The sequence below is a fragment of the Hyaena hyaena genome, unplaced genomic scaffold (assembly GCF_003009895.1).
Source record: "Hyaena hyaena isolate Hyena2069 unplaced genomic scaffold, ASM300989v1 scaffold_171, whole genome shotgun sequence".
Classification (NCBI taxonomy): Eukaryota; Metazoa; Chordata; class Mammalia; order Carnivora; family Hyaenidae; genus Hyaena; species Hyaena hyaena.
This window is the reverse complement of record NW_024080803.1, coordinates 1742688-1814776: the sequence shown is the minus strand read 5'-3', so window position 1 is coordinate 1814776 and position 72089 is coordinate 1742688. Positions and strand designations below refer to the sequence as shown.

Below are 72089 nucleotides of genomic sequence, written 5' to 3'. Positions count from 1 at the left end.
AAAACAGATGGTCCCCTCCCTTGTGGGGCTGACGTTCTGGTGGCAGAAGTGGGCAATAGCAGGAAACCTCATAAATAAGGGTACCGACAGGTATGTTAGGTGGGAAGTACTGAGAAAAATCAAAGGCAGGCTGGGTAGGGAGATTAGAGTGGCAGAGAGGCAGGGTGCCGGGTTGCATCATTAAATGAGATTCCAGAGAGGCCTCACTGGAAAGGTGAGATTTAGCCAAGATTTGAAGGAGGTGAGGATCTAGGGACACCAAGAGGGAGGGGCAGGGTGGGAGGCAGGCCGGGTGCTCAGGGAGCGGCTAGTGCAGTGGGGTTTAGAGACAACGGGAAGTCAGAGAGGTTTGGGGTTGGGGGAAGGAAGGCGGATCGTGTGGGGCCTTGGGAGACCACCATAAGGACTTCAGCTTTTGTTCTGGGCAAAGAGTGAGCCACTGGTGAGTTCTGAGAAGAGCTAAGATCAGCCAGGAGAACCCCTTCTAGCCCTGGTTCTGCCCCACACGTACCATGACCCTTGGACAAATCTTTGCTTTAGGGGTGAGATGAGATGGTTGGATTGGGGTGTTTCAAATGCTTATTCTTTTTTTTTTTTTTAAACGTTTTATTTATGTCAGAGAGAGAGAGAGAGACAGCATGAGCAGGGGGAGGGTCAGAGAGAGAAGACGACAGAGTCTGAAGCAGGCTCCAGGCTCTGAGCCAGCTGTTCGCACAGAGCCCGACGCGGGGCTCGAACCTACGAACCGCGAGATCATGACCTGAGACGAAGTTGGACGCTTCACCGACTGAGCCACCCAGGCGCCCCTCAAAGGCTTATTCTTAATCCTACTGTTAAATGCGGACCACCCCAAGCAAACTGTTCACCGGTTTCTCTGTCCACCACAGAAAGTGCCATGGCTCCCCGGCTAGCATTTCATTTTCCCCACTGTCCTTTCCCAGTTTGCCCCGAGGCAAACCCAGGTCCCCAGGTGCATCTGGAAATGAGAGCCAGGGGCGCTGGGAGAGATGGCTGAATTCCTTGCCTCGCCCAGGGGAGCTGAGTGCAGCTCTTTCCGAGGCAATGACGTTCCCTGGCTGGGACGAACAGTAGAGCAGTCTCCCACGGTGAGGCACGCCCATGGTCTGCCCCCAACAACCCCTACTGGGCTGGCAGGATTGCGACAGGGATAGGAAACAAGCGACAGGCCTGGGCGAGTCCTTCTGGGAAGGCAGCAGGAGGAGGCAGGCAGTGCTCTTTCCCGGGCAGGCTGGCGGGATTTGGGTGCAGCGACAGGGACAGGCCATCAGGAGGCTGGGGCAGCCTGCCTGTAACCAGAAGGGCATCTCTTTTACTCCAAGGATATCAGAGACCAACACCTCAGCCAGGAGAGACCCTCCCTTTACGTCTAATTTCCAGGAGTAGGTGCCAAAGACTCTTCTGATGCAGGATTGTCAGAGGGAGGAATCTCCCTTTTCTTGGCAGAGCTTCCCTCCGAGTGTTCGGGGCCCCTTTCTCCCCCGCTGTCTCCCTGCCCAGCTCTGGCCTTGCGGTGGGGGCAGGCCGTTTCTGCCCCTGCTTCTTTGTCCCCACCACTTCCACAAACCATCGCTTCTGCTTCTCCTCGGTTGCCAGCTGCCAGGTCCCCACGAGCCAGGTTTCTAGAGCTGGAAGTAAAGCAATGTCATCCAACCGATGGTTTTGAAACGCATGGCTATCAGTGGGCGTGGCTGCTAAGAAAGAGTCCAACTGCTGGAAGAGATTGACCTACTGAGTTTGGACTAGTGGATCCACAGCTTTCCAAAAGCACAGGCCAACTTTTCTGCATTTTTTTAAAACTCAGGTGTATGGAGGTACCATTTACGTATAGTAAAACTGATCTCTTTAGCTGTACACAGTTCACCGAGTTTTGACAAGTGTAAATCATCATGCACCACCATCTCAGATAAAGTATAGAATATTTCCATCCCCCTCATGCCCCTTTGTATTCAATCAGGTGGAATCATATGCTTCCTTTTCTCTAAGTGTCTTAGTGTCTGTCTTCTTTCAGTTAACATTATGTATTTGAGAATCATCCAAGTTGTTGTATCAATAATTCTTCCTTTTATTGTTGTGGAGGACCGTCACTCCTTTTTTTTTTTTACTTTTTATTGAAGTAAAATATATATAACATAAAATTTTCCCTTTTAACTGTTTTAAGGGTACAATTCAGTGGCATTAATCATACTCACATATTGTGCGATGTTCACCACTATTTCAAAATACTTCTAAAACTTCATCACCCCAAACAGATACTGTATACACAGTAAGCAATAGCCCCTCCTGAACCCCCTCACCTCAAATCCACTTTCTGTTTCCATGAATTTCCCTATTCTACACATTTTCAAATAAAATAATTTTATTTTATTTATTTAAAAAAATTTTTTAAATGTTTATTCTATTTTTTTTTTTTTTGAGAGAGAGAGAGAGACAGACAGACAGACAGACTACGAGTGAGGGAGGGGCAGAGAGAGAGGGAGACACAGAATCCGAAGCAGGCTCCAGGCTCTGAGCTTCAGCACAGAGCCCGATGCGGGGCTTGAACCCACACACCAGGAGATCATGACCTGAGCTGAAGTCGGCTGCTTAACTGACTGAGCCGCCCATTTAGATCAATTCTATCTTTTAGCTATTGTGAATAATGCTGCTGTGAACCCTGGCATACAAGGATCTGTTTGAGTCCTTCTTTTCAATTGTTTTTTAACGTACATACATAGGAGTAGAACTTCCAGGTCATATGGTAATTCTTTGTGTAACTTTTTGAGGAACTGGCAGATTTTGTCCACAGTGGCTGTATCATTTAACATTCCCACCAGCAAAGCATGAGGGTTCCAATTTCTCCCCATTCTTACCAGCTCTTATCTTCCATAAAAAAATTATGTCCATTCTAGAAGGTACAAAACAGTGTTTCATTGTGGTTTTGATTACATCCTAGTGACTAATGATCTTGACCATCTTTTCATGTGCTTATTGGCCATCTGTGTATCTTCTTTGGAGAAACATTTGTTCAAGTCTTTTGCCCATTTTTAATTGAGTTGTAGAAGTTTTTAAATATATTCTGGATATTAAACCCTTACCAGATCAGTTATTTGCAAACATTACCTCCCTTTCTTTATTTTATTTTATTTTATTTTATTTTTTTAACAAATAGTTTATTGTCAAATTAGTTTCCACATAACACTCCGTGCTCATCCCCACAAGTGCCCTCCTCCATGCCCCTCCCCCCACCCCCCCCACATCCATCAGTCCTCAGTTTTTGTCAGCATTCAAGAGTCTCTCATGGTTTGCCTCTCTCCCTTTCCCCCACCATTTCCGCCCTTCTTCTCCCCCTTGTTCCTCCGTCAAGTTCCTCCTAATCCTCCTATACGTGCAAACATATGATATTTGTCCTTCTCTGCCTGACTTATTTCGCTCAGCATAACACCCTCAAGGTCCATCCATGTTGCTACACATGGCCAGATTTCATTGTTTCTCATTGCCATGTAGTATTCCATGGTATAGATAAACCACATCTTCTTGATCCATTCATCTGTTGATGGACACTTAGGCTCTTTCCATGTTTTAGCTATTGTGGAGAGTGCTGCTATGAACATTGGGGTACATGTGCTCCTATGCCTCAGCATTTCTGTATCCCTTGGGTAAATTCCTAGCAGTGCTATTGCTGGGTCATAAGGGAGTTCTATTGTTAGTTTCCTGAGGAACCTCCACACTGTTTTCCAGAGGGGCTGTACCAGTTTACATTCCCACCAACAGTGTAGGAGGGTGCCCGTTTCTCCACATCCTCGCCAGCATCTAGAGTTCTCTGATTTGCTCATTTTAGCCACTCTGACTGGCGTGAGGTGGTATCTCAGTGTGGTTTTGATTTGTATTTCCCTGATGAGGAGGGATGCTGAGCATCGTTTCATGTGTCTGTTGGCCATCTGGATGTCCTCTTTGGAGAAGTGTCTGTTCATGTCTTCTGCCCATTTCTTCACTGGGTTGTTTGTTTTTCGGGCGTGTAGTTTGGTGAGTTCCTTATAGATTCTGGATATTAACCCTTTATCTGATATGTCATTTGCAACTATCTTTTCCCATTCCGTTGGTTGCCTATTAATTTTCTGGGTTGTTTCCTTGGCTGTGCAGAAGCTTTTAATCTTGATGAGGTCCCAACAGTTTATTTTTGCTCTTGATTCCCTTGCTTTTGGGGATGTGTCAAGTAAGAAGTTGCTGCGGTGGAGGTCAAGGAGGTTGTTTCCTGCTTTCTCCTCTAGGGTGTTGATAGTTTCCTGTCTCACGTTCAGGTCCTTTATCCATTTTGAGTTGATTTTTGTGCATGGTGTGAGAAAATGATCTAGTTTCATTCTTCTGCATGTTGCTGTCCAGTTCTCCCAACACCATCTGTTAAAAAGGCTGTCTTTTTTCCATTGGATATTCTTTCCTGCTTTGTCAAAGATCAGTTGGCTGTATACTTTTGGGTCCACTTCTGAGTTCTCAATTCTGTTCCATTGGTCTATGTGTCTGTTTTTGTGCCAATACCATACTGTCTTGAGGATGACAGCTTTGTAGTAGAGGCTGAAGTCTGGGATGGTGATACCTCCCGTTTTGGTTTTATTTTTCAGTATTACTTTGGCTATTCGGGGTCTTTTGTGGTTCCATACAAATTTTTGGATAGTTTGTTCTAGTTTTGAGAAGTATGCTGGTGCAATTTTGATTGGAATTGCATTGAATGTGTAGAGTGCTTTAGGTAGTAATGACATCTTAACTATATTTATTCTTCCTATCCATGAGCATGGAATGTTTTTCCATTTCTTTGTGTCTTCTTCAATTTCCTTCATAAGTTTTCTATAGTTTTCATCATACAGATCTCTTGTATCCTTGGTTAGGTTTATTCCGAGGTATTTTATGGTTTTTTGTACTGTATGTATTTATTTTTGAGTGAGAGTGTGAGCAGGGGTGGGGGAGAGAAAGAAGGAGACACAGAACTTAAAGCAGGCTCCAGGCTCTGCGCTATCAGCACTGAGCCTGACGTGGGGCTCCAACTCACAGACTGTGAGATCATGACCTGAGCCGAAGTCAGACACTTAACTGAGCCACCCAGGTGTCCCTAGATTTTCTATTTCTTCATGATTCAGTTCTGATAGTGCTTCTAGAAATATACCTATTTAATCTTAGGTTATCCAACTTGTTTTATTTCTGTAAAATTGGTAGTAATGTTCCCACTTTGTCAGTTTTGCTAATCTTTTCAAAAGCCAGCTTTTGGTTTCATTGGTTTTTCTTTTTGTTTTTTTTCTATTCTCTATCTTATCCTGCTCTAATCTTTATTATTTCTTTCCTTTTAAAGCTTCTTAAGCTTTAGTCCCAGAAGTAGTTTTTCTTTTTCTGGTTTCTAGAACTTACCTTAAATTGTAGGGTTAGGTTTTTGAGATCTTTTCTCCTTTTTAACATAAACACTTACAGCTATGAGCTTCCCTCTTAGCCTGGCTTTAGCCACCCTCTCTATCACTGTGTACAGTAAGTTTTGGTATTTGTGTACTTGTCTTCATTTCCCTTGAGATTTCTTCTTTGATCCATTGGTTAAGAGTGTGTTGTTTAAGGAATGCCTGGGTGGCTCAGTCAGTCAAGTGTCTGTCTCTTGGTTTCGGCTTGTCATGCTCTCAACAGTTGTGAGACTGAGCCTGCATCAGTCTGCAGTGCAGTCCTGCACTGAGTGTGGAGCCTGCCTAAAATTCTCTCTCCCTCTGCCCTTCCTCTCTCTTTCTCAAAAAAAAGTGTGTTGTTTAATTTCCACGTATTTGTGGATTTTCCAGTTTACTTCTGTTATTGGTTTCTAATTTCATTCCATTGTGATTGGAAAGGATACTCTGCATAATTTCAGTCATTTAAAATTTATTAAGACTTGTGGCCTAACATATGGTCCATTCTGGAGATCGTTCCATGTGCGCTTGAGGTAAATGAATTTCCTGCTGTTCTTGAGTGGAGTGTTCTGTGTATGTTAGTGCAACTGGGTTATTGTGTCATTCAAACCCTCTATTTTCTCATCAATCTTTTATCTATTTATTCTATCCATTATTGAAAGAGGTATGGAAATCTCTAATTATTATTGTAGAGCTATCTATTTATCTCTTCAATTCTGCCCATGTTTACTTCATATATTTATGAGCTCTGATGTTTAGTGCATATATGTTTATAATTGTTATTATCTTCTGGGGGAATTAATTTGTTTATGAATACAATGTCCTTCTTACATTCAATGCAATCCCTATAAAAATAACACCAGCATTTTTCACAGAGCTAGAAAAAACAATTCTAAAATTTTTATGGAACCAGAATAGAACCCAAATAGCCAAAGCATTCCTGAAAAAGAAAAACAAAGTGGGAGACATCACAATCCCAGACTTCAAGATGTATCACAAAGCTGTAATCATCAAGAAAATATGGTCCTGGCACAAATACGGACACATAGATCAATGGAACAGAATAGAGAACCCAGAAACAGACCCACAAGTATATGGTCAGCTCATCTTAGACAAAGCAGGAAGGAATATCCAATGGAAAAAAGATAATCTTTTCAACAAATGATGTTGAGAAAACTAGACAGCAACATACAGAAGAACAGTGAAAGTGGACCACTTTCTTACACCATATACAAAAATAAATTCAAAATGGATGAAAGACCTAAATGTTGAGGCAGGAACCAATCAAAATCCTAGAAGAGAACATAGACAACAACCTCTTTTGCCTCGGCTGCAGCAACTTCTTATTACACATATCATTGTCAGCAAGGGAAACAAAAGCAAAAATGAACTATTCAGACTTCATCAAGAGAAAAAGTTTCTACATGGTGAAGGAAACAATCAACAAAACTAAAAGGCAACCTATGGAATGGGAGAAGATATTTGCAAATGATGTATTAGATAAAGGATTAGTATCCAAAATCTATAAAGAATTTATCAGACTCAACACCCTACTAAACATAAATAATCCAGTTAAAAAATGAGCCGAGGGCATGACCAGTCATTTATCTGAAGAAGACTTACAAATGGCTGACAGACAAACAAAAATACATTCAACATCACTCATCATCAAGGAAATACAAATCGAAACCACAATGAGATACCACCTCACACCTGTCAGAATTGCTAAAATTAACAACTCAGGAAAACAACAGATGCTGGCGAGGATGTGGAGAAAGAGGAGTCCCCTTTGCACTGTTGCAATGCAAACTGATGCAGCCACTCTGGAAAACAGTGTGCAATTTCCTCAAAAAGTTAACAAGAGAACTACCCTATGTCCCAGGATTGCACTAGTAGGTATTTACCCAAAGAATACAAAAATACTGATTTGAAAGTGCACATGCACCCCAATGTTTATAGCAGCACTATCAACAATAGCCACATTATGGAAAGAACCCAAATGTCCATCAGATAAAGAGTAGATGGTGTACACACACACACACACACACACATGCCACCCCCCCCCCCGCCCAGTATGGAATATTACTCAGCCATCTAAAAGAATTAAATCTTGCCATTTGCAATGATGTGGATGGAAAATGTATTATACTAAGTGAAATAAGTCAGTCAGAGAAAGACAAATACCATATGATTTCACTCATATGTATAATTTAGGAAACAGAACAGATGAACATAGAGGAAGGGAAGGAATAAGATAAAAACAGAAGGGAAGGCAAAAACCATAAGAGACTCTTAACTGTAGAAAACAAACTGAGGATTCCTGGAGGAGAGGTGGGTAGTGGGTGGGCTAAGTGGGTGATGGACATTAAGGAGGGCACTTGTGATGAACCCTGAGTGTTCTTTGTAAGTGATGAATCACTAAATGCCTTCTTTGTCTCTTGTAACTTTGACTTAAAGTCTGTCTATCTTGTTGTTTGATGGGTGCCTGGGTGACTGTTGGTTGAGCATTGCACTCTTGACTTTGGTTCAGGTCATGATCTCACGGCTGTGGGATTGATCCTCATGTTGAGCTCTGCACTGAGTGTAGAGCCTGCTTAAGATTCTTTCTTGTTTTCTCTCTCCCCTTTCCCTCTGTCTCTCAAATTAAAAAAAAAAAAAAAAAACAGTCTATTTTGTCTGATATTAGTATAGCCACACCTGCTCCTTTTTGGTTACTATTTGTATGAGATGTTTTTTCTATCCTTTCACTTTCTATCTAATTGTGTCCTTAGATAAAGTTAGTTTCTTATAGACAGCATATGGTTGGATCATGATTTTTATCAATCTGCCTGTCTTAGTCAATCTGGGTTACCATAACAGAATACCTTTGACTTGGTGGCTTAAAAACCATAGAAATTTATTTCTCACAGTTCTAGAGGCTGGGAAGTCAAAGATCAGGGTGCTGACAGATTTGGTCCTAGTGAGGGTCTATTTACTAGATCACAGTTGGCATGTTCTCACTGTGTCCTCACACGGTGGAAGGGTTGAGGGAGCTTTCTGGGATCTGTCTTTTTTTTTTTTTTAATTTTTTTAAAAATTTATTTCTAGGAGAGAGAGAGACAGCGTGAGCAGGGGAGGGTCAGAGAGAGAGGGAGATACAGACTCTGAAATAGGCTCCAGGCTCTGAGCTGGCAGTCAGCACAGAGCCCGACGCAGGGCTCGAACCCACGAAACGCGAGATCATGACCCAAGAGAAAGTCGGACGCTTAACCGACTAAGCCACCCAGGCGCCCCTGGGGTCTGTCTTATAATGTCTCCAAACTCTTTCATGAAGACTACACCTTCATGACCTAATCATCTCCTGAGGGCCACACTGGAGAATACCATCAAATTACAAGTAAGATTTCAATATTTGAATTTTGGAGGCACACAAACATTATGTCTATAGCATAGCCTATCTATGCTGTGGATGGGGAGTTTAATTCATTTACATTTAAAGTAATCACTGATAACAAAAGGACTTGATCTCTGCCAGTTAGTTGTTTTCTGCATATTTTATATGCTTTTTGTTCTTCAGTTGCTCCATTATTGCCTTTTTTGGTATTTGGTTGATTTCTAATTTTTTCTAGTACACCATTTTGATTCTCTTTCCTCCCCTTTCTGTATACTGTTTAGTTATATTCTTTGTGATTGCCTTGGGGATTACAATTAGCCTCTTAAACTTTAACAACCTAGTTTCAATAATACCAACCTAGTTTCAATAGTATACAAATACTCTGTTCTAATACATATTTGTCCCTCCCTTTTAAATTGTTGCTGTCACATTAATCTATATACATTTTTGCTCATTAATATCAGTTTATAATTTTTATGTATTTAACTTTTAAATCATATAGAAGAAGTTACAAGCAAAAAGGAATACAATACTGACTTTTGTATTTACCTATGTAGTTACTTTACCAGTGTTCATTTCTTCATATAGTTTTAAATTACTGCCAGTGTCCTTTCATTTCAGCCTAAAGGATTTGTTTAATGTTTATTTATTTATTTTGAGAGATAAAGAGAGTTAGAGAGAGGGATGGAGGGGCAGAGAGAGAGAGAGAGAGAGAGAATCCCAAGCAGGCTCTGAACTGTCAGCACAGAGCCTGACTTGGGGCTGGATCTCATGAACAGTGAGATCATGTGAACTGAAATCAAGGGTCAGAGGTTTAACAGAATGAGCCACCCAGGCACCTTCAGCCTAAAGGTTTTGTTTTTGTTTTAATGTTCATTTATTTTGAGAGAGAGAGAGAGAGAGAGAGAGAGAGAATTGGGAAGGAGTAGAGAAGACAGGGAGACAGAATTGCAAGCAGAATCCAGCTCAGCACTTGAACCCATGAACCACGAGATCATGACCTGAGCAGAAATCAAGAGTTGGATGCTTAACCAACTGAGCCACTCAGGTGCCCCCAGCCTAAAGGTTTTTTTTTTTTTTTTTTTTTTAAATGTTTTTATTTATTTCTCAGAGAGAGAGAGAGAGAGAGACAGTGTGAGCAGGGGAGGGTCAGAGAGAGAGGGAGACACAATCTGAAACAGGCTCCAGGCTCTGAGCTAGCTGTCAATACAGAGCCTGACACGGGGCTCTAACCCATGAGCCGTGAGATCATGACCTGAGCTGAAGTCGGACGCTTAACCAACTGAGCCACCCAGGCGCCTCAGCCTAAAGGGATTTTAACAGATCTTTTAGTAATCAACTTCCTTAACTTTTGTTTATCTGTGGATGTTTTAAGTTTTCCTTCATTCTTTTTTTTTTAAAGGAAATGGAATTTTTTTCAAAGTTTATTTTTAATTATTTTGAAAGACAGTGAGCACCTGCATGTGCATGGGAGGGGAACAGAGAGGAGAGAGAGAGAATCCCAAGCAGGCCAGCATTGTCAGCACAAAATTCATGTGGGGCTTGATCTCATGAACCCAACTGTGAGGCTATGACCTGAGCCAAAATCAAGAGTCAGACACTTGACTGACCAAGCTACCCCGGTGTTGCTTTCTCCTTCGTTCTTGAAGGGTGGTTTTGCCTGGTATGAAATTTCTGGTTGATGGTATTTTTTCTTTCAGTCCTCATAAACAAACAATCAACAAAACAAACAAACTATATTTGTTTATATGTCAAAGATATGTATTTCCTTACATGTCAAAGTTAGTAGCCTCTTCCTTCATCCATCCTCTGGTTGCATGGACATTGCTGTGATTTTCTCCATAGGTTACATGCTTTTTTTTTTAAGTTTTATTTGTTTTTAGCAATCTCTATGCCCAATGCAGGCTAGAACTCATGAAACTGAGATTAAGAACGGTCTGCTCTTCTGACTAAGCCAGGCAGGCATTCCCACCATAGGTTACATTCTTATGACATGAATTAATAAATCAAGGATGTAGTCACAAGTCAAAGGTATTTAATATTTCCAAATATCTCCCCAAAATGTTTTTTTGCCAATTTAGATTCCCACCAGTAGATTATGAATACCTATTTTCCCATCTGCTCACCAATATCCAGTATTATTTTAATTCTTTAATCTTTGCCAATTTGAGAAATGAGAATGATGTTTCTTTGTTGTTTTGATTTTAAGCTATTTATTAGTGAGTTTGAACATATTCTTTGGTCATTTGTATTCATTGTTGTTAATTGCTATTTCATGTTTTGGGCCAGCTTGGGAGTATCTTTCTCTTTTTATTCTTTATTCATTCATGAGTAGAAACTGTTTTCTAAAAGGTCATAATTCTTTTGGGAAAAAACTTAAAACATTAGAATAGGTTATTTGGTTAATAGTGTTGGGAACAATTGCTCTTTATATGACAAAGTTAACTGGAATTCTTACTTTGCATATATAAGAAAGTAAGGATTCTAAATGGAATAAACATCTAAATATAAAAGGCCTAACTACAAAGCTAATGAGAGAAAATTTAGAAGAATAAACTTTTGACACTGGGGTGGAGAAAGGATTCCCAAAACACAATACATAAAGAGGAAAATAGAGTTATTTGAACACATTAAGATGAAAGATTTCTCTTCAACAAAGGATGCCGAGAGACATCAACAGAAGGCTGATAAACTAGAACATATTTTCTCTGACTAAACATAACAAAGGATTAAGATCTGGCGCATTAGCCAGAAAAATATGGACACCGGAAAGAAAGCGAGGAAAAGCATAATGCATAGGCAATACACAGAAAAGGAAACATGATTCACCAGATCTTCCTCAACTTACCATGGGGTCACATTTCAATAAATCCATTGTAACTTGAAAATATCTTAAGTCAAAAATGCACTTATTACACCTAACCTACCGAATACCATAGCTTAGCCCAGCCTACTGTAAACATGGTCAGAATGCTTACATTAGCCTTCTGTTGGGCAAAATCATCTCACACAAAGCCTATTTTATAATAAAGTGTTGAATATATCATGTAACTTACAAAATATTGTACTGAAAGTGAAAAACGGAATGGCTATAATGAATTGGTTGTTGACCCTTGCGATCACGTGGCTGGCTGGGAGCAGCCTGGCCTCTTGAAAGACTGTGGTACCATAGTCTACCAGCTAGCCTGGGTAAAGATCAAAATTCAGTATTCAAAGTATGGTTTCTATTGAATGAGTGTCACTTTCATACCATTGTGAAGTTGAAAAATCATAAAGTTGAAAAATCATCAGAAGTCAGGGACTGTCTATATATAAAAAGATTTCTAATCTTACTAATAATCAGAGAAAGGCAAGTTTACAAAAAGAATAGGATGATACTTTAAACTCGTTTGGCTGGTAAAATTATGATGCCACAAAATAACAGTGTGTTGAACTCTGCTGTTATCGCAGAGCCCACTTCAGATCATCTGTCTCTCTCTTGCTCTGTCCCTGCCCCAGTTGGTAGCTCTCTCTCTCTCTCAAAAATAAATAAACATTGAAAATAATAGTAATGGGGCGCCTGGGTGGCTTAGTCGGTTAAGCGTCCGACTTTCGCTTAGGTCATGATCTCGCGGTTCGTGAGTTCGAGTCCCAGTCGGGCTCTGTGCTGACTGCCAGCTCAGAGCCTAGAGTCTATTTTGGAGTCTGTATCTCCTTCTCTCTCTGACCCTCCCCTGCTCACGTTGTCTCTCTCTCTCTCTCTCTCTCTCCTAGAAATAAATTAAAAAAAAAAAAAAGAAAATAATAGTAATAATAATAAGTGCTGGTGAGGATGAAGAAATGGAAACCCTCATGCATTGCTGGTACAAGTGTAAATTGGTGCAACCATTTTAGAGAGCTAGCTTTCTTGAACCTAAGGGTGCATATACCTATGACCAAGCAACTCTACAGTAGAGCTCATACATGAGGGTAAAAGGAGACTTCAAGAGCGAGTTTATCACAGCACTGCCTGTGGTAGCAAAGAGTTGGAAATGTCTTAGGGGTCCATCTATGGGAAACTAGTAGCAATAAAATGTATTATATGTATATGATGGAATACTATCTAGTATTTGGAAAAAATAAACTTGAGATACATATAATAATGTGGACATAATGTTGAGTGGAAAAAAAAGGAACAGAAAACGGCGCCTGGGTGGCTCAGTCAGTTAAGAGTCTGACTTTGCCTCTGGTCATGATCTCACAGCTTTTGAGTCCAACCTCATGCCGGGCTCTTGTGCTGACAGCTCAAAGCCTGGAGCCTGCTTCAGAATCTGTGTCTTCCTCTTTCTCTACCCCTCCCCTGATCGTTTTCTGTCTCTCTCTGTCTCTCAAAAGTAAATAAATGTTAAAAAAAAATTTTTTTTAAAGGAACAGAGTAAGACAAAATGGGGTCTTGCACAGACCAATAATGATAGCATTTTATGAAAGGCAGAGTATGATCTACTTAAATGTGCACTTGAGATAAAAATATATATGCTTACATACAGACAGGAGAGTGTAAAAAGTTGTGTGTGTGTGTGTGTGTGTGTGTGTGTGTGTGTGTTTGTAGTAGTTGGACAGAAAATTTGGGGGAAGAGAAAGGAGGAGTTTAGATTCTAGCAATTGAAGTAATGTCAAACAGAGCGTTTGAGATCCCCATGCTCAAGTACCATTTTGCTGATTAGCCACCAGAGAATTTTATCCAAATAAATTCCCATCTTAAAAGCATCTCACTGATTCTTTTTATCTCCTTGTCCACTGTAGTGTATTCAGTGATGAGCTCCAAGCAAAATATGTATGTTCCAACCCTATGGAACCTGTAAATTGGACCTTGTTTGGTAAAAGGGTCTTTGCAGATGTAATTAAGTTAAGGATCTTGAGACCATCTGGCACTTCAGGTGGACATTAGTCCAATAACAAGTGTCCTTATATGAGACACCTGGGAGAGGGACACATAGGAAGAAGGAGGAGAAGGTCACATGAAAGTAGGCAGAGATTGGAATTACGCACTCACAAGCCCAGGAACCCCTGAAGCCACCAGAAGGTGGGAAAGGAGAGGAAGGAATCTTCTGTAGAGCTTTTGGGAAGAAGCACAGCGTTGCCAACCCTTTGATTTTGGGCTTCTGGCCTCCAGAATTGTAAGAGAACAAATACGTATCGTTGTAAGCAGCCAGATGTGTGGCCATTCATTATGTAATTTGTCCTCAGAAATAAGACACCCATTTGGTTTCTTTTTCCTTTACAGCTTCTCATCTCTCCCTGCAGAGGAGCAAGACCAACTTCGTCTTATTGTCCCATGTAGGATAATTTTCCAGTGTTGTGTTTACCGGGTCTCATCCTCCACCTGTGTTTCCCAAAGGCAGAGATTTAAGGTTATATAAGGACATGGCAGTAAATGAAATGGAATCGTATAATGAAATGTTACACTCTGTTTATTGGTAACATTAATTGGTCAAAAACAAAGCCTCAGTTTGGTGGGAATGAGTATGTAGCCTGTAACACCAATCTCCCTTTGTATCAAAGAGAAAGCAGGATGGAGGCTCAGCTCTTTGACACCTGGCAAGAGAATGTGGTGACGTGGTAGTAACATTGCTTGGGCTTCACTGAATTTATTTTCATGCTTAGCTATCTTCTATTTATTGTAAGTGATGCCAAGTTTTCTTTTAGGCTTATAACAGCAACTATACTTTATAAACAAATGAATCTAAGTTGAGAAGAGAGTGATCTTTTTTTCTTCTTTTTATTTTTATTATTATTATTTTTTTAACAAATAGTTTATTGTCAAGTTGGTTTCCACATAACAGCCAGTGCTCATCCCCACAAGTGCCCTCCTCCATGCCCATCTCCCCCTTCCCCCCCCCAACATCCATCAGTCCTCAGTTTGTTCTCAGCATTCAAGAGTCTCTCATGGTTTGCCTCCCTCCNTCCGCCCTTCTTCTCCCCCTTGTTCCTCCATCAAGTTCCTCCTAATCCTCCTATACGTGCAAACATATGATATTTGTCCTTCTCTGCCTGACTTATTTCGCTCAGCATAACACCCTCAAGGTCCATCCATGTTGCTACACATGGCCAGATTTCATTGTTTCTCATTGCCATGTAGTATCCCATGGTATAGATAAACCACATCTTCTTGATCCATTTGTCCATTGATGGACACTGAGGCGAGAAGAGAGTGATTTTAAAAAAACAATTTAAGCAAATAACAGCAGAGATAAGATACAGATATGGAAGAGTCTGCGAAGGTGAGAAATAGTATATTGCCCCTGGAAGCTTGTCAAAGTATTTTTTCCTAAGGAAAGTTCCCTTTGTAAGAAGAATTCTGATGCCAGTACTTGTCTATTTCTAAACTGTTTTGATTCGTCTCTTGATTGAATGTGTTTCATTTTCATTGCAAGAAGGGCTCATGGATATTATATTCCCTGAGTTTTTATATTTTTGACATTGTCTACCGCTTCTGATTCACAGTGACTTCTCTGGTGGAAAATTCTTGTTCCATGTTATTTTCCTCAGAGCTTTATAGACCTTGTTCTACCCCCTTCTTGGATTAAGTGCTGCCTGATTCTCAGTGTCCTCTCCCACTCAGCCTCCCACCAATATATGTAAATTACCTATATGTAAATTACCTTTTGTTCTTAGGTCCACAAGACCTTTCCCTCTTACCCTGAAGGGTAGCAAATTCATCAAGACATGTTTCAGAGTTGAGCATTTTGTATCACGTTTTCCCAGAACGCAATGTACCTTTCAGTTTCCTGACATAGTACTTTCTTCCTTTTCTAATTATTAGTAAATAATTTTTCTATTTAATATGTCGTCGTATTTCCTCTGGGTACGCGAATAACCCTCTAATTTATTGGATCATTATTTATTCTCTATCATCCCTTTATCTTCCTCCTGGCTACTTCAATTCTGTCTTTTTCCCATGCATTTTCTGCGACTTAGCTCAAGCTTTTCTGGAATGTGAAGTATTTAGATATGTTAATTTTGTTTCTTGCTGTTTCAAAGTTATTTGTTTACTCCGTAATTGTGATTTTGCTCTTCAGTTTTTTTCTTAGATCTGTTATGACCCATTAGTCATCTCCTTTCATTTTCTCATTGGATCACTTATTTTTGCTTCATAGAATTCATGTTTTTATTTCCCCCCCCCTAAACACAAAACATTTGTCTTTCCCTGTTTCTTAGGGTTCCATTACCTTCCAGAATGGATTCTTCATTACCCGTTCACACTATGTTCCTTCCTTTCTATTCTTGCTTTAACATCTTGGCATTGTTGCCATAAATTTTATTCTTAGAAAGATGTAACACAAGCAGCGCTACCAGCACACCCATTTGCCTGGATATAGTGTGAGTCTTGGTTTTTCTTGGTGCCCCTCTCCACATGTCGGAGCCCTTTTGTCATTTTTTCAATATTGCTTGTTTTGATTCTTACAATATTTCTTATCCTTAGTCTCTGTCTCTCAAAATAAAATTGAACTTGCTGTCTCTCGGTTTCAACAATCTATAAAATGGGAATTATAATAGTACAGGTTGAGCATTAAATGAGCTATAAAAAGCAAAGTGCTTATCACGATGACTGGCATACACTAAGGGCTAGCATCCTGAGGGAGGGAGACTTTGATCTCCCTGACTTCTAAGTGTTGGGTGCTCATGCAAGCAAGAGGTCCTTAAACCTCTTCTCTACCGACACTAACTCTCTTGGTGATCTCATCCTCTATTGTAATGTTAATACCATTCATACGCTGATGACTTTCAAATTTCAGATTTCAGCTTGGACTTCTCTCCTACTCTCTAGACTTGTATTTCTTAACCACTTACTTAACATTTCCTCTAAATGTCTATTAGGAACCTTTCTGATCTTTAGTACCTTCCCTTCCCTGAACTCACTACCCCTGTCGTCTTCACCATTATAGTTAATGGTAACACCACCCTTTCATTTGCTGAGAACAAAAACATGGGGATCTTCCTTGACTTATCTCTTTTTTTTACATACCTCACATTCATCTATATCCTTCAAAATAGAATCCATTATCTTATATTTTTCATCACCTCCACCACTACCACTGCCATCAACCACATGCATCATTGTAAATGCCTCTCCTCTCTACTTTTGTCCTGGACCCCCATCCACCACCAAGTCTATTCTCAATACAGCAGTAGGTGCGATCTCATTAACATCTAAATGGAAACAATGTCTGTCCTCTCCTGAAATCCCCCTAAAGGGATTTCATGACACTGAGAGAAAGATAAGGCCAGTCTTTACACGATCCTGTGTGATCTAACCCTAGCCACCTTGCTGAGGATAGATGTAAACTTTTATAAAACTCTTCTGCATATATTGAGATGATCAGATGGTTTTTAAAAATCAATCAATATGGTAAATTATATTGATTCATTTTCAAATGTTAACCTAACTTTGCATTCCCAGCTTAAACTCTACATAGTCATTATCTTTCTTATATATTGGTGGATTCTACCTGCTAAAATGTTGTTCTTTTTCCAGTTTCTTAAAGTAGCAGCTGAGATCATTAGAGACCTTTATGTTTTCTAACGGAGGCATTGGCACTAAACATTTCCCACCAAGTACTGCTTTAGCTGCACCCCGCTCTTTGGACATACTGTTTTCCTTACTTTTCTTCTATTCAAATGCTTTCTAATTTCCCTTTTGATCTATTTTACTCAACAGGTTATTCAGAAGTCCATTAGTTAGTTTCCAAATATTTGGGGAGTTTCCAGAGAGCTTTCTGTTATTGATTTTGAATTTAGTTCCATTGTGGTCAGAAAATATACCTTTTGTGACTTGAGTCCTTTTAAGTGTATTAATGGCCCCGAATATGATCTTCCATGGTAAATGTCGACAAGAATGTGTGTTCTGGAGTTGATGGATGGTGAGTTCTGTGCATGTCATTTAGGTCAAGTTAGTTGAAAGTGTTCAAATCTATATTCTTACTGATATTCTGTCTACTTGTTCCATCAATTCTTAAGAGAGGGGTGTTGGGGGCACCTGGGTGGCTCCGTCAGTTAAGAGTCCAGCTTCGGCTCAGGTCATGATCTCACAGTCCGTGGGTTCGAGCCCTGCATCAGGCTCTGTGCTGACAGCCAGCTCAGAGCCTGGAGCCTGCTTCGGATTCTGTGTCTCCCTCTCTTTCTGTCTCTCCCCCGCTCGCTCTCAGTCTCTGTCTCTCAAAATAAAATAGAGACATAAAAAAAAAAAAGAGAGAGAGGGTTGTTAAAACCTCCAAGTATAATTGTAAACATTTTTATTGTTCTTGAAATTCAATCAGTTTTTTTCTTCGTGTTTAAAGCTTTATTATTAGGGGCTTAAATATTTCGGATTTGATGTAAACCTTATGAATTAATCATTTTACCATTGTGAAATGACCTTCATTGTCCTTGGTAATATTCTTTGCTCTAAAATCTATTTTGTCTGATAATAGTATATTCACTTCAGCTTTACTTTGTTAAGTGTTAATATGGTATATCTTTTGTTATTCATTGACCTTTGACTTCTTTGCATATTTATGTTTAAAGTAAGTTTCTTCTGAGAAAATAGATAAACATTTAAAAAGCCCGTAATTTTCATAAGAGACCCTTAAATACAGAGAACAAACTGAGAGTTGCTGGAGGGGTGTTGGGTGGGGGGATGGGCTAAATTGGTATTGTGCATTAAACAGGGTACTTATGATGAACACTGGGCATATATGTAAATGATGAATCACTAAATTGTACTCCTGAAAACAAAAATAATTACTGATAAGCAGAAAAAAAATAAAGTAGGTTTATTCTGCACCACTTTCTTACACCATACACAAAAATAAATTCAAAATGGATGAAAGACCTAAATGCGAGACAGGAAACCATCAAAATTCTAGAAGAGAACTCAGGCAGCAACCTCTTTGACCTTGGCCAGCCAGAGCAACTTCTTAATAGACACATTGCCAGAGACAAGGGAAACAAAAGCAAAAGTGAACTATTTGTACTTCAAGATAAAAAGCTCCTGCATAACTGAAGGAAACAATCAGCAAAACTAAAAGGGGAGAAGGGGAGAAGATATTTGCAAATGACATATCTGATAAAGGGTTAGCATCCGAAATATATAAAGAACTTACCAAACTCAACCCCCCAAAAACCAAATAATCCAGTTAAGAAATAGGCAGATAAGGGCACTTGGGTGGTTCAGTCAGTTAAGTGTCTGACTCTTGATTTCGGCTTAGGTCATGATCTCACAATTTGTAGGTTTGAGCCCCATGTGCGGCTCTGTGTTGATAGCACCACGCCTGCTTGGGATTCCCTCTCCCTCTCTCTCTCTGCACCTGCCCCACTCTCATTCTCTCTCTCTCTCAAACTAATTAAATAAACTTTAAAAAATGGGCAGACAACATAAATAGATGCTTTTCCCAAAAAAGAACATCCAGATGGTTAACAGACACATGAAAAGGTGCTTAACATTGCTCATCATCAGGAAAATACCCGTGAAAACCATGATGAGATTCCACTTCATACTTGTTAGAATCGCTAAAATTAACAACACAAGATACAACAGGTATTGGTGAAGATGCAGAGAAAGGGGAACCCTCTTGCACAGTTGGTGGGAATGCAAACTGGTGCGGTCACTCTGGAATCCTATGATCCAGCAATTGTACTTTTAGGTTATTTACCCAAAAGATACAAAAATATAGATTTGAAGGGGTAATGGACCCCGATGTTTATAGCAGCATTATCAACAATAGTCAAAACTATGGAGAGAGCCCAAATGTTCATCGACTGATGAATGGACAAAGAAGATGTGATATATATATATATACACACACACACACACACACACACACACACACACACACACACACAATGGAGTATTATTCAGCCATCAAAAAGAATGAAATCTTGCCATTTGCAATGACGTCAATGGAGCTAGAGTGTATTATGTTAAGCGAAATAAGTCACTCAGAGAACGACAAATACTATATGATTTCATTCATATGTGGAATTTAAGAAACAAAACAGATGAACACATGAGAGGGTGAAAAAAGAAAAAAGAGAGAGAGAAACAAACCACAGAGACTCTTAAAGGTAGAGGACAGGGGCATCTGAGTGGCTCAGTCAGTTGAGCATCCAACTCTTGATTTCAGTTCAGGTCATGATCTCATGGCTGGTGAGTTTGAGCCCTGCATTGGGATATCCTCTGACAGAGTGGAGCATGGTTGGGATTCTGTCTCCCTCTCTCTCTATCCATCCAGAACTCACACATATACACATGCACACACACACACTCTCTCTCTCTCTCTCTCTCAAAATAAATAAACATTAAAAAAAAGAGAGAACAAACTGAGGATTGATGAAAGGAGGTGAGTGGGGAGACGGGCTAAATGGGTGATGGGTATTAAGAAGGGCACTTGTTGTGATGAGCACTGTGTATTGTGTGTAAGTGAAGAATCACTGAATTCTACTCCTAAACCCATATTGCACTGTTAACTAACTAGAATTTAAAGAAAAATTTGAAAAGAAAAAAAAATGATAAAATAGGTTTCTTGTGGACAGCATATACGTTGGGTCTTTCTTTCTAATCCAATATGACAATCTCTAATTGTCATAACCGACAAGCTTCTAACTGAATTGTTTGGATGACTTACACCTGATATATTTATTGATTTGCTTGGGTTTAAATTTATCATGTTGCTCTTTTATTTTTATTTATCCTTCTGTTCCTTGTTCCTTTTTTTCTTTATTTTCTGTCTTCCTAAGAACTACTTTCTAGGATTCCAACTCATATTCTTTGTTGACTACCAGCTTAAACTCTTTCTTGTATTATTTAATTTCCAAATAACCAGCCAACTATGTCTTCAAAATTCTACCTTTTCTCTTTTTAGTCTCTCCTTCTCGGGTCCATCCACCAACTGTTGGTCTTCACAGTGTATTACTGGAAAGCATCAATAAGTACATAGTTAAGTTTAGCTGACATTTCTAAATTAAGGCTTTCTCAGTAAGAGAAACAGTATGTTGCTTTAAATTCTGGCGCAAGCGCCTTATGTCACAGGGGACTGGCTTTCATGCAGCACTGTTCTAGATGCTGTAGAAATAAGCACGGAGACAGCGCTGCCTCGGCAAAGCCAGGGAAGTCTTTAAGGCTGGTGTGACACAGGGTGAGCCTTCAAGATGCCTGGCTGTTTGTCAGCTGGATGAATAGGAAAGAACATTTTGGGTGTTATAAGCTTCTTGAGGTCAGGGGCCTTGTCGTCTTCATCTTGGTGGCCTCAGAACAGTGCCTGAGACATAATAAATGCCTAGAAAGTTGAACTGAACATATAGGAGGAAGGAATAATATCAGAAAACGCTAGAGGAAGAGGGAAAGGTGTCTTATGGAAGGCTGCAGGTAGGCAGCAAGAGATGATGCTACAGAAATAGAAAAGAACCTGATGCGGATGGCCCAGTCAGACATGTTATGAGTTTTGTACTTTTCCCTAAAACTTATATTGGGTGTTTCGAAGGGTTTCAAGCATGATATGGCACAGATCCCTCACAGATCCTGCTGAGTGCACTGTGAGGAGTGGTTCAGAGTGGACTGCACCGGAGGCAGAGCAACGGGATCGGAGGCCCTTGCAATGGTCCCCAGGGAATAGGGTGAGAATCCAAGCAAAGACTGGCTTCTCACCAGGAAGTAGTCAGTTTTCCCTGTAAGCACAGATTGGGTGGAAATTCTCCTAGCTCTGCCCCCACAGAGCGCTCAAAGGGATTAGGGAGCAGCCAGTGTCTTGCTCTCTCCTCTCAGACCCAGTGAGCCCATGCCTGCCTTGTTCTAGATGTTTCTGATGAGGGGAGTGAACATCTCATGAGGCAGAGAGGAAGAGGAGGAGATGGTGGCAGCTATCTATGCACTATTGCTATTTCCTGCTATTGGGAATGAGACATCTCCTTGAAGGGTTTATGTTCTCCGTCAAAATGAAAGACAGTCAACGCTCATCATTCTGAGAGCTCCTTCTGGACACAGAAGTCATTCTAGCCCCAAAGACATCTTTAGAAGAGAATTAGAAATTGTTCTTCCTATTGGGGCCCTCCTCCTTGCCTCTCGTTTCTCCCTCACATTCAACTTTCTTAACACTTTAGGATGAGAATCTTATCTCCAAACTCATCAGGCTGTATACATTAAATATGTACAGCTTTTTGTATGCCAATCATAGCTCAATAAAATGTTGTTTAAAATTTTTTTAGCGTTTATTGATTTTTGAGAGACAGAGAGAGAGAGTGTGAGTGGAGGAGGGGCAGAGAGAGAGGGAGACACAGAATCTGAAGCAGGCTCCAGGCTCTGAGCTGTTAGCACAGAGCTCGACACCAGGCCCAAACTCACGGACTGTGAGATCATGACCTGAGCCAAAGCCAGATACTTAACCTGCCTGAGTCACCCAGGCACCCCTAAAATGTTATGTTTTTAAAAAGAAGCTGAAAATGAAAGCATAGAAAAATGTATACCATACAAACATTAATCATAGGAGTGCTAGGCTGGCTATACTAACAACAGACAAAGTAGATTTCAGGACAAGGAATATTACCAGAGATAAAAAGAGGTATTTCATAATAACTGTGCAAACTGATTTTTAAAAAGCATGGTTCTAAATTTCTATGCACTTAATGACAGAATTTCAAGATACATTAGGCAAACCCAACAGAACTGAAGAGAGAAATAGGTAAATCTACAATTATGGTTGGAGATTAAGCTTTTCTCTCAGTGACTGACAGAACAAGTAAACAGAAAACCACTAAGAATATAGGAGCCCTGAGAGTGCTAGTCGCAAACTTGATGTGCTTGACCTTTAAAAAACAATATATCCAACAGTAACAGAATACACATTTTTTAGTACACATGGAATATTTATCATGATTAATCATATGCTGATAAAACCATTCTTTAAAAAATTTTTTTTAATGTTTTATTTATTTCTGAGAGAGAGAGAGAGAAAGAGAGAGGCAGCATGAGCAGGGGAGGGTCAGAGAGAGAGGGAGACACAGAGTCAGAATCAGACTCCAGGCTCTGAGCTGGTTGTCAGCGCAGAGCCTGATGCGGGGCTTGAACCTACAAGCTGTGAGATCATGACCTGAGGCGAAGTCAGACTCTTAGCCAACTGAGCCACCGGGCGCCCCAAAAACAATTCTTAATGTATTTAAGAGAACTGAAATTATGTTGTGTGATCACAAAATTAAAATTACAATTTGATAACAAAGAGATATTTGAAAAATTCCCCAATATCTAAAAATTAAGCAACATACTTTTTTTTTGAGAGAGAGAGAGAATTTTTTTTTTTTTTTTAATGTTTTATTTATTTCTAGGAGAGAGAAAGAGACAGCATGAGCAGGGGAGGGTCAGAGAGAGAGGGAGTCACAGACTGAAACAGGCTCCAAGCTCTGAGCTGGCAGTCAGCAAGAAGCCCGACGTGGGGCTCGAACCCACGAACCGCGAGATCATGACCCAAGCAAAAGTTGGACGCTTAACCGACTAAGCCACCCAGGTGCCCCGAGAGAAAGAGAATCTTAAGCAGGTCCCATGCTCACCAAATGAGCCACACAGGGGCCCCTAAACAACATATTTCTAAGGAACCTATGGGTTGGGGCACCTGGGTGGCTCAGTTGGTTAAGCGTCTGACTCTTGATCTCTGCTCAGATCATGATCTCTGTTTATGAGATCTACCCCCAAGTCAAGCTCTCTGCTGACAGTGCAGAGCCTTCTTGAGATTCTCTCTCTCCCTCTCGGGCTCGTGTGTGCATGCTCTCTCTCTCTCCCTCAAAAATAAAATAAATAAACATTTAAAAATACAGAAACTATGGATCAAAGAAGGATTCACAGAAGAAATTAGAAAGAATTTTTAATTAAATGAAAATGAGAACACTACCTAAAAATCTGTGGGGATGTCACTAAAGCAGTACTTACAAAGAAATTTAGCTTTTAAGTTTATAAGGAGGTGTAAAATGACCCACACTCTCATTTTAAAAGCGAGAAAGTAAGCAAATTGAACTCAAAGTGACTATAAGAAAGGAAATAATAAAAAGTGGAAGTTATTGAAGTAGAAAAGAAAAATCAATGAAATCAAAAGTGATTTTTTTGCAAAGATTAATAAAATTGGCAAACTTCTGGCTAGACTGGTAAAGAAGAGAAGAGACACAAATGACTAATATTGGGAACGAAAGAGGGACCATCATGAAAGAATTACAGATGATAAAAGGGTAATGAGACATGTTATGAATACTTTTATTAGAATAAATTTAATAACCTAAATGAAACCAATTCCTTGAAGAACACTAATTATCAAAATGGACACAATAAGAAATAGAAAATCTGAATGACCCTGTAAGTATTAAATAAGCTGAATTGTAATGAAAAATCTTCCCATAAAGAAGACCCCAGGCCCACAGTTTCATATATGAATTCTAACAGTTAAAGATGAAATACTATGAATTCAACACAAATTTTTCAGAAAATAGAAAAAGAGGGAACACTTTCCAGCTCATTTTATTCTCATAAATTCAGAATCATCCTGATACTCAAACTAGACAAATACATAATAAGAAAAGAACACTAGAGCAATATTTCCCATGAACAGGGTCAGAAATCCCTAACAAAATATTAGCAAATGAAATTCAGAAGTTGATATGAAAAAAAATGATACACCACTTGTCTGTCCAGACCTTAGTTCCTTTACCTGTAAACCAAAAAGCTTGAGCCATAACAGATACTTAACCATTTAGGCCTTAAGTTTTATGGTATGTTCAGCTTGGCCTCTGGTCCAGACTTCTCTTTTCCTCTCCTTTTCAATCTCTCTCTCTCTCTCTTTTTATTGAGGTATAGTTGACATACAACATTATATTAGTTGCAGGTGTACCACATAATGATTTGATATTTGTATATGTTGAAAAACGATCACCACAATAAATTTAGTTAACACCTGTCACCATACACAGTTACAGAACATTTTTCCTGCAGTGGACTCGTCTTTTTTAAAGGGCCTCAGAGTTGCTGAAATCCAGCTCCAGTTAGCCTTGGGGAAAAAGTCAAGTTTAAGTGTCATATAACAAGGCTGTAATATACAAGCACACATGGTTTCCTTGCATTTTGCTTTATTGTGCTTTGCAGATATTGTGGGATTTTTGTTTGTTGGGTTTTTTTCTTTCCAAATTAAAGGTTTGTGGCAACTCTGTACCGAGGAAGTCTATCGGTACCATTTTTTCCAATAGCATTTGCTCATTTCATATCTCTGTGTCACATTTTGATAATTCTCCCAAATTCCAAACTTAAAAATAATTTTTTTACCTTTATTTATTTTTGAGAGACAGAGAGAGACAGAGCACAAATACAAGAAGGGTAGAGAGAGAGGGAGGCACAGAATCTGAAGCAGGCTCCAGGCTCTGAGCTGTCAGCCCAGAGCCCGACGCAGGGCTCGAACCCACAGACCTTGAGATCATGACCTGAGCTGAAGTCAGATGGTTAACCGACTGACTGAGCCACCCAGGCACCCCTATTCCAAACTTTTTCATTATTATTATATTTGCTGTGGTGATCTGTGATCAGAAATCTTTGCTGTTACCACTGTAATGATTTTGGAGCCCCATGAACCATGCCAGTGTAAGATGGTGAGCTTAACCCGAAAATGTGTGTGTTCTGAGGCTCCGCCCACCGGCTGTTGCCCCCTCTGTCTCCCTCTCCTCAGGCCTCCCTATTCCCTGGGACACAACAATACTGAAATTAGGCCAGTTAGTAACACTACAGTGGCCTCTAAGTGTACATGTGAAAGGTAGAGTCGCCTATCTCTAACTTAAAATCAAGAGCTAGAAATGACTCAGTTTAATGAGGAAGGCATTTTGAAAGTCAAAAAAGAAGCCAGGCCTCTTGTACCAATAGTGGTATGCTATAGAGGAAGTGTTCATGTAAGGGAGTTGATCGATGTGTCAAACCTCACTGTTGTCTTATTTTAAGAGATTGCCACAGCACCCCCTGCTCCAACCTCCAGCAACCACCGTCCTGAACAGTCAGCAGCCACCAGCATCCAGGCAAGACCCTCCACCAGCAAAGATTATAGCTCACTGTGAGCTCAGATGATGGTTAGCATTTTTAGGAATAGTGAGTGAGTGAGTGAGTGAGTGAGTGAGTGAGTGATTTATTCATTCATTCATTCATTTATTTATTTTAAGGTGTATTTATTTGAGAGAGAGGGTGTGTGTGTGTGTGTGTGTGTGTGTGTGTGTGTGTGTGTGTGAGAGACGCGCGCTCCTGCACATGCACGCATGCGCAAGTGGAGGAGGGGCAGAGACGGGGAGCATGAGAATCTTAATCAGCGATTCAGGCGCCAAGCTTGACTCAGGGCTCGAACTCAGAAATGTGAGATCATGACCTGAGCTGAAATCAAGAGTCAGATACTTAACCGACTGAGCCATCCCAGCGTCCCTTAAATAAAGTATTTTTAAATTAAGGTAGTTACATTGTCTTTTAGACATCGTGCCATTGCACTCTTAGTAGACTACTGTACGATGTAAACATAAATTTAATTTTTCTTTTTTAGAGAGGGAAAGAGTGTGCGCAAGCAGAAGAAAGGGGCGGAAGCAGGGGGAGAGTCTTTTTTTTAAGCTTATATATTTATTTAGAGAAAGACCGGGAAAGTGAGCAGGGGAGGAGGCAGAGAGAGAAAGAGAAACAGAATCCCAAGCAAGCTCTGCATTATCAGCATAGAGCCCCATGTGGGGCTTGAACTCACGAACTGCGAGATCATGACCTGAGCTGAAATCAAAAGTTGGACGCTTAGACAACTGAGCCAGGCAGGTGCCCTGAGAGAGTCTTAAGCAGGCTCCACGCTCAGCAGGGGGCCCAACATGGGGCTGGATTGCACAACCCTGGGATCATGACCTAAGCGGAAGCCAAAAGTCAGAGCTCAACCGACAGAGCCCCACCAGGTGCTCCTAAACATAACTTTTATATGCATTGGGACACCAAAAAAAGTATTTGACTCACTTCATGGCAATATTCTATTTATTGCAGTCATCTGGAAGGGAACCAGCAATATCTCTGAGGTATGCTTGTGAAACTACAAGGTGGTCCTGTCCCCCACTGGCTCAAGTAGCAGGAATTTCAGGTCAGAATAGGCATATTAAAGGATACTGGACAGAAGAGATGTGTTGGGGATAGGTCCTTCTGTCACACTGCATGAGTAATTCCTTGCCCCGCCTGGAGCTTTCCTGGTGCTGATACAACGCATATTTTAGTTGCAGTGGTCACTGACTGTTCCACAGTGGAACTCAACCTAGGTGGTACTCAACCTGAAAGTCAGTTCTATCCTGACAGAAGTCAAGGAAACCCCCTAAAACCTCTTCCACCATTTCTTAGAAAACCGAGGGAGAAAGAAGCCATTTGTGGGGCAATATAAAGAACACACCAGAAATTCAGTTGCCTTTGTTCTGGCCTTGCAGCTAAGTGTGAAGTTGTAAAACTGGATCACAGACCACAACTATAAAAATACAATTGGTTTTTAAATTTGTTTATAATTTAACTTATTTTTAAAATTTATATCCAAGTTAGTTAGCAAATGGCGCAACACTGATTTCAGGAGTAGATTCCTTAATGCCCCTCACCCATTTAGCCCATCCCCCCTCCCACAACCCCTCCAGTGACCCTCTGTTCTCCATATTTAAGAGTCTCTTATGTTTTGTCCCCCTCCCTGTTTTTATATTATTTTTGCTTCCCTTCCCTATGTTCATCTGCTTTGTATCTTATAGTCTTCATATGAGTGAAGTGTATTTGTGTTTATTTAAATTGAGGACTTAAGAACCTGCAGACAATAAAATGATAATTTTCTGCAATTGGGCAACCGTCTACTATATGGAAATGCGGAGCCCAGTGGAGGCTGATGTTGACTCTCATCATAAGGCACAGAATAGGATTGGCCGGCCGGGCAGGAGGAAGCAAGGGTATCTTGACAGAGTTGAGGAACACCAGGCTGAGTTTCACCAGTTTCTTAATGAGGAGGGATTGGAATTAATCATAAACCCATTTTGTATGTCCCTTCAGGTTTATTGTAGAGACAACCTTAATTTTTAAAAGGATAGTATATAACATAGAATTCTCTAGTTGTTTGGAGTCAATCATTTCCATCTAACCCTTTATGCTGTATTTATAAAGCCTCCCTTCAGATATTCTGAATCTTGGTCACATGGACCCCAAATCATTAACTGCAGTCAAGATTTTATTGATCTGAAGGGCTGGTAAGGTAAGAATATTCACAGATGACATCAAGTGGGCCTTTTACTTACCTGAGGGTGCCCACATGCCCATTGCTTTTGATGAAAGGCAAAAAGCAAAGGAGCACTAATTAATGACTTTTAGAATGAATGGCTTGGGCCTTATTTTAATCCATAATTTCCAGAACTGCTCTTAGCCTCCAGGGAAAGCTTTACCCTGGAGGGTCTGAACAAACCAGGTATCCTGTATGCTGTTCATGCCATTAATTATGCATAAGATGCCTCCTCCTCTTTCTACTTCCCAAAGCCTATTTGTGCTCAACTCCAAAGACTACCCTCTGTTACATTCTCCCTCAGTCTTGGGACAATTATTTCTTTCTTTGGGTTCTCACAGTTGTTAATGTTTCTTTATTGTTCTAGCTGTCTTTGGAGAGAGGGGTGTGTTGTCTTTCCTCTGAAGATTTTCTCTTCATCTTTGATGCCCTTTAAAATCCCTACCAGGGACCCTGGGTGGCTCAGTCCGTTAAGCATTCGACTCTTGGTTTCAGCTCCTATGAATCTTACAGTTCATAGGTTTGAGCCCCGCATTAGGCTCTGCGTTGACAGTGAGGAGCCTGCTTGGGATTCTCTCCCACCCTCTCTCTCTCTCTGCACCTCCTATGTTATGTTTTTTTTTTTTCCCCCAATTCTGGGAAATTCTCAGCTATAATCTCCTTGATCATTTGGCCTCTCCCTTTATTCTATACATCATGTTTTCGTATCTCTATGCTTCTGGAATATCTGATAGATGTGGTTTCACCTGTTCATCCTATTCTCCAAATCCCAACTGACTTTTGTATTCCCCCCACCCTTCTATTTCACTCTTGATCCCTATCTCATTTCTTATCTCTATATGTGTAATTTCAACTATCCTATTCTCTTTGAGTCTTTAGCTGTGTCTAGTTGACTATGGGTTTTAAAATCTCAGGTCACAGAATTAGGTTATGTTAATCCTTGGTTAATTACATACTTACTTCATATGTTAATACATGGCCCTCTTTTGCTTGCTTATATATGTATCTATTCATTAATGATATTAAATAAAAAACAAAAAACAAAGGGACTAGAATGTTAGCAATAACTTAAATCTACCTAAGCGCTTCCACCTAATTTTGACCTGTGCTATCCTCTAACCAAGGAAACCACTACCCTGAGCCTTGTGCTTATTATTCCTCTACTCAAAAATTTTTTAATCATATTTTAAGAATAAATGGATCCCTAGAAAGCGTATTATTCATTTTTTAAAATGGTGTAATTATAAAAACAGCTCTATACTGAAATAGTCTTCTGGGACTTTTTCTTTCACAATTATGTTGTTAATATTTATGCAGAGGGGCGCCTGGGTGGCTCATTTGGTTAAGCGTCTGGCTTCGGCTCAGGTCATGATTTCACAACTCGTGGGTTCGAGCCCCATGTCAGGCTCTGTGCGGCCAGCTAGCTCAGGGCCTGGAGCCTGCTGTGTCTCCTTCTCTCTCTGCCCCTCCCCTGCCCGTTCTCAGTCGCTGTCATACAAAAATAAATAAGTGTAAAAAAAAAAAAATAAAGAAGATTCATGCAGCGTGCTGTCTGTAGCTGTAATTCATTTGTTTTGACTGCATTATAATGTTCCATTATGTCACCATGTGATTATATCAGAGTTTATTTATCCACTCTTTGGTCAACAAGCATTTGGTTTGTTTCCAGAGTTTTGCTATTATGAATAGGACTACTGTAAACGTCATTGTTCATGTCTCTTGGGTTTCTCTTGATTATGTTCCAAGAAATGGAATTACTGAGATATAGAATATGGGAATGCTCAGCTTTAGAGAAAGTGGCACACTCTTATCCTACAAGGTTGTCAAAACAACCTGTCCATTGGGTTTTTAATTTTCAGGGACCATATTTTGCTTTTCTTTAAAAAATTTTTTAGTGTTTATTTATTTTTGAGAGGGGGAGACAGAGTACAAACAGGGGAGGGTCAGAGAGAGAGGGAGACACAGAATCTGAAGCAGACTCCAGGCTCCGAGCTGTCTGCACAGAGCCTATTGTGGAGCTCGAACTTGTGAACAGTGGGATCATGACCTACGCCAAAGTTGGACACTTAATTGACTGAGCCATCCAGGTGCTCCAGGGACAGTATTTTTCACTCATAAGAATATTATGTAGTTCTTTATTTATTGAATTGACTTTTATGTTTCCAAACTGTCTTCTGCGGTGATTATAGCTTCCATTTCTTATCTGTCTGATCAGTTTAAACATCCATATATGACAATCTTTTTCAAATTGTGTAATTATTCCAGTTCTTGAGGTGCTGAGTCTGTTTGTTGCATGTGCTGAACACCAATACACTCTCTCACCCCATAGTTGTTTGTTTCTTCATGTGGTTTATAAATTTTCTTTATGAGCTTATCTTTAGCACAACTTTTTTTCTTCTGGAGGAATCTTATCTACTCTGGCTTTAGTTCTTCTACAACATGACTTTTCAATTGCTTCTACTGGAGCCACAGGGATTTCAATGGTGTAGAATGTATGTTTTATGTTATGCTGAAGTCTTGATTTGGGGTCTCTATCTATATATATAGCATTCATCTAGACCTCACACAATGACACGGCACAGGCCTGGAGTCGCTTGTTTTGTTTGTTTGACTCTGGCAGAGCCCCAAGTGAATGTCAAGTCTCCTTGCCATTTCCAAAGTTGATGGATGTGTTCCTAGCTCCTTTACCAGGGGTTGGTAAGCCCTTTAGGTCACTGGACTTCATGAGGGGGGATTCAATTGTAGTTTCCAAATTTATGGATGCTCAAGATCATTTAACCTATACCAGTGTAAACATGAAAAATATGGGTCCACAGTTTCCGGGGCCTAAATGCAGGCCTGAAGAACCTCTTGAGCCATTATGACATTAGCTCCCACATTCCACCTTCTCTGGGTTTGAGTTTCTTCTCTTGTTTGTTTGTTTAGATAGAGTTTCTATGTGTAGATGAAATAAGGGGGGAAGCCCAAGTCAGTGCAAGCGAGCTTGTTGCCAGAAATTCTACAGATATATTTTTATTAGAGCACTTTCCTCCTCAGACTGTTAGTAATCTGCCAACTTTAGGTCTCTCACACTGAGGGCAAACTACTTGAAAGGCAGGCACATTTTATTCATCTTTGTCTTCTGCACATCCGTGACTTGTGCGCCAACATATTGACACATAGCACACACCCAAATATCATTGTGAAATGCAGACATAATGAGAGAACAAGTCAATGAATGAACATCACCTGGCCTCATCATCTTAATATATACTCCAAATTTGCTTTCTGATAAAACCCCACTTCCCCATTTCATTATTCAAAGAACTCTGAAGGCATAGTCAAGCAGAGGCTTGTTCAAAGTCACAGAAGGTCAGCCAAGGAGTGGGGCAGAGAATTTGGGAATCCTGAGTCCTGGAGAGCTGATGACCTGTCGTCTCTATTCTCCAGGGAGCATGAGAGGATGGGACAGCTGCCACGTGGAGGCAGTGTGCTGCGTATTTTACAGGCCTGGTACACTCACTTTTTTGTTTCAGACTGAGCCAGCGCTTGTGCAATTTCAGGAGTGGGAACACCTCCAAGAAAGTGGCAGAACACAGGTGGCTTTTGTGCAAACTCTCCTTCTCAGTGTTGCCAGAACATCTCTCGCTCCACCTGTGTTATTCCTGCTATTCCAGTCATGAATGGGGATATTTAATGACACAGAGCTTGTGTTCTGAGTGAGTGTGTCTGGTGCCCCTACGTGTGTGCCTGTGCATGATGTGTTACAGCCCGTGTACCAGTGCTCCGCGAATGAAGCTGCCTCGACACTTGCCCATCACAGGGAAGCTGTTCTGACTATGCCTCCCCCACTGACCTGTGAGTTGCTTGAAAATGGATCCTTTGCCTACATCATCTTTGTTCCCTCTGTGCCAGGAGAGGAAATGTTTGCTGAGTCAGATGATCAAAGACAAAACATGGAACAAGATGCCTCCAGAGTCCGCTGCTTTTCTGGGCCAGGGTCTGTGTCTCTCGTGTTCGCCCAAAGCTCTGAAGTTGCAGGGCCCTCCTGCTCCTCTTTCCAGCAAGAAAGGCCAAAGCCAAGCTGCCCGCATCCCTCCTTGCTTGGCTCAATTCTCTATCAGCTTTGGTTTCTACTTAGGAATGTAATAACAAAAATACCTTTCTGCATAACAAAAAACTATTATGACTTTGATTACCAAAGGGATGTTCCTTCATGGTTTCAGCAATGAGAGTAAATGTAAAATTATTGTAATATTTCCATTAAATACTTTTAAGTGTAAAAAAAAAATCATAAGCAGGCCTAGTCCCACCTCTGAGAGCTAGAACCAGTCTGTGGCTTCTTCACAGAATGTGTGGCAATGGTGTCCCCAAATAGCTGGGGGTGCTGAAAGAAATCAGCGTGGAGAGACGCCTCCCTGTTTGTCTTCTCAGCCTTGGGAGTGGGCCCCAAGAAGGTCTTGCCCGAACCCTGGCCTCTCTCTGCCCAGGGCTATGAGGGACTCAGAGTAGTTGCATTCTGAGTGTGTGAAAAGCGCAAAGGGAATATGAGTCAGAGAAATAATTCCTAGGGCCAACCTCACCCTCGAATCGTTTCATTAGAATGGGGAGCTAGAGATGGGGGAGCAAGCCCTTTGCCAAAGTCTCCACACTGTTCCAACTTGCCTTTGACTTGAGGCCTCAGCAAACACTGACACAGAGCTGACAAAGTGAGAAGGGCTTGGTTTACAGAACACTCCTCTGTCCTGAAGACACCAAACGTTGTAAATCGAGGTACTAAAGTGCTTACACACAATATGAGCTGACCCTGCGTCTCTCACTACCTAGCACCCGGGAGTAAATTTCCAACTGGCAACATGCCCTCTTAATTGGCAGGACAGAGAATAAAGCTTCTTCTGAACAGATGCCATTAGGAAAGTCGGATAGAGAGCCAAGTCGGGTGCTATGCTCTTCAAGGCAGGAATCTTGAGGTCACTCTGGGAATTTTATAATAACTCCTGCTCTGTCAACCAGCTTTGGGGGGCTTCTGTCAGTACTAGGGGTTATTATTTAATGACATGAGCAGGGCGAGTCCCTCTGATTTTCAGAGCCTGGTCCTAATGGCACAATCATCTTGAGTGTCTGTGAATGTTTTCCAAACAGTCTTCCAAAGAGCACAGCCCTCGCCCCCTGCCCAGAACACTAGAGTGTGCCACATGTTTTCCTTACAGAGGTGACTCTAGACTTTCTACAGAAGAGGGTCTTAGGGGCACCAATTTTGGAAGTGGAGGCCAAGGAATCTGTCTTAAAGCTGGGCTTTCATGAACCATGTGATCAACTGGATGGACGTGATCACCAGAAAGGAAACATACATAAAAACATAATTAGAGAAAAAACGTATACTTTGTTTACATCAATGAGATCCTCCTTTGGGTTATGTGAACATGCAATCTGGGATTTACTTTTCCTTTCTTTTTTTTTTTTTTAATTTATTTCTAGGAGAGAGAGAGAGAGACAGCGTGAGCAGGGGAGGGTCAGAGAGAGAGGGAGTCACAGACTCTGAAACAGGCTCCAGGCTCTGAGCTGGCAGTCAGCACAGAGCCCGACGCGGGGCTCGAACCCACGAACCGCGAGATCATGACTTGAGCGAAAGTCAGACGCTCAACCGACTGAGCCACCCAGGCGCCCCGACTCCGGCCTCTTTTGCTGGTTCTATCTAGCTCTCCACCATCCATCCTCAGCCGATTGGGTTACGGGGTCTATTTTCATCTCTCCCGTATATTTGCTGTTATCCCAGAATGAGTTCTTTTGTGCCTGCCGGATCTCGTGTTTTCCACTTGCAAAATAGGGGCTCTTATTGGTCTCTCTTCTACCCACAAGCATCTCAAGGAATCTCAGCCTCTCAGACCGGAAAGGTGATTTGGCTCATCCCTTCCTGAAGAATCTCCAAAGCACAACCAAATCTGGGGAGAAAGACCCGTACGAGCACAGCCTGACACTTCCTCTCTTGGAAAGGAAAACAAAGAACAGAAAGAGTAGCTCAAACATGGGACCACCGGGGACAGCCCTGGGCCACAGCACCGGCCACTAGTACTCCAGCCCCTGTCCGTGGGACCTTGGTCACTCTTACATTTGGTCACCAAGTGTTACAGCAGGAAGGTCAACAGCCATAATTTTGAAGGATGGTATGAACTGTGATCAACCTTTATCAAGTTTGAGGACATCTTTTCCATCAACACTTAATCCAAAGAAAACCTGTTATGTGGACAAATTCAGAGCCAAAGCATATGAAATAAACAGACGTGGCACCTTTCTTCTAAGAATTTATAGTCTAAATTAAACAGCACAAATTCATGATGGGGAAACAAATCCTGGACACGCTTCAAGAGCATTGAGTCCAATATTGACACTGCTTACATCCTGGCCTCAGGTCGGGGGCTCTGATACATTTAGGATGGGGTAAGGGCTTTGGGTTTCCATATGGGACTCAGCAGGAAAAATCACTATGTCATGCCAGTCAGTGAGAAAAGTTACCATGCTGGAGAGAATTGTGGAAGTGAACAGGGTTGACATGACATGGCAGCTGGGGAGGAGATGAGGTGGTGCATGGAAGGCGGAGTGGGCACGCTCATCTAATCATCTAATGTGCACCGACATTTTCCAGAGCTTTAAAGTACGTGACCACTTGAACTGGAAACTTTGTTCCTCTGACTTTGTTTCTCTCATTATTCACTTGTCTCTGGAAATCCCACTTCCTGCACGATACCTTCCCAGGATGTGTCCAATCAAACCTAGTATCTTCACTTTCTGCGTATGGGATTAGAACTCAAATGGATGTGTTATACTTGCTCTTTCTATCTATAGTCACACTGGCCTGTGGCACATATTTATACCTTAATGGCTCAGTAAATTATGCCACTGTGTTCTTTGAGCAGGCAGACAATACACATCACATAGTTGAAGCATGTTATAGTGGGAAGAAGGGCTACCTAGTTCAGCCCACTCATTTCTCAGAGGAGAACATGGAAGTTACTGGAGACTGTGAAACTTGCCTAGTCGGTGACTTTGGGGAGCACAAAGGTAATGTTTGTCAGTGCAGTGCTCTTGTTCTGTGGCTTGTCCCCTGTCCTGGCTGCCTTGGTCTGCCTCCACCACCCCTGCCCCTGGCACTTACCCGAACACACACAGACCCCTCCCGTTAGGCTCTAGCGAGCTTGGACCCACCCAGATACGGTGGAGGGGAGGAGAGAGAAAGGGGAAGAAAAGAAAGGCCGCGGCCAAATGAAAATTGTCCTGTGAAGACAAAGCAAAGGAGATTCATCACCCTGACTACACCGATTCTACAGACAACTTACAATTCAAAAATGCTTCGACCAAGGCAGCCACTTTAGAAACCTACCACGAATTGGGATCTCTATGTTCCAGTATGCTTACGGATGAAAGAAGCAGCTCATTAACTTAAACATATTCTAACTATTCCCTCTTTTAGACCCTCCCCCCTTTTTAAAATGGAAAGCACATTTCTCCCCTAGAGGTTTCACTTCAACCAAAGCTGCAAAAGGATGAATTCTGGACTCAGGACCAGCCTAATGATGTATATTAATAAGCCTGGCTATAATTCCAGGGCAGGAATGGAGAGTTCTTGACACTGCGAAACAATAGACTAGGAGAGAATGGTGGAAATTTCACTGCCAAGTTTAGGTTGTGTGCCTTAAAAGGAAATTAAAAAAAATTTTTTTTAATGCTTTATTTATTTCTGAGAGAGAGAGAGAGAGAGACAGAGTGAGCAGGAGAGGGTCAGAGAGAGAGGGGAGACATAGAATCCGAAGCAGGCTCCAGACTCTGAGCTGTCAGCACAGAGCCCGACACGGGGCTCGAACCCACAAACCATGAGATCAAGACCCGAGCTGAAGTTGGACACTTAACCTACTGAGCCACCCAGGTGCCCCAAAAGGAAATTTTTTTAAAGAAAGCATGACTTGCATAAGATCTGGTATAAAGGAGTGGCTTGTGCTTATGGGCAGCCATTCAGAAAACAAAACACAGAGTTCCAGTACAAAGTGGCCAATTATTTGTTGCTTTGTACACTGGCTGGCCGGAAGCAAAGGTGCTCTAACAACTTGGCAGCAGGAATGGACATCCTGGATTTATTTCTGAAAGCTTCTATTTCCTCAAAGTTCTTTTTTTTTTTTTTTTTTTTTTAATGCTTATTCATTTGGGGTGCCTGGTGGCTCAGTCAGTTAAGCATCCAACTTCAGCTCAGGTCATGATCTTGCAGTTTGTCTGTTTAAGCCCTGTGTTGGGCTCTATGCTGACAGCTCAGAGCCTAGAGCCTGCTTCAGATTTTGCGTGTGTCTCTTTCTCTGCCTCTCCCCTCCTCGTGTGCCGTCTCTCTCTCTCTGTCTCTTTTTCTGTCTCTCTCAAAAATAAACATTTAAAAAATGTTTATTCATTTATTTATTTTTGAGAGGGAGAGAGAGAAAGAGAGAGAGAGGGAGAGAGAGAGAGAGAAGGAAAGGGAGAAAGAGAAAGGGAGAGAGAGAGAATCCCAAGCAGGCTCCATGCAGCCAGGGCAGAGTCTGATGCAGGGCTTGAACTTACTGACTGTGAGATTGTGACCTGAGCCTAGATCAAGAGTCAAACACTTAATAGACTGAGCCACTCAGGCACCCCTCCTCAAAGTTCCATTTAAAGATTCCTATGGGAATGTACCCAAAGATTCCCTAGAAAAATGTAATTTTGCTTTCTAGTCATTGTGGCAAATATAATAAAAATCATTAAAAAGATACTAAATGTTTAATTGATTTTTATATTACAGTGATTGGCTTCTATATTGCCTAGTTGGTGTCTACATTTCGTGAAGTTTTGTACTGACTGGTGTACAGATACATAATTTGCATTTAGTTAGATGTTGCACTTGTGATCATTTTCCATAAAAAGCTGGTCATTTGGCTGTTGGCAATGCATGTGGCTTAGTTTCTACTGGAAAATCTGATTCAGCTTACATCATTTTGACTTAGAGCACCTTTGCCAGGAATGAATTCTAGGAGTGCAAGACAGCCCTGTTTTTCCCCAGGTTTGCAGAGGCCTGTTGGTTTTCATGGGTTGTGTGCAAGACACAGGGATGTGACTCACCTATCCACTTACCAGTCATAGGAAAGTACATAAACAGCTCAGCTTCAGTCGCAATTCTCATTGTGTGGACCATACTGAATATGCATTACCATTTAGTGTTTGTGATTTCACAGGAAAAGGGGCATTGGTGCCCAGCGAGCAAAATATCTATTCAGTTCAATGTCATGAATGTCATTAACATAACTGTAATGAACTGCTTTCATAGGACAAGTGTGCCAGACTGTGTTGTCAACTTGAACATCACTGACATCTGTGTCTTCATGCTTTGTAGAAGAGAAGCCAGTAGCTAAATTTCCTAGAATCTTCTCTATAGGGTTTCAAGGGAGATCATCTCGTGAGAGGCAATTAGGGAAGAAAAGGGGGAAGATGGAGACCATTATTCTCCAGAGGCAGATGTGAGCAGATGCACGGAGAAGTGCAAGGGCCGAACAGCTTTCAGACAGCCTTTTTGAGAACTGTATACTGTGTGACAGGCTGAAATAGTTGGTGGGAGCACCTTATAGACTCACAAGTTTTGTGGTTTCCCAGGTGAGCTCTTGAGGACATTAACAATGGCGGGGCGCCTGGGTGGCTTAGTCGGTTAAGCATCTGACTTCGTGTCAGGTCATGATCTCACGGTTCGTGGGTTTGAGCCCCATGTCAGGCTCTGTGCTGATGGCTAGCTCAGAGCCTGGAGCCTGCTTCGGATTCTTTGTCTCCCTCTCTCTCTGACCCTCCCCTGCTCACACTGCCTCTCTCTCTCTCTCTCTCGCAGAAATAAATAAAATATTAAAAAAAACAAAAAACAAAAAACAATGGCTTGTTTGGGGCACCTGGGTGGTTCAGTTGGTTCAGCATCTGACTTCAGCTCAGGTCATGATCTCACAGTTCACGTGCTGACAGTTCAGAGCCTGGAGCCAGAGCCTGGAGCCTGCTTTGGATTATGTCTCTCTTTCTCTCTCTCTCTGCCCCCCCACCCCCACTTCTCTCTCTCTCTCTCTCAAAAGTAAATAAATAAACATTAAAAAAAATGGCTTGCTGGTTTTCTCTTTCCTAATGTCTGTGTAAACCTTACTCTCTTATCTTAAAACTTGTAATACACAGAGAAGCTTCTATTTTCCTGATAAAACCCAAGTGTTACAATAAGTAATTATTAAATAATTTAATAGATAATGAGGAAAACGGAATGGAGAGAAGTATATTGTGTGACAGGAACACCTGTGAAGGGAAATGAATCTTGAATTTGGAAGTGGGCAGGGAAAAGAGACTCTTAAAAGGGGGTTAGGTGGTCAAAGTGCATGGAGTGGAGATGGAGATTGTCTTCCATTTGTACAAAGACCCAAAGGCCAGAGGGAGCGCGAGGAGGGTTTTGGTAGATGCCCCACTGAGGAGGGAAGGTGGGTGGTAAAGCCTAACGGCAATGAAGAGATACTGCAAACTTTCAAATAGTCAAGTGACATGATCAGGTTTTTGATTTGAAACAATCACTCTGGCTATAGGATTAAGAATGGATTTCAAGAGAGCAAGACTGAATGTAGGGACATCAACTAGGAAGCTATTGAGATTTCCTCCAGCCTGATCTTGGCCCCTAGCAGTGGGGCTGGAGAGAAGGTAGCAGATACAAGACATGTTTCATATATGACTAGGGGAAGGATTAGAGAATGGAAATCAAGGATGACTCATTTTACACACAGGGAAACTGAAGCTCAGAGGGGTCACACAGCTCATCTAAGGTCACACAGCTTGGAAGTGGAGGAGTCAAGATCCAAGCCTCAATTTGTCTAATTCTGGAGCCTTGGCTTTTAACTTTAAGCTCTATAGCATACAAATCAGAACACAGTCATAGATGTTCAATTATAAAGAATTAGCACGAGGTACTTACAGCACACATGCTTACCATTCTAGATTCAAATATCGGTGGTTCTGCTGGGCTCTCTCCATCTCTTCTTTGATACAACTGTAAAATTTCCTAGTTGTTGTAACTTATTTTCATCAGTTTTCCGTCTACATTTGTGTAAACATTGTAATTAAAGGAAAAGGAAGGGTCGAATAAGAGTTCTTCCCCTTGCTAACATTTTGGTTTCAGTTTAAAATAAAACCAAAAGGCATTCCTGCTTTACCCTTTGAAGCACATAAATCTATACGTCTGGAAGTTCTAGATGCCATGACCAGCTGTCGCAGTTTGTTTGCCAAAATGATTAAGATGATGTGTAAGGTTGGGAAAGCTGTAAAACAATTATCGCATATTGCTCCCAAGCACCCACCTCATCTCTTATATTTTAGATGCATTAAACGAGTCTCAAACAGCCGGGAACAAATACTGACTTGCCCACAGTTCTAACCCTCTTCTGTTTACTGCGAGGTCTCAAGCTTCCATCTCCAGAACACATCTCTTTGCTGAGTTCCAGACACAGAAGGACCTCCCCAGACAAATGACTCAGGCTCCTTAGACCTTCTGTGCCTCAACAATCTCACTGCCCCACACTCCTTTTCTTCCTGCAGTCCGCATCAACTGAGTCAACAAAACCAGACACGCAGAAGTTAGTCTAGATTCCTTTCTCTCCGATTCCTCACATCTGCTCAGCCACTAGAGCCCGATGATTCTACCTCTTTCCTATCCATGTCTTTTGCTTTCCTCTCCACGTCCACAATGACTGCCTTAGTACCAGCCAATGTTTCCAAATGTCTGACACAATTTTTGTGATGTAGAGACAAGAAGTCAGAATTTCCAAAAGCAAATTATTCTGTAGTTTTCCTAACACCTTACTTAAGTGTTTTTAAATAAAACACGATTGGCCACCATTATAAATAATGTGTAGTTTTTCGGTGATAGGGTTATAATAAACATTTGGAAGGCATTCTGTAAAGAAGAAAACGATATATTAATATATGCTTAGTTATTACCATTATGAACCAAATTATTGTGATCATATTATATAATTAGGTAGCATGAAAAATGACTTCTGCCTAATATAGACCCTTGATAATAATTAGGAGATAAAATAATTAGAATATAAAATTTAAAAAAGGGAACATTAACACAAAATAAACGTCCAGTAATGATTTTCCTTTGTTTTTTTCACTTGTTATTTACATTCCACTTAGTTAACATACAGTGTAATACTAGTTTCAGGTGTCGAATATAGTGATTCATCACTTACATATAACACCCAGTACTCATCACAAGTACCCTCCTTAATCCCCATCATCCATTTCGCCCATACCTTCAGCCACCTCCCTTCTAGTAACTCTCAGTTTGTTCTCTATAGTTAAGAGTCTGTCTTACAGTTTGCCTCTCTTTTTTTTTTTTTTTACCTATGTTCATCTGTTTTGTTTTTAAATTCTGCATATGAGTGAAATCATATGGTATTTGTCTTTCTCTGACTCACGTATTTCACTTGACATAACAGTCGCTAGCTCCATCCTTGTCGTTGCAAATGGCAATATTTCATTCTTTTTTATGTCTGAGTAATGTTCACTGTGTATATATACCACATCATCTTTGTCTAGTCATCAGTCGGACATTTGGGCTCTTTCTGTAATTTGGCTATTGTTGATGCTGCTGCGACAAACATCCAAGTGCATGTATCCTTTTAAATTAGTATCTTTGTATCCCTTGGGTAAACACCCAGTAACGTGATTACTGGATGACAGGATAGTTGTATTTTTAACTTTTTGAGGAAACTCCATACTGTTTTTCAGAGCGTCTGTACAAGTCTGCATTTCCACCAACAGTATAAGAGTGTTCCTATTTCTCTACATCCTTGCCAATACCAGTTGTTTCCTATTTTGTTAATTTTAGCCACAAGCGATGATTTTATATTGTTGATTTTAAAATAATTTTAAAAATTGAAAGATAGTATCACAAATATTTAATATTTTAAAATTATTCTTAAAATTATAAATCACACATGCACGAATTTCCTTGAACAATAGTCTTTATCTTTGTTTTCCGATAAGCATTCCAGGTGTAGAAAACCGTCTTTTATCTTGTGTTGAGGTTAGTTCAATAGGTTGGTTGAGGATATGTTAAAAACACCTTCAGACTGGGTGTTAGTGAACATGTTGCTTCCAATAAGCTCATTTCTCTTGTTTAACAATGAAAATATTTTGTCTGCTTGCTTTGGTGTTTGCTTTGCCATTGAAATAGATATTGATTTCTTACATTCAAATTTTAGATACGTTTCCAGTCTCTTATTAGAGCATTGTATACCAATATTATTTTTCTCCTTGTATTTCTTTGTCAAAATACTTGCAAAGACCTATAGTTTCTGGTGAATATTTAAACACTAGAAATGGCAATGAGTGTTTAGCAATATTCAATAACATAGCATTTAGAACTTCTAATAATCTCAAAAGCACCCCCACAGGATTGCATGCCCAAATTGCCCATTAGGGACTTATTTTGCTTCCAAAACCTGTTATTTCTTGGCACACCATTGAGAATTTGTATAAAGTATACTATGTGCATAAACTTATTAATATTTATTTTATTTGCAAGACTGACATCATTATTGGCAGATAGGGCCACAGAAACGTACCTACACCATGTCAACAGCCATAAGCAAGGCTGACTCATTGGATCATGGCTGCTTCTCTCTCATGTGCTTCTGCTCTAGTACCCAGAATATCAGCTTCAGTATTCGACTCTGTGGCTCAGTGTTTCCTGCTCTTGCTTCTGACTTGATGCTGAGTGGATTTCTTTGAGCCATTAATGTCTCTATGATAATAGTTTAGCTCTAATTCTTATAGGTGAATTATAATACTTTCATTTTTCTGATTTCTCAGTGGATTATTATTATTATTTTTAGGTCTAGGATTTAGAAAAACATACAAATTTTAAAGTGATGTTAGGAAAGAATTCCTCCACGGAAACAGTAGTACAGATTCCCATTACCTTGCAGTCAAATAATCACTTTTCTGGTCTCTGGCCTCTGGCCATGTACCCTTCATCTTCTCCAGTGCTTATTCTGGAAAATGGAATATACTTACCAAATTGCATTATGAGTTTTAAGTATGCTTATATTTCCCCCTTAATGGAAAATTTCTTAAAAGCAACTGATTGAGTCTTGTTTAGTTCTTTATCTCTGATGTCTTACAATGAGTTGACAGATTTTAGATTCTCAATAATTTCTTAATGAACTTAGATGAACTAAGTTAAATTTATTTGAAATTAGAAAGACAGTGAGGACCTCTGATTTTGGAAACCTGGTAGACTGAGACAAGACCCCTCTCCGCTACAGGTTCCTAGAAATTTTAGAGAACATATAACTAAAACTCTAAAGCAGGACTGAGCTCAGGAGAAAAAAAAACAAGGAAGTCTTTAGGTGCCACAGACAAAGCTGATAAACATAAAATCCAACAAAACCCTGAGAGTTAGGGTTGTAAGTTAGAAGTAGACATTGCAATGGCAATGACTCAGGTCATGATCTCACAGTTCATGGGTTCAAGACTCTCATTAGGTTCTGTGCTGACAGCTCAGAGGCTGGAGCCTGCTTCAGAATATGTGTCTCCCTCTTTCTCTGTGCCTCTTCCCTGCTCACGCTCTGTCTCTGTCTCTCAAAAAAATAAATAAACACATAAGAAAAAGAAGCATTAAAAAAAAGAATGCTGAGTGGAAAGAACATTTCTTTTATGAAAAATTAAAGGCCAACCTTCTACCATGCACAAAACTGGGGTCTAAATGTTAACTGAGTCGTGTCGTTCAGGAATCTCAAGCCTGAGAAGTTAACATAAAATTTGGACCTTGGCCAGTAATAGCTCTAACTCATTTGGCAAATGCAGGTCCACTCTGGAGGGAGTGCCTCCATAACTCAGGTCATACAGGAGTTGCATAGGAAAGTGCAATCCCACTAAAGATGAACCCAACACAATAAAAATTACAAAACATATGCCAGGCCATAATTTAAGGTGCACCTTTATTGGCAGAATGTATAGGAGTGGGTTCTTGATATGTAGGAATATAGAACATAAAATTGGGTCAGGCAGAATTTCTTGATATTGGAGTGCTCACCTTGCATTCTAGATTTTCTGTATTGACTCAAAAACCTAGAAGTCACACTTAATTTAAACCTGGTCTCAACAATACTATATGGCATGGTTTCTTTTTTTCTTTTTCTTTTTTTAATATGTATTTATTTTTGATGCAGAGAGAAAGCACAAGCAAGGCAGGGAGTGGGGGTGGGGTGGGGTGGGAGAGCTGAAGCAGGCTCTGCACTGACAGCAGCAAGCTTGATAGGAGGCTCAAACTCACAAACCATGACATCACAACCTGAGTCGAAGTTGGATGCTCAACCGACTGAGCCACCTAGGGGCCCTACAACAAGGTTTCTTAAAGTTTAGTATGCAGAAAATCACCTGCAAATTTTGTTAAAATTCAAATTCTGATTCTGTAGGTCTGGGCTGGGCCTGGGATTATGCATTTAGAACAAGTTCTGATTCATGGCTCATAACAGTTTTTTCATGTAGCAAAAACCTACAACCAATAACGTAGAGAAAAATTCTCTGGAGGTGAGGATGTTAGAATGGACTCATAACCTCAGCCACTGTTTAACTATATCCCCTTCATTAAAATATAATCACTGCATTACTCAGGAGAGCACCAGAATTACTGAAACAAGTGTGGTAACCTGACATGGGCCAGATTACGCAGTGGAACTGGTTCCCTTGTTTTGGTAGAAATGATGAGTCCGGGCATGGTAGAGATCTGGTGGTGGTGCTTAGCCATCAGAGATATGCTGGACCTATTGGGATAAAGGGCAATCTATATTTTTACTCACATGGATCTGGGTGATGGCACATTAATCAGGCTCACGGAAGAATCGAATGGACAGTCAGTCTGCTATGATGCTAACTGGAATATGGAAGTGGTACTCTTCTAGGTCCGGTGGGCAACAACGTGATTCACAATACTCTAGTGGGGTGTCAAAGTCTCCTACCTAATTCTCAGACATAGCTCATTCATAAATACTTGGAGACTCTCGATTGAGGAGAAAGTTGAGGCCTTTCAATGTTGTCACATGTATATTCTATGACTGTTTCTCCAAATCTTTTCCTGAGAAGCTGGAAACCATTTATCAGGGTGACTGTACACTGGTGAAAGATGAATATGCAAAACTTCTAGGTGTTCTTAGGTATTGGCTTCGAGCTGATTCTAATTACTGGAGTTCAAAATGCCTTCAGAGCTCACTGTTAAGACTGGAGACTATGGATGTGAGGTGATAGATGGAGTTCTGACTCAGGGTCGGCTCATGGTGGGTCCAATGAAATAAAAAACCCAATTGATAGTGATTTCTCCAACCCCTGAATGTAGGGTGTAACTCAGACCTGCTTGGTGACTAATAAAATCTTCACATTAGTTATCTGATCTGTGAATTGAAAGCTATTAGGGTGCAATGGGACAAAAATAAATCTTTGGGACTGCTCTTCCATAGGGAATTTGAGATATATTTCTCCCATTAAGGACTTGTAAGTGCAGGAGGTGGTGATACCTATACCATCTGCCTTTCATGCTCATGTTTGGATGGTGAAAAAGTTATGTGGGTCTTTGAGAATGAAGCTTAATCATATGGCAACTCTAAGTTGCTGTCCTGATGCATTTACTGGAGAAAGTAGAGGAATCTCCTGGCATCTGGTATGTAGGTTGGATCTAGCAGATATTTTCTGTTCAATTCCCATCAGTAAAGATCAGAACCAGTTTGTGTTCATGTGGCAGGGTCAGCAGTACACCTTTACCATCTTTTCTGAGTCCTGCTCTCTGTCATAATATAGTATGAAGGGGTCTTGAGCATTAATATTCCACAGAGTATTACTTTGGCTATTACAATGATGATATTAGGCTAATTGAATCTGGTGAACAGGAAATTTCAGGTACCTTAAATGTCTTAATAAAACACATACATGCCAGATGATGGGAGATAAACCCCTTGAAACTTCAGGACACAACAAAGCCAGTTGAAAAAACAAAAGGTCATTGGCCTAGATCATGTTGGAATAACCTCTTATAAAGTAAGACGCATGGCTGTATCTTGCACTGCCTACCATGCAGAAAGAGGCGTATTACTTGATGGACCTCTTTAGGTTTTGGAAGGAAACACATACATACTTCACTGCAGTGTACTACTGGATTTGGGGCACCTGAGAGGCTCAGTCAGTAGGGTATGCAACTCTTGATTGCAGGGTTGTGAGTATGAGCCCCATGCTGGGTATAGAGATTACTTAAAGAATAAAATCTTTTAAAAATGTAGGGCAACTTAGTGTACCACTGGATCTATTCCCAAATAATTTATAAAGCTGTCAGTTATGAATAAGTCCCAGAGGAAGAAACTCTAAAAGAGAACCAGATGATGGTGCAAGTCTCTCAGCTACCTAGATCTTATGACCTAGCAGTTCCAATAGTAATCAGTGTCTTTGATAGAAGTTTACTGAGTTTCGAGTAAGACCCAATGAGAGAATCATGGCATAGAACCCTTAGAATTTAAAGTAAGGCTGTTTATTTTCTGCTAATAATGACAAAAAGCAGTTATTGGTTTGCTAGTATGCTCTGTAGAAACTGAGTGCCTGACCATGAGACAAGACATAACTATGTGATCTGAAGCATTCATTATAAGCTGGGTATTGTCTGATCTACTAGATCATAAAATTGGACATGTTCACTGTGTTAAGTGGAAGTGGTGGTTCTGGAATGCACAAATAAGTTACATGAACAGGTGGCTTCAGCTCCCATGGTATCTACTCCTACTCCTTTGCCACCACGCCCTCAATCCATAGCTACAGCCTCATGGAGTATTTTTTTGGATGACCAATTAACAAAATAATTACAGGCCCAATTTAAAATGAATCTGCACATGGGGCGCCTGGGTGGCTCAGTGGGTTAAGCGTCCGACTTCGGCTCAGGTCATGATCTCGCGGTTCGTGGGTTCGAGCCCTGCATCTGACAGCTCAGAGCTTGGAGCCTGTCTTCAGATTCTGTATCTCCCTCTGTCTCTGACCCTCCACTGCTCACGCTGTCTCTTTCTCCCTCTCTAAAAATAAACAAAATATTAAAAAAATTTTTAAATGAGTCTGCACAGTATACTGGCCATGGCTAAAAATGGATTGCTCCTGCTGGCAATGCAATCATTCAAGAATGCCCTGAAAAACTATGGTGAAGGAAAATCCCCTCAGTGGGCAGAGTATCTGGAAATACATCTAATTGCTCTCTGTGTGGAAGGAAAGATGCCTTGAGGTAGGACTCTACACTGATTTATGGAAAGTTACTAATAGTTTGTTCAGCTTATCAGGTACTTGGAAAGACAAGATTAGAAAACTGGTAACAAAGAGATTTGGAGGACAGGAAAGTGGATTGATCTTTCGCATGAGAGCATGAAGATGGCTTCCCACTAGAGGCCATCTGCTGTGGAGGAGGTACTCAACAACCAACTGGATTAGATGCCCCATCTTGTGAATGCCATTCAGCTTCCTTGTTCGGTTACTTTGGTGCTTGCTCAATAGACCCATGAAAAATAGTTATCTCTGTGACAAGATGAACGTTATTTATGGGTGCAACAACATGCCTTTTCCTCATCAAGGATGCTCTGGCTGCCACCACTGCCGAATGACACGTGCCAACAGGAAAAGGCAACATTCAGTCCCCAATATGGCAGCATTACTTAGGAAAGCATTACCACCTGATGACAGGTTAACTGCATTACATGCCTTACATCACGGAAGGGCAATGGTTTGTTTTCATAAGAATAGACATAGATTTACCTTCTTTACCAGTAAAGCTGATGCCAGTATCATTATTCATGGACAAAGAGAAAACCTTATTTGTTATTGTGGCATTACTGTCAACATACTCTCCAATGAGAGAAAATATTTTATAGTGAAGAGAAAGTGGCAATGAGCTCATGGATCAGATTTCAAAGGCCTTACCTCATCACCTACAAGCTTGGTAGAATGATGAAATGGCCTGCTAATGGGTCATTTATGAAACCAACTGGGGACAAGTTTTTGTAAGGCTAAGATGTCCTAGAGCATGACCAGGTCATGTCTAAGAGCATGACGAAAAAGCATTGTATAGTGCCATAAATAACTTACTTAAGACTTTTTGCTTTCTATTTATGCATCATTAGGCTTAATGGGATTGAGATCACAATGCCCAATGCAGAAATATTCTCACCATGAAAAATGGTTAAATTGGAAGCTGAGACCTCCCAGTGGCCATTTGGGGCCTTTTAAGTCTAGAGGAGATTCACTCTACTAGCTGGAATAAATGGTTTGAATTAGCAAATGGAAATATGTTTTTTTCTTCTTCTATATAATGGGGACAAGGAAGACTTTGTCTGGAACTCAGGGTACTCATTAGGGTGCTCTTCACTATTTCCATGCACAGATGTATTGGTCATGTGAGATGTGGTAATCCAGTAAAAACAGTAGTATTTAGGATAGAACAAAGAGTAAAGATATTATGTTTGGGAAAACATGGTTTGTGCAAGAAGGGAGAATCAAACATGGAATAAGGGAAGATAAAGAAGAACCTGTACTCCTGGATTTTATTTGGAGTTATCACGTGTGTGTGTGTGTGTGTGTGTGTGTGTGTGTGTGTGTGTTAGCTCTGTCTTCTGAAAGTATAGAGAAGCAGTGGCACCAAAGAACAAGGAGTATGCTTAATATCCAACTCTTGGTTTCTAAATGTCATTCCTCACTAGAAGTTACAGTTGCATAAGGAAATGTGCCTGTGATTCCCTATCTGAGGCAAGGAAAGCACAAGGTGAACCTGACACATCTATTGTGCCATTAAGCAAGGAAGTGCTCAAAGATTAATGGTATATGTTAAAAGGACACAGGAACTGACATGAAGGAGTTTCCAGTGACCAAACTTGGGACAATTTGAGCATTAGAAAGATGGGAATGATACAACAAATGGAACAAAATAATTTACAAGTTAAGATACTTTTTTTTTAAAGGAGAGATTGAGAGGGGCGCCTGGGTGGCTTAGTCGGTTAAGCGTCCGACTTTCGCTCAGGTCATGATCTCGCGGTTCGTGGGTTCGAGCCCCACGTCGGGCTCTGTGCTGACTGCCAGCTCAGAGCCTGGAGCCTGTTTCAGAGTCTGTGACTCCCTCTCTCTCTGACCCTCCCCTGCTCATGCTGTCTCTCTCTCTCTACTAGAAATAAATAAAACATTTAAAAAAAAATAAAGGAGAGATTGAGAAGGAAATTTAGGAAAAGGAAGTGCTTTTCTTTATAAAGGAACACTGGCTGGTAAATTCTGAGAGTGTGGTGTTTAAAATACAGGAAACTGGAACTTTCTCCATTTAATAAAGGGCAGCTACAAAAAACACACAGCTAACATCCTACTTAACGATAAATTAAAAACTCAATTTCCCTTAAGATCGGGCAAGACAGACCTCACTTTCATTACTTCTATTCAACCTTGTACTAGAGGTCCTAGCCATTGCAATAAGACAATAAAAATAGATAAAAGGTATCAAATAAGATACCTATTTGATAGGAAGGTAGAGGTGACTTAATGAAATCTAGAAAACAGTTCCTAGAACTAATAAGTGAATTTAGCAAAGTCTCAAGAGATAAGGTTAATATGCAAAAATCACTTGTAGCAAATCAGTGGAAGATAACATTTTTAAATGGTTTCATTTATTGCAACAATAAAGAGCCTGAAATATTTAGGGACAAATATAACAAAAGCTGAGAGAAATTAAAGAAGACTGACATACAAATGGAAAGGCTTCCTGTGTTCATGTCCCAGAAGGCTCGGTATTGTCAGTATTACAATTCTCCCCAAATAGATCTCCAGAGTCAACACAATCCGAATTAAAATCCCAGCAGGCTATTTTGTAGAAATTGGCAAACTAAATTTTATATGAAAAAACAAAGTGCCTAGGATAACCAAAGCAATATTTAAAACAAACAAAATTAGAAGACTTATAGCACCTAATTTTAAGACTTAGCAGAAACCTTCAAAAATCAAGCTAATTTAGTATTGGCAAAATGGCATCTAATTCAATTGATTTTCAACACAAATACAAAGGATATTCACTGGGGAAAAGAAAGTCTTTTAAAGAAATGATGCTGTAATATAACTGGGGTGCCTGGCTGGCTCAGTTGGAAGAGCATGCAACACTTGGTCTCGGGTCCTGAGTTTGAGCCCCATGCTGGGTGTGGAGATTACTTAAATAAATAAAACTTAAAAAGAGAGAAAGAGAGACAGAGAGAGAAAAAAGGGACATCTAGGTAGTTCAGTCATTGTGTGCCTAACTCTTGATTTCGGCTCAGGTCATGAACTCGCGGTTCATGAATTCAAGCCCTATGTCAGGCTCTGCACTGACAGTGCAAAGCCTGCTTGGTATTGTCTGTCTTCTTCTCTCTGGCTCTCTCTCTGTTTTTCTCTTAAAAATAAGTAACCATAATTAAAAAATTAAGAATGAGAAATAAATGATAGTGTAATAACTGAATATCCACATGAGAAAAAATGAACACCATTACTTTTCACCATAAATGAAAAGAAACTTTGATGTACCATATATCTAAATACAAAACTAAAACTAAAATCTTTCTAAGAGAAAACATATGAGAAAATCTTTGTAACCCTAGCCCAGGCAAATGTTTTAGATACTAAAGGGTAGGATACTAAAGACACAAAGCATAAAAGAAAAAAATTGATAAATTAGACTTTACAAAAAAAAAACTTTTTGCTTTTTGAAAGAGCAAACAAAATATTGACTTGAAGAAAATATTGACATTATATATATAAGACAAAGTACCTATATTCAGAATATAAAATGAACTCTTGAAATCTGATAATTAAGAATAGAAGCAATGTGGGGAAAAAAGTGAAAGATTTGAACAGAGACTTACTTCACAAAAGAAGATATATGACTGGGCAATAATCACATCAAAAGCTACTCAACACCATGACTCATCAGGGAAATGCAAATTAAAGTCACCATTAGATATGGGCACACACCCACCTACAATGAAGAGGATCTACCGACCTGTCCCCACCACTTAAGGTGTGCATGTGGAGCTACTGGAACTTTCATACACCACTGCTGGTGATGTAAGATGGCACATCCGTACCGGAAAACAGTTTGCAGATTTAGAAGTGTAAACATATACCTACCATATGGCCCAGTCATTCCATTCCAAGGTATTTTCCCAAGAGATAGACCAACTTATGCTAGGACAAAGGCTTGTACCAGAATATTCTCAACAGCTTTATGTGCAATGACCCCAAACTGGAAACAACCCAAATGCTCAACTACAGATGAACAGACAACTAACTTGTGGTACATTACACAAGAGAATAATACCCAGCAATAAAAAGGAGCAATGATGAATCTCAAAACCATTATGCTAAACAAAAGAAGCCAGGCAAAAGATGAAGTGTTTAGGGCATGATTCCATTTATGGATAACTTTAGAAAAAGCAAACTAATCTGTAGTGACAGAAGCAGATCAGTGATTGCCTAGAGTTTGGAAAATGAGGAAACTTTTGGGGGTGATGAAAATTGTTCATTATCTTATTGTGGTGATGACTTCATCAGGGTATACACAGGCCAAAGTCACCAAAGTATAATGTTAGCTGGCAAAGAATGCCAGCTGACAAATATAGAAGGAATGATAGAATCACAAAATCACTATTTTGTAACTCCTCCATGTAATGTCTGCATAAGGAGTTACACAGGCAAAGAACATCAGTCAATACTCCACTAATTGAGTGAGAGAGATTTACTTGGTCTCAAGGTATCACTACACAGACTACTTTTTACTTAGAAAGGACACCACATGCCTTTACAATGGAGCACACTGAAGGATGCTAACTTAATCAAGGAGTCAAGCTTGGCATTACTCACAGACATAAACTATCTCCTACATGGTCTCCTTACCCAGAGTGCTTAAGATGAATAGCATAATGGGAAAACAGTCAGACAAATATAGAATGTGGAACTCATTGTAGGTCCACAGGTCTGGACTCTATACAGAACTCGATATAATGGAGAATAGAAGGAAATGCTAAGGAATACCTAGGTTGATGGAAATTAAAGAGACATATGGCCAGATTCAATACATAAATTTTGAATGGATCCTAAATCAAAGGTGAAAAACCAGCTTGGAAAATTTGAATATCACAAGGTACTATTGAATCAATGTTAATTTTCCTAGCTGTGGTAATGGTGATGCAGTTGTATAAAAAATGTTTCTTGGAAATGTATGTTGAAATATTTAGGAGTGAAGTGTCGTTAACAAGTGTGACGTAGACACATGTGCACATACACATGCACAGAACATGAATTTAGCAAGACTTTTTAACAGTTGGTGAATGTTAGTCGAGGAATATAGTGGTGCTCAGTGCACGTTAAACATTTTCAAGAGAAAAACAACAAAACAAATTTATTCAGTAATTCCAACCACCACCAGTAGCTGATGTTATCTGAAAAGGACACAACTTAAATGTAATGACACAGAAAGGTTAAAAGTAGAGGGCAAAAGAAGATAAATTAGGCATAAACTAATTTTTTATAGTTGCCATGTAGCTTCTTTAATGTCATCCAAAAGAATTTTTTTTCAATGAAAAAGTAGTTTTAGTCACAAAGTCAATACACAATAATAGAGAAAGCAATTCTCCAGGAAGATGAAACCATTTAAAATTTTTTTTAATTTTAATTTTTGAGAGAAAGAGAGGCAGAGGATGAGCGGGGGAGTGGCGAGAGAGAGAGGGAGACACAGAATGTGAAGCCGGCTCCAGGCTGAGCCATCAGCACAGGACCTGATGCAGGGCTCAACCGCAGGAACTGTGAGATCATGCCTTGAGCTGCAGTTGGCTGCTTAACTGACGGAGCCACCAGGTGCCCTGAGATGAAACCATTTTGATCGTGTAGGCGAATGTATGCTAACGGAAACACGATTTGCTCCTACCTTCCATAAGGAGAGATGCTCCTGCATCACGTTCGGTCTCTGTCGCCTTACTCACTCAGCCCGTGGGAGTAACTTGTCTGACTGTCACAATGGCACTGAAAGATGCCACGTGTAGTTCACTTTGCCCTTGCCTTCTCCCTCTTGGAAGTGAGCTGTCCTCAGGGGCTCTGCTCCTTGTAGCGGGGGTCGCCCTGGTCTAGAGCTGCCTGCAGCTGGAGGGGGGATGCCTGCCCCTTCTGGGGTTTGTGTGCAGGCTCTTTCGGTTCTCAAATCAAGATCTGTCTGAGCCTTATCAGCAATGATGATGACACTTTGTCCTGCTTCTTTACTTCTTGTTTTATTTCTCAATATAATCAGGCTCAGGCAGGAAAGAGGGTGTTATTTATTGGAGACCACTTCAAAAACCCCAATAGCACACAATCACAGAGCCTTAAATATATACAGAAAGAGCAAAAATGTACAGAACTATGAGGAAAAATTGAGAAATCCATAGTCATGTGGGGAAGCTTAGAACGGCATAGGTAACAAGTTTGATCTAAATGAAGAATACAGGGGCGCCTGGGTGGCTCAGTCGGTTAAGCATCTGATTTTGGCTCAGGTCATGATCTCATGGTTCGTGGGTTCAAGCCCCGCATCGGGCTCTGTGCTGACCACCAGCTCAGAGCCTGGAGCCTGTTTCAGATTCTTTGTCTCCCTCTCTCTCTGACCCTCCTCTGCTCTCTCTCTCTCTCTCTCTCTCTCTCTTTTTCTCTTTCTCAGAAATAAATAAAACATTAAAAAAATTTAAAAAAATAAATAAATGAAGAATACAGAACTTGGCTCCCAATAATTAGAGAACATACATTCTTTCAAGAATTCTATAATATTTATAAAATTTTATCATGTACTGGGCCACAAAGCAAGTTGCAACAAATTTTAAAAATCCAGTTTAATTTTTTTTAGTTTTTTTAAAAAATGTTTTATTTTTTAGAGAGAGACAGAGCGTGAGCAGGAGAGGGGCAGAGAGAGAGGGAGACACAGAATCTGAAGCAGGTAACTGAGCTGTCATAAGAGAGTCTAACACAGGGCTCAAACTCTCAAACCATGAGATCATGACCTGAGCTGAAGTTGGATGCTTAACTGGCTGAGCCACCCAGGCACCCCTAAAAAATCCACTTTATTTAATTAGAACAGATTCTCCAAGTTCAATGTAATTAAGTATGAAGTTAATAACTATAAAACCGACAAACATAACTATTCCCTTGCATCTGGACAACTGAAGCACACTTCTAAATAATCCACAGTTTGCACAAATCATAATGGTGTTAGAAAATATTTATAACAACAAAAATGAAAAGAACAGCAACCAAACCCGTGAGGCGCAGGCAATCGCTAAAAGAAAATGTGTTGTAAGACTGAAAATCAAGAGTTAACTGTTCAGTTCAAGAAGCTGAAAAGTAAGATAGAGGAAACTCCTCCTCCTTTCAAATCAGAGGTTTTGATGGAATTCCTAAGATGATCCTATTTATGTGGAAGGATAAAGGGCCAAGGATAGCTTTGACGATTTTAGAGAATAAGGAGGGTAAGCGGACTCTACCAAACAGAAAGATAAAAGATCAAAGCTCCACATGACTGAAACTGTGTCATATTGGTGCAGCTAGAGAGAGATAGACCAGGGATCCTCAGGCTCTGGCCTGTGTACCAAATCCAGCCCACTGCCCATTTTGGAAATCAAGTTTTCTTGGAGCATGGCCCCACTTGCTAGCTCCTTCTGCAGTACAAAAGTGGGGTGGAGTTATGTGGGAGACTCTCAGGCTCACAAACCATAAAATATTAACTGTCTGGCTCTTTACAGAAAAATTTTGCTGACCCGTGAAAGGAAATAAAAGACCAATGGCAAATGGCATTTCAGTACAATTGTGAAAGAGTGAAATATTCAGTTAGTGGATTTGGATCAACTGATTATACATATGGGAAAAAATAAAAGTAGATCTCTTCTTTACACATTACCAAAAAAAATATATTGTAGAAAGGTTAAAGACCTAAATATGAAAAGTAAAGCTCTCAAAGTTGTAGATAAAAATGTATGCAATATCTCCTGAACTTGTGAGGGGGAAGAATCTGTTAAATAATACATGAAAATCTTCAACTGCAAAGGAAAAGATTGATAAATTCGATTATATTCAAAGTGGAAACTCCTGTACAATAGAAAACTTCATATACCAAGTTAAAAGACCAGTTACATGCAGGGAAGAGAGATTCACAATGTGTATGGCAGAAAAAAAGGTTAGTTTCCAGAATATATAAAAAATTATAAATCCAGTGCCCCTGAGTGGCATAGTTGATTGAGCATCAGACTTCAGCTTAGGTCGACCTCACGGTTTGTGAGTTCAAGCCCCACATAGGCTCACTGCTGTCAGTGCAAAGCCTGCTTTGGATCTCTGTCCCCCTCTCTCTCTGCCTCTTCCCTGCTCTTGTCTCCCCTCTCTCTCAAAAATAAATAAAGCATTAAAAAAAAGAATTATAGGGGCGCCTGGGTGGCTTAGTTGGTTAAGCGTCCGACTTTCGCTTAGGTCATGATCTTGCAGTTCGTGGGTTCGAGCCCCGCGTCGGGCTCTGTGCTGACTGCCAGCTCGGAGCCTGGAGCCTGTTTCAGAGTCTGTGTCTCTCTCTCTCTGACCCTCCCCTGCTCATGCTGTCTCTCTCTCTCTCTCCTAGAAATAAATAAAACATTTAAAAAAATTAAAATTTTTTTTATTTATTAAAAATTTTTAATTAATTTTAATTAATTAAAAATTAATTTATAATTAAAAAAAGAATTATAAATCATTAAGAAAAAAGACAAACAATGGAAAAGTAGACAAAGGATATTTCTGAATGGGCAATTCACAGAATTCACAGAATCCTAGGTGGGTTACACAAAGATTTTTATCTCATTAGCAATCAGGAAAATGAAAATAACAGTAAGATATAATTTCATCAGTTAGATTACATTGAGTGTTGTTGACAAGATGTAGGGAAATCATCAGGTTTTATTCATTGCTGGTAGTAGTATGTATCAGTGTGACCGGTTAGGAGAACAACTTAGTAATACTTGGTAAAGGTGAAGACGCACAAACCCTGTGACGTCCCCTTTCCAGGAATCTTCTCTTGAGAGCCGATTGCACAAGGGCCCTAGGAGACATGTATAAGCATGTCTGGGGCAGCTTCATTAAGAACAGAAAAAATTAGGGGCTCCTGGGTGACTCAGTTGGTTGAGAATCTGACTTTGTCTCAGGTCATGATCTCATGGTTCATGAGTTCAAGCCCCACGTTGGGCTCTGTGCTGATAGCTCAGAGCCTAGAGCCTATTTCAGATTCTGTGTCTTCCTTTCCCTTTGAGCCCCCCCATCCCCACTCATTTTCTGTCTTTCTCTGTCTCAAAAATAAATACATATTAAAAAAATTACTGAGAATTCAAAAAAATTACTGAGCATTCAAAGGATTTTATGTTTATGTGAATACATATATTGATATTTACTATATTCAAAATTGAAACTAAGAACGTTTAGTATCTTGTTAACCATTTAAAAATAAGAATAAACCCATTACACATTAACATAAATGACATATTTGTATTATCCAAGAAAGAAATGTTTGGTTTAATAGTAGATAGCTGGGTTTTCACATCTGCATCCAATTTTTTGCAATATGTTGTCTTGGTTGAAGTATATGAAGAAAATCTTGCTTTATCCAGATATGTAGTTGGGAAGGGAGAAGTATTTTAATAGCTTTTTCATATAATTATGGATATACTTTGATGCTACACTAAAATTTGATAAATGGTAGTTTCTTAAAAGTTAGCTGCAGTGTTAATGCTTAGGTTTTAATGTAACCTAAAGCCACGTTAAGGCCTCAGACTGTTGGTCCCTCTTGCTCAGGAACAATTCTGGGTTTTTTTTTCCTTATATGTGATTTCGTAACATCAACCATTTGGAAAACACTGACTCACTGAGTTATGCAAATTTTCCAAATGTTGACACATTTCATTATAGAAGATCCAAGACAAGCCCCACACATTTGCTGATATCACCAACGATCACAGCAGAAGTCATTAGGTATTGGGAAGCTTTCATGCTTATAGCAGCAAATGCATATTTTAAAAAATCCTACTTTTGCTTGAAAGATCAAAGCTTACTGTTGGCTACAAACACTGTTAGATGCTTTCCTTAAAGAAGTAGGCTCACTTAATTTTTAAGAACATGTGCCCAATACCCAAGTCTGAGTAACCAGAGATTATCTATCAGTCATGCTTTCAAGTAAAAATGGTGGTATGTGGGGGGAAAGGGCTAGTTTAGCTTGCAACTCAAATGATCACGTAATGCTTTTTCCTGAGAAAACCATCATGCTTTGGTATGCAGTGGAATTGCTTTATGTGTACTTTGCATGTTAACACACAGAATATTTTTAGGAGCCTTTTTCTAAGCAGCCAGGAAGACAGTAGACATTCAGACTGAGAGTGCCTACCAAAAACAGCCAACCGTCTTTCAAAACAAGAAGAGGGTCCTGCTTGGAGAAGCTGGCAAGGAGAAGCTCCCGCAATACTACAAAAACATTGGTCTGGGCTTCAAGATGCCCAAGGAGGCCATTGAGGGCACCTATATTGACAAGAAATGCCCCTTGACTGGTAACATCTCCATCGGAGGGTGGATTCTGTCTGGTGTGGTGACCAAGATGAAGATGCAGAGGACCACTGTTATCTACCGAGACTACCTCCACTACATCCAAAAGTACAACCACTTTGAGAAACGCCACAAGAACATGTCTGTGCACTTCAGGGATGTCCAGATCAGCAACATCATCCCAGTGGGTGAGTGCTGGCCCTTGAGCAAGATTGTGTACTTCAATGTACTCAAAGTCACAAAGGCCCCTGGCACCAAGAAACAATTCCAGAAGTTCTGAGGCTAGATGTCTGCCCACACCCCCAAAGAAAATAGTTATTTTCCCAGTCAAAAAAAAAAAAAAAAAAAAGGAAAAGAAAAGAAAGAATATTTTTAGGAAATGTTTATTTAAGGACTGAGACTTAATAAAATTAATAATTTGCACTGCTTCATCAGGGGCATTAACTGAAATGCTTTCTTACTTTCTTTGAGTGCACAGAGTGAAGCGCACAACTTCTAGTGCATAGTACTGTGTGATTCCATGGTCTTAATTTGTGCTAAGGCACCTGCTATTTTTCCTACCATTGCTTTTGTTCCATCAATGCAAATGTCAACACAACGAAACATCATGAAAATAGTTTTGATCTTGTGCATCTCCTGAAACCGTCTTGAGGTCTTATATGCTGAGAATTGCTGCTAGAGGAAATGGGGGCACATGGCCAAATTTGCAATTCAGGAAGACTGCTCTGATAGTAGCATGGACGCTGAGCTATTTAGGATCCACCTGGAGGCAGGGATTACGGTAGTGTTCCAGGAAAGACGATGAGGGCTGTGGACTAGGACAGAGGTTACAGGCATAGGGAGCATAGGGACAAGAAAAATCATGAGTCCAGGAGGACTCTAGGCTTCCATGACTGCATGACAGGATTTACTGAGTTGGGATACTCAGGGAAGCAGCGGCTTGGGGGCACACTCATGGAGTTCAGCTTTAGTTATGTTGATATTGAAGTGCTGTCCATGGGGAGATGTCTGGGGGGAGCTGATTATATGCACACTGAGATATACATTTGAGAGCTGAGAGTAGAGATAAGAATCCAACCTTGGAGGATAAGTCCAGAGGCTAGAACACACCAACCTAATGTTAGGCTTTAGTGAGCAGGTAGAGAAAGAGGGATCCACATAGGAGACTGAGGGGGAATCATATAAAAGATAGGAGAACCGTAGGAGATTAGTGTCATGGAAAGCAAAAGAGTGCCTCCAGAAGGCAACGAAGGCAAATGCTACAGCGATGTAAGACCTAAACGGAGTCCACTAACATGTAAGCTCCAAGAAATACTTTATAGCACCACGTCCTAGAGCCTGCAACATTGCCTGGTTCAGAGGAGATGCAGAATGAAATCTCATTGAATGAATAAATGAATGTGTTGGATATGGCCATTGAAGGCCATTGATAACCTCTGTTGTAGTGGTTCTATGGTGTTTGGAGATGAAAGCCTGGCAGCTGTGTATCGAAAAGTAAATGAAAGGAGGGGGTGAACTTGGTTAACAAAGGAAAGGAAGAGATAAAGAGCTTGCAACTGTCCCAGGGTAAGGGAGGGCTTATACTGAGTGGGTCAATTTTTCTTCTTAGGATGAAAGAGACATTTGAGTGTGTTTTTTAAGCTCTGGGGAGAAGGATCATTTGAAAGGGAAATGTTGACAATCATGATGAATTCCAAACCTCGCATTCACAATTCCCTGTCTTCCTGCAATCTCTTTGGTCCCCAGAGTCATAAGTGGCTTGAAGAAATACTTTCTCCTTGATACAAGGAGCAAACTGGTGGTTGTACCGATCACCTACAAGGAAGTCACTGCTGAGAAATCAGTCACTGCCCCTTACTGTGTCCTTCCTTCCTAGCACCAGACTGTAATTTCTCCCATCCTTCATAGCCTGGGCCTCTCAGGCATTACTGGATTTCGAGGCAGCCCACCCAAGATGAAGCGCCAATCTCTATCATGAGGAGTCCAGCCACGGGAACTACTTCCAGTTTCTCAGGAGTGCCTTCTTCCCTCATACCTCCAAGCCTCTTCTTCCTCTCCATCTCAACTGGCTTACCACACTAGAGAGCCCAGTGTGGATACCCTCCCCTGTGCCTCCTCTATCATGGCACTCATCACACTAGATGGTAAATGCTCATTTGCAATCCCTGCTTCCCCCGCCAGCCTAGGAGCTCTGGGAAAGTAGGGGTGCCTTGTTCTCTGTGTATCCCCAGTACCTAACACATAGGAAGTCTCACTCAAAGTGCGGTGCCACGAATGAATGAACAAACTCCTTATCTTTTTTCGTCCTGATTCTCTTCGTGAGGAAAGAAGACCCAGGCAAAGCAGCAGACTTGGAGCCAGGATCCTAAGAGTTGCTTTAGGATATATGCAGTGTCTCTCTAGAATCCCATCATTACCTATAGACTTAAGCTGCAAGCAGCCGGCAGACTTGGAGGCAGTGAAGACTACATCATAATAACTGTCTATTAAACTTCAAAGGGAGAAAAATTAAAAACACGAATACAGCTAATTGCTGGCTGCCACAAATTGGTTCCTGGGCATTATAAATGGTTTAATAGTTGGTCTAGATACCATTGCGATAGGTCCGTGCCATATATAAAGACAAACACAGAGAGATTCAGAGATAACTAACAGAGCCTGTGACCTCACCCAGTCGCAGCTCCATAGCCTAAAGGGAAGACTTTTACCAGTTCTGTGTGTTTGGCATAATTATCTGTCGCCAAGTAGCCAAAAATGACTCTCTTGTTTAACAATTACATTACCTAAAGACACCCAGTCTAGGTGAAACAGACGATACAATTACTATCTTACTATCCCAGGCTGAGAGTCAGGAGGCCTGGAGTCAGATCGGGCTCTGAAGCAACCAGCTGTGTGCCCACAGGCCAGTCGCCTGTCTCTATTACTCAATGTACTTGTTACAGTATATACAGTCATGTATTCTCTTATTCATTTATTTAATTTGTTCACTTATTCATTTATTAAGAACCTACTGCATTCCCGGCACAATGCTGGGTACTGGGGATACCTGGAGGAATAAGACGAAATCCCTGACATTATTACAGTCATACCTACAAAGGCATGCAGAGAAACCAAAAGAACACAGTATGACAATGCTGTTGAGGTATATACAGGCGCTGAAGAGGGCCCAGGGGAGGTCTGCACAGGCACTTCAGGGCGGGGGGCAGAGGAGGTCTGCACAGGTGCTGCAGGGGGGACAGAGGAGGTCTGCACAGGCGCTGCAGGTTGTGGGGGGCAGGGGAGGTCTGCGCAGGCACCCCAGGGGTACAGGGGAGAGGGTGCCTGAAACTTTGCTGGGAGAAAAGGGTTAAGTCTGGAGAGGGAGAGATCTCTGAACTGGGCTTTAAATGATTACAAGTTTGCCAAGTTAAGACGCAAGTAAACCCACTGAGGAATTAAAGGCACAGTGTAGCAGAGATACATGAAAAAGAAATGTTTAGGAAACTGAATGCTGGGGGGGTGTAGTTAGACCATTAGGGGCCTGCTAGGGTCAGCTAACTCTCTGGGAGGTCTCTGGGCATTTTGTAGGCTATCGGACAGTGGTTCTCAAACCTGAGGGTGCACCAGTATTATCTGAAGGCTTGTTAAGCCACAGACTGCTGGGTCCCTCCCCCAGAATTTGTGATTGAGAGGATCTGGGGCAAACAAGTTTTCAGGTACCAAAACTGCTGCTAGTCCTGGGGACACCCTTTGGGAAGCAGTGTATTAGGGAGCCTGCCCTTTTTTTTTTTTAAGTGTATTTATTTTGAGAGGGAGAGGGAGAGAGCAAGAGAGAGCAGGGGAGGGGGCAGGGAGAGGCGGGGAGAGAGAGAATCCCAAGCAGGCTCTACACTGTTAGCGCAGAGCCCACCCCAGGGATCAAATCCATGAACTGTGAGATCATGACCTGAGCTGAAACCAAGAGTCTGATGCTAAACGCCTGAGTCACCAGGCACCGTGGGAGCCTCCCCTTCTGATGCTTGTATGAGCAGTTGGCTCTACACAGAGCAGGTTGGAAGGAAACAGGCGGAGAGCAGAGAGGCCACTAGGAGGCTTGTAGGGGATCCTAGAAATAAAACTTCTGTCAACTTCCATTAAGTCAAGAGACTCCAGTTCATCTTAAGCCCTTGTATTTATTTATTAGCTTGATACTGGGGCCTGAAATTTTTACCACTAGAGCTTTCTTCATTTGGATTCTCAAAGGCTTCCTATTTCAACACAAATACTTCTGGAAGAGGCAGCACATGAAATTGCTATGAGCTATTTACTAAACAGTGTTTATTCAACTAGGAGATCCTTTCTACGCCTGACTTGGATGAGATGCTGATCATTTTTAATCCCCCAGGAGAGGACTTGGGCTCCAGTGCTGGTTTGTGTCACACCCTGGCAGCAGGACACTGCCCAAGTCACTTACCTCCCTGAGCCTCAGTCTCAGTTTTCTCCTTGGTGAAATGGGGATCATAACAACACCTGCCACACAGCGTTTTTATTGTTGTTGTTGTTCATTTTTGTTTTTTTATGATTGCATTTAGAGAATGTATAAGAGCTCTTGGAAAGTATCAAGTGCCAAACAGAAGTACTAAAAGATATGTGCATGCACACACACACACACATAATACACAGTCGTATCTTTTAGTACTTCTTTTAGCATACTGAAAACTCCAGAAGATTCTCAATGCATCCAAGAAATTTGTCAAGCCTCTTGGTTGTTGCTCTCTATGTGTGTGCGTGTGTATGAGAGAGGAAGAAGGTGGGGAGTGAGACAGCATATGTCAAAGTGGAAGGAGGAGGCTAATATTTCCATTTTTACCTTTGGGCTTCGGGTCGTGTTTCCAACAGCATTTTAGAAGATTTCTACATTAAAAACAGATTAGGACTCAGAAGCTTTACAGTTGGTGATTTCTCCTTGCTATCAAATAAAAATTCTTCCTGGGGTCTTTAGGGACTTTCTGGGCTCTCTGTGGAATATTTACAGTTTTCCACAAGGCCAGGAATAGTCAGTATTGATGAGGCTCAGACAGAATGCATCCAATCCCTTGAAACAAATTCGTGTCTAGCCAGTTCTACAAAACCTTCCCTTAACCTTGGTGTAATTCTCCACCTCCAGGGTACTGAGAGGCCAGGTTTAAAGAACTCCTTTTACTAAATGTGATTGAAGTTTTCCTTTCGTCAGGGAGGGCTGCACAGAGGATGTAACATGTTATTCTAGAGTGCGTTGGCAGGCGCGCCCGGGAATGGCAAGCTATCAGCTTACCCACAAGTGAACAATTACCCGGGTGGCGTGGTTAATCGCACCAGCTTCACCACGGTAAAAGAAAAACAAGCCCCTTGTCTCAAGGAAAAGAAAGGAGGCATCTACCAATTTGTAAGAGGATAATTTCCTAATTATCCCATGAAAGTTGTTATTTCTGGTGGGTCCTTAAATCAGGTTGGGAAGGGTGAAATCTGATCCTTCCTTTAGTGATGAAAAATGTTATTGCTGGATTAGATTTTCAAATAGTGTCTCCCCCTACAGTCAAAGGAAGGATTTGCTTCTCTCCTCCATGTGAGTTGTGGAGGCAGCCAGCCCCTGTGGGTAGGGGAAGGTCCCCAAGTGGAAAGGCCAGAGCCCGGCACACTTCAGGTTGGTCGCAACTCGATGGTTTCATTAGTTGGAAAACCTCCCTCCTGGGTGTGAGGAGGTCCCAGCAGAATACATGACTCATAGCACAGAACCTGTGAAGGTTTTAGAAATGAAGCCTGCCTCCGTTTTTAACAACCATTAAATTCCCCTCAAGGCATCTTGTGAAAAAAGGAGGGGTGTTCTGGTAGTGATTATCAAACCATAACCAATCCCCAGCCCCACATGGAATACACCCAGATTATTGCCTACTATTCAGGAAAAGAAACTAACATTTCGGTAAGGCGGATTATGTGTTCCAGAACTTTTCCTTCTAGTGTCTTGACTCTTTACAACTCTGTGGGGCAAATGTAACAGCTACTATTTGCAAGTGAGGAAATGAGAAGGGCGGCCCTTGGCGGGGGAGGCGGGGCTGGTACCAAGAACAGCCAAGTAGGTAAAATGTGACTTAACTCTCCACTCCCTCAGGTTGCAGAACGGCCTCCCTCCACTCCTGGGATCCACTCATTAACTCAACAACTATTATTGAGCACCTTCTCCGTAGCAGGGCCCCTAAGAGGCACTGAGAGTATAGCAGTGAACAATCAAACACAAATCCTCCTTCAAGGAGCTTACACTCTAGGGGTGTCCATCCAGGGGCTTCAGGCCTTCTTTTTGGGCTGTTTGGAATTCTCTGTTCGGGGTCCCCTTCGGATTTCTGCTCTCAAGCACACCGGCACACACTCACGGACACAGAATGCTCATCTATGCACGCGCGTAGACACACTCTCTCCAGCGCGCCCGCAAGCAACACGCCCTGCCCCGCTTTGCAGCCCGCCTTCCATGCGCAGACCGGCACACGCACGGATGACGTGTACACGCACCCACGCACGGACGACGTGTACACGCACGCACTGCCCCCCCCCCCCCCCCCCCCCCCCCCCCCCCCCCCCCCCGCAGTCTCACGCCGGGTGTCTGTGCTGTGGTGCCTGCGGCTGACAGGCAGCAGCTCCGCCGAGGTCAGAGGTCAGAGAGCCGCATCGCGGGCCCTGCGGTGGTGGCGCCAACTGCGCCCGAGGCCGCGTGGTTGCTCCCAGCCGACTTCCTCTCCGCCCACCCGGCAGGCCTGGTGCCCGTGGCGCCCGGCTCAGGGCTGGCTTCTTTGGACTGTCACTCCCTCAGCAGCAATTACTGCGGGGCCGGGCCTGACGGGAGGGGAGAGGGAAGGCGCTCGGCTGGTGGGGCTTGGGCAAGGCACAGGTGGGAAACAATTATCAAGCTCTTTGGAAACAACCCCAGCCCTGGGTCTGTGGCAGAAACTTGGACTCGGTGGCCTGAAACCGGGCCGAGGAGCAGTGTCAGGAGGTGCGGGCCTGTCCCTCGGGGCTGATCGACTAGATGCTCTTTCTCACAAGGCATTTCAGTGCGTTGTTTGTTTCCAACCCTAGCAACTGCCTCCCGCGGCTTCTCGAAACAAACTACAAACTCTGCCGCTGCTGCCGCAAGGCCGCGCAGATGACCCGGCAGTCATTCCTTTCTCAGGCTGGAGCTTTCGCGGGAGCTCCCAGTCTGGGGCAGCTCCGTACCAGGTCACTTTGTTTTCTTGGGTCAGTGAGCACTTTTGAGAAGTTCTTCCAAGGCCATTTCCACCTTCGCGTCCTCTCAAGGAGGAGAAAGAGGAGAATGGCAAAAACGGGAGTTCTGTTCCTCTCCGCGCGGCAGAACAGCTTGTTGCATGCAGAACGCCCTAGCTCCGAAGGGCCCCTGTCAAGGTGGAGGGCATCCATCGGGATCCCACGAGGTCCGGGTGCGGTCTGCTTTGCAGTTCCATAGGCCCCTGGCGATGTTCTTTTGCAGCGCCTATGGTTCAATGTCAACAGCAAGGGACTCACACAAATCTGGTTCACCCTCCTCTGCCCGGCAGGAGTGAGTTCCAAGAGGAGAGAACAGTGTCTTTATCCTCTGCCAGGAACTTAGTTGAGGAGGTCGACAGAGAAAGCAACCCCTGCTGCTCTCTGCAAAGAGAGATGGGCACTAGCCGAAGGGCATTTATTCTCCAGCCAGCTGGGAGAGTTGGGAGCTACTGACCCTGTAGTTTGAGGAGAGAATTGTCCTCATTACCTATTAGCCCATGTCCCTGGGAGCTGCCACACATGTCCCTTTGAATTCTCACAGAGACTTTTCACCAGCTCTTGTCATCCCCATTTTACAGAGGAGGAGAGTGAGTTTCAGAGGGGTTTAAGCAGCTTGCCTAAGTTCATACCTAGCTGTAAATGGAGGAGGCAAAATAGCTTTATGACCAATAGGATTTCATTCTCCTGGTTCTTGCAAAGCAGTAGATAGGTTCGGGAGTAAGGATGGACTCAGTCAGGTCCAGCGCTGCGAGTTTCCACTCTGCCCTGTAAACAGTCCTTGTTCTTTTCGACCTTGTAGATTTCTCTCACATTGTTTCCCAACAGTGGACTGCTTTCCACCAGTGGGATTCCTACACACCGATGAAGGCCCCAGTAACAAACCTTTCCAGCCCTCTTCTTTTGCCTGTCTCCTTTTATAATGCAGCATTTACATTCTGTGCCATAAGCTCTAACCTTTCATTGTATCATCTCTTATGGTTTCATTGGTCTTATTTCATCAGCCAGACTGCTCTCCATACGGGCCAGGACCATGGTATAGCCCCTTCCATTATATATCACTGTGTTTCCCTCATAGTGCTAGGTACAAAGTTGTACTAGATAACTCTTGTTGGCTAATTGATCTGACGCATTTGAAATCGGCCCAGCGTGGGCCAAGGAATTTTGCTACAAGACCTTGAAAGGTGGTATTTTGGGGCTCGTGGCCATTAAATAGTTAGCAGCAACTCCCCCTCACTGGGTGGCTTGCCTGCCTGGTTCCTCCAGACTGTCAAGGAAGATCGCACCTGGATTACCTGAGAAAGAGAGACAGAGCTTCATTGTATTCTCCGTTCACATGAAGACATCCAACGACTGCCTAGATCAGGCTCTGCTTCTCTAACGCCTATGGCATGTGTGATGGAGGATAACTAAATGATATGCAAACAGCTAGACACAGGAGATAAGAGATCTGGCCTAAAATTGAAGTAGAACAAACAAAACAAGAAAGCAAACGATTGCTTTTCAGAGTATTTCTGTGTTTGGCGTTGAAGGTTTTGAGACTTTTCGAGTACATCGTTGGAGGCCAAGTCTCTACCTGTTACCCTGCCAGCTTATGTGAGTGCCCCTCTCTGACCTTTGCAGCTTATAACATGTATTCACATCCGTCATTTCATTTATTCCTCACCAAACTTTGAGAGGGAACAATAGTAACAACAATAGAAATGTTTATAAAATACCCATATCCATTTAATAACTGCTATATACTAGGCACCATTCTAAGGCCTTTATATATATTGATTCACTTGTCCCTCCTCATTTTACAGATGCAGAATCTGCGGCACTGAAGGTAATGATTTCAGACCCTTACAGCCTTCCAGGTGGTGAAGCCTGCCCTTGAACCCAGCTCTGTTGATCTACTACCTGGCAGAGAGAGGGACAACTGTCAGGCCTCCTTGCCTCATGCCTGAGGCTTCATCCAGTGCTCATTTCACTCAGTGCTTCCAGGAAACTCTCTCTTGCTGGCCTGTAGGAGAGCCCCAGCTTCATTCCTAGGGAAGGTGCAGTTGCTGGGGTTGGTATCCTGGGCTCAAGGGCAGAGACCGGAGAACCAGACTTAGAACCAGGGCTTGCTCTGCCACTTGCTAGCCAGCTGTGAACTTGGTCAGTTCACTGAACCTTTCCCAGCTAAAACATCTTCATCTGCAGGGTTGTTGTGAGGATCCAATGAAATAGTGTAAAGAAAAAAACATTTGTAATCAACTTCCGCTCCTGTCCCATTTCTCCTGGACGGATGCAGGGTTTACTTGTGGTGGATTGATACGGTTCTCCTCCTGAATGTAAGGAGGTGGGGTGGGGGGCACTCTGGAAAAGGAACCCTTACCCTGGTTATCATCTGCGGAGAAGGCCTGTGTTCAGACTGGAAGTGGGAACTCCAGAGAGCTCTAGAACCTCAACGTCTTTCTCTTCAGCCCGAACCCTGAGGACCTTAGACAGGCCGGAGGGTGCCCCTTGGAGACAGGTGGGGCTGGGCTGAGAGGCCTCCCTCCCTATATTGGGCCACAAGGTGCACACATTTGTCTGGCTTTAGGTCTTGTTCGTTGTTCCCCACTTGAGTTACATCTCGTTACAAGGCTCCTGCCTGGTCTCAGCTGTGCCACTGAGGGGAGCAGTGGCCCCGGGTCTGGGCCTCGTGCTGGCCAGCCCAGTGCGGTGCCAGCTGTTATGTGGTGGTGGGAATGTCCCAAGACAGAGGTGAATCAAGATTCTTTGGCAGTGAGAACCCTCAAAGAGGGAGATGCACCAAGTAAGGAAACTAACATTAAAGCCCTGCTCTGCCCGCAAGTTGCTTTGTGGGCAGCTGCTCACCTAAGCTTGACAGTAACGTGGAGAGTGGGTGTCTGAGAAAACTCAGTCTCGCAGAGGCTTGCTCCAGGTGCCCTGCGTGTGTGTGGCTGAGACCTCCAAAGCAAGGTCTGCGGGACTCACACGCCCATGCCCTCCACATGCTGTGCTGAGTACTCAGGACAGCTTAGCCTTCTGTGGCTCTTTGTTTCTCCTTGAGACAAGGGGGGGGGGGGGCGATGTTTATTTCATTGGCTGGGATGGTGAGATCTTTATCATGCTCAGAAACACTTATTAAATCCCTAATTGTATGTGGCACCGAGGAAAGCACTGAATAACTTTGGATACAGAAATAGTTAAGTGAAGTACACAGGCTCTCTGCCCTCTGGGAACAAAGGCTCTCTGGCATGTGAAGATGGCACAATGGCTCAGAATGCCCAGGTCATGGCTGCCATTCTCTGAGGCCAGCAAGACTCCCACTACAGCCACAGATGGCACCCCTCCCCTCAGCAAAGTGTGCCCTGACTGACTGGGAGGAGGGAGGGTTTTCACAAATCCATCCCCACTTCTGGGAAGTGCTTCTGAGAGCTTAACCAAGGCTTTGGAGGCAGATAGAGGTGAGTTTGAAGCCTTCTTATTAGCTGTGTTACCTTGCACAGCTTCCTTAGCCCCTCTAGGTTGCAGTTTTTTATCTATTAGACAGATGGGGATATTATTCTGTTAAATGAGATAATATATCTGAAAGCACATAGCACAATTTTCCAACATATGGTAAGGGCTCAATCATTAATGGCGGTTGGGTAGGTGGCTCGCACTTAAAATAGACTTAAGGGATGAGGGAAAGGATTGTGGGGAGGAGATGGGGGACTTTGGATTGCACAGCAGAGGGGCCTCCCCACAGCTTTGTGGCTGTCGCAAGTTAGCAAGGCCCTGTGTGTCTTATCTACCTCTTCTCCCGAGACGGCCAAGAGACTTGGCCTTTCTGGAGCAGTCCCTCAAATGTCTGTCTCTTAGCGATTGTTCTTTAGTTTTTATTCCAGAAACATGGAAGACATTCTTCAGGCACAAGCCACAAAGGGAATTTGAAATGCAGCATACCAGAGTATCTACTGAACTGTATACAGTAGGAATTCAATAAAGGCGACCAACTGGGATATCTGGGGCTTCTGACCCCCCCAGACCCCCAGAGGAGGCTGCTGTCCTGACCATAATTGCCTGTAGAGTTAAAGAGCCGTAAACCACATCTGGTAAGACATCTGGGGTGCTGAGGGGCTGCCATGGGAGATGGAATGTTCCAAGACCTTCTTTTCAGCTCGTGAGAGTCCCCAGAATGCACACCCCTTGCTCACCCAGAGCTGGATGGTGGGGGGGAAGGCGTGGGGAGTGACCAAGGGCACTGCAAAAAATCTTTTGTTTCTTATTGGCAGAGGCCCTGTACAACACTGGCTTCATGCTTAATGGCCCGTCCGGGGGGGAAAAAACCCACAGAACCAAGAGAGAAAAAGATTAAACTCATAATAAAACCAAACCCAAACATCACCACCCTCCCTGTCCTCCTACCCAGCCCTCACTTTACACTGCGAGCTGTCTGCCAGCCAGTTCCCCTCCCAGGCAAATAATATTTATTCCAGGAGGCCCTGACACACTGGGCCAGAACAAGACAATGCTTGATTGTTTCTTCCTTCCCCCTGCGGCAAACGATGGGTTGGAGCAAAAGACGTGAAAAGGGAAAGGAGCAATATTGATGTTCTTCTCATGGGACCTGGCTCTGTGAGCTGTCAAAACAAGCCTGAGATAAGGGTGGGGGGGTGGGGGCGGCTCAGGGATTAGTGCTGCTACTCCCCAACCTGCTCGGAAAGTTTCGCTCTTTCACCAAAGTTCCTGGCAGCTGTGACCACTTAACATGGCTTTTGCTTCCATTAACCAGGAGAGTCATTAAGTCATGGAGCTTAATGAGGCTCTAAAGGGCCCAATCGTCATTCCTCCTCGGAAAGTGCCAATTCATTGCTTGTAGGTAAAAACCCTGGAGATCATGACTAAGTCAGAGGTGAGCTTTTCTAGCATTAGGGATTGACAGCTGACCCTAACGTGACCCCATGCTAAAAAATCAGCTCGTGTGAGTCAAAGTCTCCAGCACTCTAACCAGTCAGAAGATGGAAGGTGGGTGACCACTCTGAATGGCTTGGATCGCTGCTTTTCCTGGGTTCTCAGCTGGTGTTAAGGCCTGAGAGGTCCAGAAATATCTCTTATCATTATGGGTATTCATCAATCAGGTGCTTGCTGAAGGCTGATATGGTTTGTACAGTCCCAATCAAAGTTTACTCCCTCCTGGATCAGGCAATCACCAGTGAGGGCTAGAACTAGGGAGCTGGTTCTTAAGTCCTTCCTTGAAATTAGGGATTTTGTCCACTTTTTCCCCTGAGCAGTGCCTGTCACGGTGCTTGTAGAATATTTGCAGGAAGGAGGGCGGCAAACGAAAACCCAGGGCTCACCTCCTTTAGCTCCCCCTTGGGTGGGAGTGGCTAAACCAGCCAGGGTGCAGACGCCATGACTACTCAGAAGAGCAAAATGATGGCTTGGAATGGAGTACTCATCAGCAATTCAAAGCTTTCATTTATTCTAACAGACTTTATTCTCACAAATACGTGAAGTGAGGCAGAGAGGTATTACCATCCCCGGTTTGCAGATGAGGAACCCCAGGTTCAGGAACGTTCACTAACACCTAAGCAAGTAACAGACCCCAGGACTTCTGATTCCTAAGTTTGCACTCTCTCCATTTTCACTCCAGGAGCTCCTTCTCTCTCTCTGTCTCTCGCTGCCTCTCTCATAGGTGGCTGGAAGGCAGGCACTGTGGAACTCAAGAACTTAGCTTCTAACCTGGTGGTTGCCCACCTGCAAGTGTCTCTTTTTCACTTGTCAGGACCCAGCCAGACTCCGTCTCGTGTACAGAGGCCCGGCCCTGGAAGGGAATCAAGAGAAAGAGGAAAAGAGCCCGACAGCCTGTCTCTTGGTCTGTTTCACTGAAGTCAGAAAGTGGTTTGGAGAATGAAAAGGTTGGGGCTGATGCCGTTCTCAACAAGGAAGTATTTTCCTTCCTTAAATCCATCTTCTCAGCAATTTCACTCTTGTCTCTTGGGGCTGAGTGGGAGGGATTGACCTGCACCTGCACAGAACCGTGAGCATAAAGACTGGGAACTGGAGCAGGACATTGGCCAAACGGGAGGGGGTAGCAGCTCCCAGGAACACTTGGCTCCCGTAACTCCAGTGGGGGAATGTGCAGCCTCATGGCTGCCCGGGGGGTGGCCTGCATTCTAGAAACCCGCTGCTCCTTAGAGGAATTGTGATGGGCTCCATGAGCCAGGACTGGGAAGCCTAGACCCTGGCTGGAAAACCTGGGGTCACTCACAGTCTGGCTTATCCCATGTCAGCCCATAAAAGTTGTATTTATTTAAGGGAGAGGCAGATTCATGTCCCCTCTGAGGACACATAGACCGCAGAGAAGAGGGAGCTGTACCTCCTTCGCCCCTTCCCGCGCCCTGGATGGGGCACTCCCTGCCAGGCTGATGTGATTGCTGGGAAGAACAAGGTGAGAGCCTCCCGCTGGCAGCGGCCACCTCTGCCGAGAGCCAGTTGTCACTCAGTGGAGTGCAAGGCCCGGACAAGAAGCTTGAGAACACTGTTCCAGTCACTTTTTTTCTTTTAAAGTTACCTACCCCAGAGTGGTACTCACCTCACCAGTTAGACCAGCTTCACCAGCCCCCAGAAGCCAGCTCTCCAGGAGCCTCCCTGAAATGTACCCCCGTTTCTTCCCATGGCTACATTAATTTTGGTTCCAAGACCAAATGAGTAGAAGATTCAGGAGGTTTTACGTGTTAGAGTGCAGGCCTGAGCTGTGCACCTCTCGTTTCTTTAGGCCATTTCAGTTCGGATAGCAGGAAAGTGCAGGGGAAGGCTAGCTGCTGTTTGAGATGGTGATTTACTTAGTTTCAAGGTGCTTCCAGAGAACAAGTAATTATTGTATGCACTTTTGGCACTTAGAAAGAACACAGGGTCAACTCTTAAGATGCACAGGCTCTAGTTCTCGCTCTGGCATGAGCCCACTGTGTGACCTTAGTGAGCTAGTCTTTCTGGATCTCCATTTTCTCACCAGGAAACAAAAGAAATTGGATTGATGCTCTCCCAGGGCTTCTTCCAGCTCCAATATTTTGCATTCATACAATCACTAATCTCAGAACTAATGTCCTTATTGTCGAAGACAATGCCGCTGATACACCTGAGGTAGGATGTGCGTTGAGTTGTTTTCTGCTCTGCTGTTGGATCTGCAGTGCCCTCACCTCCACCCCGGCCCCGTTCCCCTCGTCTGTCACAGCTCCCACGCAAGAGGGCTTGCCCATGGACTCTGCTGTCCTCTTGAGTCCCCCAGACGGTGCCACCCAATGGCCACAATAGGGCTGGGAGGTCTGGGTCTCAATTCCCACCTCATGATCCGATTTGCTGGTTGGCTGCAGACAAGACTTGGCTTCTCTGAGCCTCATCCACCCAGTGGGATAAATAATCCACCCTGGGAAAGCGCTTTGGTATGCTTCGGTGAGAGAAGCCAGAGGAGCATGAAGCAGCCTCACTGTGGAGGCTGAGTATCTAAATCCTAGAGCCTTTGGGAGCCAGTGGCCCTTTACTAATGGGTGGCACACTCATCGGAACTTCGTTCATTTCCTAGTTTGCATGGACCAAGGCCTCCTGGCAGATGCTGGGTGACTTGTTCGCATGCACTGTGAACTTGGATCAAGACACCTTCTTTTTGGATTAGTTCTAAGCCTGGTTTTGAAGCATCTTACTGGGATAGTGAATGGCTTCGAAATGCGTTTCAGTGAGCTCTCCCTAACCTCACTCATCAGGCTTTGAGGAACTTTGCTTCCTTCGACCAACTCAGCTTGGCGCCATGCTGGAGGCTGCTGAGTCATACAGGCAAGGCCCGTTACCTGCCAAACATGGCTTTCCTGGACCCACTTTTCCGGTATTATGAACCTACAGGATTAATCTGAGACCTCTTCCCTTCTTTTTAAAACAATTTTTAATGTTTATTTATTTTTGAGACAGAGGGAGAGACAGAGTGCAAGCTGGAGTGGGGAAGAGAGAGAGGGAGACGCAGAATCCAAAACAGGCTTCAGACTCTGAGCTGTCGGCACTGAGCCTGATGCGAGGCTTGAACCCACAAACAGCAAGATCATGACCTGAGCTGAAGTTGGACGCTTAACCCACTGACCCACCCAGGCCCGCCTAAGCGCTCCTTCATTCTGTCCTCATTTCCTCCTTCCCAGCCTTCCAGCTCTGCCCCCAACCCCCACTTCT

General features: G+C 42.2%; 1 protein-coding gene across 1 annotated transcript; it reads left to right on the top strand.

The window, feature by feature from the left end:
* The first annotated feature begins 35017 nt into the window (after positions 1-35017).
* Positions 35018-56949, top strand: LOC120237090 (40S ribosomal protein S11-like). Its single transcript, XM_039240238.1, has 2 exons — positions 35018-35075; positions 56477-56949. Exons 1-2 carry the CDS (start codon positions 35018-35020, stop codon positions 56947-56949), a joined length of 531 nt encoding a protein of 176 aa, XP_039096169.1.
* The last annotated feature ends 15140 nt before the right edge of the window (positions 56950-72089 follow it).

Coding starts and splice junctions, on each gene's coding strand:
- LOC120237090 (XM_039240238.1), top strand. CDS start 35,018: ATGGAAGTTACTGGAGACTGTGAAACTTGCCTAGTCGGTGACTTTGGG. Junction 35,076..56,476: donor TGACTTTGGGGAGCACAAAG/GTAATGTTTGTC, acceptor TTTTCTAAGCAG/CCAGGAAGACAGTAGACATT.